At 42.7% G+C, this 72,089-nt stretch overlaps 1 protein-coding gene and 1 long non-coding RNA gene across 2 annotated transcripts; one reads left to right on the plus strand and one right to left on the minus strand.

The window, feature by feature from the left end:
* Window positions 1-20,328: 20,328 nt before the first annotated feature.
* Window positions 20,329-39,855, plus strand: SNX18 (sorting nexin 18). Its single transcript, XM_045021940.1, has 2 exons — window positions 20,329-21,964; window positions 37,755-39,855. Exons 1-2 carry the CDS (start codon window positions 20,401-20,403, stop codon window positions 38,006-38,008), a joined length of 1,818 nt encoding a protein of 605 aa, XP_044877875.1. The 5' UTR covers window positions 20,329-20,400; the 3' UTR covers window positions 38,009-39,855.
* LOC123373125 lies at window positions 37,987-52,522 on the minus strand. Its single transcript, XR_006580571.1, has 3 exons — window positions 52,388-52,522; window positions 39,268-39,323; window positions 37,987-38,151 (listed from the first exon to the last, which is right to left on the minus strand). It is a non-coding gene; the product is annotated as an uncharacterized LOC123373125 (long non-coding RNA).
* Between the last annotated feature and the right edge of the window lie 19,567 nt (window positions 52,523-72,089).

A 72,089-nucleotide genomic window follows, 5' to 3' on the forward strand; every position in this document is an offset into this window, starting at 1 on the left:
CTCTTACAATTGTAGGAAAAGATTTTTAAGATGTCAAGGCATAATATTTAAAGGCTGCTTTTTGAGAAATGTTGGATTCATTTAATTAATCAATTTTTTAAAGTTCAAGTTAACAGTGTCCCTGTAGCACCATTTTAACTAAAACTTTTGGGCTGAAAATATGTTACATAGTGTTTAAATCTTCAATACACCACAATTTAAAAGTAAATAACTTACCCACTTTCTTTGGCTTACTTTCCACCCAGATTTTCCCTTCAGTTTTCCCACTATTGCACTATTAATCTTATAGCTCTATCAGTTATAGCAATTTTGGGACCACTAAAATAAACAGGACTCCAGTGTTTTAACTATTGTATTGTCTTCACCTTATCTGAGCAGGGATAGATGATGTGGTAGTCAAAATTCTGGTGCCAATTTCCAGTGTTGCTACCATGGTGGAACTGCACTTGTGGTAGTACAGTGGTTGGAAGTATGAAGAATTAAGTATGTGCAGACACAGCTTTTGTATACTGAGGTTGGCTTTAAATTTACATAAGTCTAACCTATATGTAACAATGCTATCGCTATGGCTATGCTGACAAATTCAGGAAAGTCAATGATTCATGAGACTAGAGTGTGGTTTGATAAATAAAAAAGTACCTTACTTCATTTATTCTCTTGTTGAAAAAAACATGATCCTATGATTTACAATACTTGCAGCAAGTGGCAGCTTCATGTAGTTTTAATATTATCTCATATCTATTCTGTAAATAAATATATTAATATTATTAAAGTGCTGATAGTGTGACCAACACTCTACGAGTGACAAATATAACAAAATCCCTGCCTTGATGAATTTATGCGCTAAGGCTCTATCCTGAAATCAGATTCATGCAGGCCAAAATATCCACGCCTGTGAATACAAATGCATGTCTGGGGGCTCAGAAACAGACAAAGATACATACAGATAAATTAATGTAGAGGCTCACTCTATTACATTATATATTTCTGTTACAATCTGGAGCTCCTTCATTAAAAAGGTGTGTGATTTTTCTTATTCTCCAGTACAAGTTAAAATTGGAACTGAAATACCAAAACCAACATTAATATTTAGAATAATAATAATAATATTTTCCAGGAAGTTGGCTAGAAGCTGATAAGCTGCTGGCTGCTATAACAAAATGGAATATCTAGATGTTTCCGTGTCATATTTAACATACAAATCTACAAAGAGACCTGGGTCCGGGTTTTGACAAAGCTATTCATTTCTCATTAACCTTTACAAAATAAACTTATTAACTGCACAACATAACCAAACACCAAAGGCTAAATTTAGGCTGTCTCTTTCACAAATATACATACTGGAAAAGAAGTAGCAAATGGGCTGCAACTGTGGCATTAAAAACTTTGCAGCCCTCCATCTCCAGAGCCACAAATGGAGTTCCAAGGCATGGCCAGTAGTCAAAGGCACAGGGTAACTAGACCACAGCATTGGCAATAAGAGAGTTTACTGTCTCTGAGGAAAAGGAAGACTGCAGGTGCATGACTGCAAGAGTGGCATCAAGGGGCCAAGAGGAAATGGAAAGTCAGGCCTAGGGTGCCTGATATGCACTGGTTTAAATACAAGGAAAATCAGGTTGCTCTAATTTATGTCTCAGCTGCAATGGTCCCCCGAAGACAATTTGGTAGCCCCCAATAGCCAGAGTACAGACTGCTCTTTCTTCAGCAGGACCCTTTACTCCCGGGGCGTATCCCCTACATGAGCTTGTGCCAAGGGCTGAGAGGAGGGCAGTGTAGGGCCATTCTGTCACCACAATTCTGTGCCAGGTGGTAGAAGGGCAGAGAAGAAGTTTCTCACACCAACAGGATTGAACTTGTGAGAAGGGAGAGAGGGTCTGTGAAGTAGGCCACAGTAAATCAGTTGAGGATTTTACAGAAGCTAAAGGCTTTAAGTGTTTATAGTAAAAGATGAGTAAAATAGATTTTAAATAAACAAAGCAATGCAGTTTCTGAGACATAGGGTTTGTAAATAGGCCAGAGGTGCCGACTTTGAGAGTTCCTAGGGGATTCCCCCCTCTGCCCCAGGCCCCACCCCCACTCCACCCCTTCCCCCAAGCCTCTGCCCCTGCCCTGCCCTGCCCCATTCTGCCCCCTCCCTCACCTCTTCCTGCCCCGGCTCCTCCCTCTCCTCCCCCAGTACCTCCTGCATGCCACTGAACAGCTGAGCACCAGCGGGCAGGAGGCACTAGAGGGGAGAGGGAGGAACTGATTGCTGGGGCCCACCAGCAGGCGGAGGCACTGAGGGAGAGGGAGGGAGGGAGGAGTTGGCTGCCAGTGGGTGCTGAGCATCCACTATTTTTTTTCCCTGAGTGCTCCAGTCCCAGAGTCGGTGCCTATGACAGAGGCAGTGTCTTGCCACCATTCCTTGTCCAAAACCTCCCCATTCTTTCACAGAGTTTACCTTAATTTATTCAATAAAGGAACACAGGTCTAAGTTAGGAATTTACTCATATATATAAAAGAGCAATTCTTAGCTTGACTTCCTGGTCCTCTCTGTGCCTCTCCTTTCCTCGGTGGCCACTATTCCTTTTTAATCCCTGGGTTGGATCTAAAAATGCTGGCCTGTGCTGGCTCTAAGGGTAACTTGCTAGAATAGCTCTGCACCTGTTCAGACACCCAGTCAAAGGGATTGTCATCTTGGAAACAAATTAATTTGTACAACTCGTTTGTGGAGTAAAGGATGTTCTTTTTAAAGGGAAAAAATAATTCAGGACTTGGAGGTTTTTAATTAATGGAAGTAACAGACAGTTTATTTTTATCATGAAGCAGTAATTTTAAAAAGTCAACCTAACAACACCAACCTTCTCCCAAGTAGGGAATAAAAGCTGCTCTCAGCTTCCCAGAGGAGGCCAATGACTGAATGCAATTCAGAACATAAATTTTCTAGGAATAAAGTGCCTAGCCTGCAACAATAGCAATATGAGAAATAAAGACAAAAAGGAAAAGGAAAACTGTTATTATGCATTAACTCTCATCTTTGGCTGTATGGTGAGCTTTGACCTGGTGACTTTTCAATGCATTTTATTAGGATACAGATTGGGAGAATTCTATGGAGAATAATGGGTGGCCCTATCAAGACTGTATACACAAAGCTAATTTTCTTCTAGTGTATACAGTCAGTGTTCGATCACTGGGCAATGAGACATTTTCATTATGTTTAGCTTGGCAGAAAGAACTTAAATTATTTAACTCTTAGATGTATGTAGAATGCATCCAGTAACATCCCCATCATGTCAAAGGTGGTGGGTGGAGGTTCTGATTGAATTAGAAATGCCAAAGCCACTCTGCCACCAAAGTAATGGTTACAATGGACTGTGGCATGAGAACTCGTACAGCCCACTTGAAAGAGGTCCAAAGCTGTTTATGAAGACAGCACAGAGCATGAGGTCTGCAGTCCCACCAAAGGAGCTGTAGCATAGCTGTTACAAGAAAATTCATGTTTTAACAATGAGGTCTGTGACCTAAGTAAATGTGAAAACCAAACCTATTAAATAACTTGTGCTGTTTAAACTTGTCACAGCTTATCACCATTGTTTAGAGTTATTGTGCCAGAACTGCAACAAAAAAAAATCTGATCTAAATTGGGCAGATGGACATGAACTGCAGTAGAGGTCACTAGATATACAGAACAGGCAGTTCAGCATGAAGGAAGCAGAAGCGCATGTAATGCTACATGCCTGGCTCCATCAGCAGGGATTAAATTTAGGATGCATAGATCTTAAAACATGGGAGCTAAAAGACCCATCTCTATTAGCTAAAACTGTAACAGGGTCATCAACCCCCTCTATGGCCCAGCCAGCACTAGGAGGAGATTGAGTACCACACTAAGTGGAAATGAGTTAAATACATGCTTAAATCATCACAGGAAAAAATTAATTGTGCCAAGCGGCTGAATGCCTCTGTGTTGTCCAACACAATTAATATTGTTTTCATATGCTATACCACTAAACTGCCTCTAAAACAAATATTAATTTAACTAGTTTTTTTTAAAAGTCCTCCTTCCTGTCGCCATCACACCCAGTGTTAACAACTGTGATGCCCAAAATGGAAGACTATCACAGCTGATTGCTTCTAGACAAGACTGACTATAGCAAGTGTTTGGCATTTCTATAGATGTTATATAACTTGTCTATACTGCTATCAAATTACTTCATTTATATAAATTATCCACAGCACAGGTTTGTGTCCTTGATTCTTCAATATTAACTAAAAGTTCATCAAAGCTGATTTACTGTTAGGCCAATTCCTTCTCTGTGTATAATTCCTTAAGTGTTAGCAGCAGTCACAAAATGATGGGAATTAAAAAGAAAGCTTTATTGATATTTCTAACACTTAAACTATGGGTAAGTAGAAACCATAGGAGTAGGTATTGGATGCACTCATTACAGAAGAGAAATACACAGGTGTGTGCACATGTGTGTGTGAGAGACACAGACAGTATATTTAGACTTTTAAAACAAAAAGTCCCCTCTCCAAAGATCTAGGCTCCCTGTCATCACTTCAAAAATCATATATTTTATACAATACTTAATTCAGAAAAAACTCTGTTAAAAAAAATTGGGTTGCAAAGTCAAGCATTCAAACATTAGGAAATTGCAGAATTCAGGATGCCCTTTAGTTCATCTCCCTTGTGCATCTGATACAGTCTTAAATTACATGATCACATACTATTTTTCCCATAGAACCTCTGCTTCATTCAGTGAATGGATAGTTGTTCAATATTTTGCTTTATTCTTCCCATTCAATGTTATTGAATTTATAATCACAACACCATGGTGAGAATCTACTCCCCTCATCCCCTCTGCTTCTGCCTCCTTCCCCTCTGCTCCAATCCACCCCACTACTACCCTGGTTCCTGACCCTCTTTCTCTCTGCTCCTATACACCCTCCATCCCCTGGCTCCTGCCCCTCTCCCCATCCTCCCTATCAAGTCCCCCAGCCCTCTGTACTTATGTACCTATATAGCTCCCACCATCTCACTCCCCCTCTACCCCATCCTCCACCACCCACTGACTCCTTTCCCCCACCCCCACTGCTTCTTCCTATTCTCTGCTCCTGCACAGCCCCCTCCTGCTACCACCATTTCTCACCCCACTACATTCCCATTATCAGAGGGGTAGCTGTGTTAGTCTGCATCCACAAAAACAATGAGGAGTCTGGTAGCACCTTAAAGACTAACAGATTTATTTGGGCATAAGCATCTGAAGAAGTGTGTTTTTTACCTATGAAAGCTTATGCCCAAATAAATGTTAGTCTTTAAGGTGCCACCGAACTCCTCGCTGATTTTGTACATTCCCATTAGGTTACCTCCTCCTTCTCCTCCTTGCTGCCTGAGTCCACCTGGGAGTCCCTGAGAGAAAAGCAGGGACAGTCTCCTTGTTTTCAGTTCTTGTGCTTGGCACAACAGTGGTGCCTGGTAGTGGAGCAAAGCAATTGTAGGGAAAGTGCCCCTCAGGCCCTGCAGGCCAGGGTTGAAAAATGCTTAGTACAGATGGAATTTTTGGAGAATTGATCTGGCAAAATCTAACAAGTCTTTATTGAGCATGTACAAACTGAGATTTTTTTGTAGGCTGTGGAGAACGTCAGGTAACATGTTGAGTTAATGTTTTGTATATGGGGATGTGGAAAGTAAATCTATTGTTGGATATGAGACAGTGATGTAACAGCTGAGGACTCAGTAAAGGCTCATTTGGTTGCCACCATGGAATGTTTGTTCAGATTCCAGCAGCAGGGCGAGGACTGTTCGTAGAAAGAGTTGAGACTGGCTGGCTGGAGGTGGATTGTTCCGGGATCTCCATGAAGGCGCTAGGGACGGACTCTCAAGACACTAATCCATCAAGGACTGTAGGCGTCCTGGCTATTGGGAAAGTGATGTTGAGACCAAGCTCAGAGAACATAGGACCCAGTCACTTCTAAGAAGGAAGTCTGAATGGGATCTGTAACAAGACTTCCCTGTGGTTGAGAAGGTATAGAGGGCACCTCTAGCTGAACAGTAACTAGGCACCCGATGAAGTGGGTTTTAGCCCACGAAAGCTTATGCCCAAATAAATTTGTTAGTCTCTGAGGTGCCACAAGTACTCCTCATTCTTTTTGCTGATACAGGCTAACACGGCTACCACTCTGAAACCAGTAACTAAGTTAATTCATGGGTTTACTTGTAGTTAATAAAGTAAGAGTTTGTTAAACGAGTCCTGAATGTAGCTGTAGTGACTGGGTTTTCCTGCAGCAGCCTTCAAACAGCATCTACCATATTTATCAGCAAGCACTCTGCTCCTGGGGCTAGGAGTCCTTGGAATAAGGGACCAGACTGAATGGTAACACAAGGTAAAATTTCAAAGTGTGAAGCTTGGTGGTGGCAGCAGTTACCTGAGCCCAGAGAGTAGGAAACCTGGGGTAGTGACAGAGTCTTATAGTTTGGCCAAATTTACATAAATTTTCTAAGGGATGACAAAAGGCACATCCCTGACACCATAGAAAACCTACTGCAAAATGTTAGGCCTTTCCTCCAAAGTATGGAGGCACTAGAGCTTCTCAAGAAAGTTTAAGAATTTTTAACATGAACAAAGCAATATTTTTTGCTAGGATCACCTCTGGAGCCTTTTTTAAAAATTGGTGTCACATTAGCTATCCTCCAGTCACCTGGTACAGAAGCTGATTTAAATGATAGGTTACATGCCACAGTTAGTAGTTCTGCAATTTCATATTTCAGTTAGTTCAGAACTCTTGAGTGAATACCATCTGGTCCTGGTGACTTATTACTGTTTAAATTTATCAATTTGTTACAAAACTTCCTCTACTGATACCTCAGTCTGGGACAGTTCCTCAGATTTGTCACCTAAAAACAATGGCTCGGGCTCAGCTCCCTCATAGCCTCTGCAGTGAAGACAGATGCAAAGAATTCATTTAGCTTCTCTGCAATGGTCTTATCTTCCTTGAGTGCTCCTTTAGCACCTCAGTTGTCCAGTGGCCCCAGTGACTCTTTGGCAGGCTTCTGATGTACTTAAGACATTTTTTGCTGTTAGTTTTGAGTCTTTGGCTAGATGCTCTTCAAATTCTTTTTTGGCCTGCCTAATTATATGTTTACACTTGACTTGCTAGAGCAGGGGTCGACAACCTTTGGCACACGGCCCATCAGGTTAATCTGCTGGCAGGATGCGAGACATTTGTTTACGTTGACTGTCCGCAGGCACGGCCCTCCACAGCTCACAGTGGCTGTAGTTCGCCGTTCCCAGCCAATGGGAGCTGCGGGAAGTGGCGCGGGCTGCCAAAAAAGCAAAAGTAGAGCAAACTTCCCCACACTCTTCTGTTACCATGCCTCGGTCTTTAATGGAAGGATCTGTAGGCGTAGGAGGATAGTTCAGACTTAAAATCCATAACAGGCTTGATCCTGAGTTGCTCCAAGTGAATAGGACTCAGAGCTGAGGGCACATAGCACCTTGCAGGATTTCTACGTATTATATGGCCCTCATCACCAAAGCATCTAAGAAAAACTCATAAACATTAATGAATTTATCCGCACAATAGCCTTGTATGGTGGGGAAGTATATCTACCCCATATTTATGGATGAGGACCTGAGACACAGAGAGAATAATTGAGTTGCCTAAATTCACATCAAAGTCTATGGAAGAGCCTGGAATTGAACCTAGATTGTTGACTCATAGTTCAATGCCCTATCCAGGGAATCATACTTCTTTCTGCTTTAAGCTTTAGTATTTTCAGCTCAGAAAGTGACAAGAATTCCAAGTAGTATCCTATGTAGCGATGGTGATTTTTGAGATGTGAATATCCACCCACTAAGAACTAAACCAAGATAATTAACTTATTTTACAAAGGTCACAAGACAAAAACTTCAGTGTTATTTTGACATAGATTTTATCTTTAATTTTACATGTTTTGGTTTGCTAATAATTATGCAATAACTGTTTTATACTTTTTCAAACTTGAAGACTGTTGTTGATTTCTCCTAAATTAGTTGTCATTTTTAAAATGTCATCATTTCGGATGTCTGTAGTTTACTATAGAATCTGAAATACTTTCAAATAGAATTTTACAATCATTAGCATTTTTAAAAGGGTAATAACATTCTACTTTTAAAAAGCACATATGGAAAACTTTTTTTAAAAAAATGTACTCAAACTTTTTACATTCATAGCACGTACTACTTAATTCATAGCATTTACTTTTATTACTCTGGAAGCTTTAACATTTAAAATCATTTAGTGCCCTCTAGTGGGACATTTGCTGTGCACTGCTAACTTCTAGACAATGTGAACTTTGTGATTCTGCATAGAACACTACATTGGAATTAGAGTTGATGGGAAAAAGGGGGGAGAAACAATTCACAAAACTTTTCCTTGAAATCTATTTTCTGTTTTTGCAAAAAGTTCATTTAAATTTTCTAACCAGTTCTAATTATGATGAAAAAGTACCATTAGCATCTAACCAAAAAATCACCGTGAGTACAAATCGCATTAGGCTCAGTTTGTTCTCAGAGATACAATAGACTAACAACTGATTTATTTGCTAACAGCTCACATGCCCAGATAAAGCACAATTCAGGGCTTGTCTACATGGTGCTTTAGTCTGCACCTGAGGGGTGTAAATTCCAGCCTTTGCTAGCACGTTGTGAACTAACTGGCCCTTGTGGACCCTGCTGGTGTGCACTAAAAGTTCCCCAGTGCATGTTAACACAGTACTCTTTGAAATGGGACTACATTAACAAGGTGTAGGGAACTTTTATGGCATGTCAGCAGGGTCCATGTGAGCTGGTTAGTGTGCAGCACACTAGTGCAGACTAAAAATTACACCCCTCTGGTGTAGACTAAAAGATCATGTAGATAAGCTTTCAGGGTGCTTTCTTATCAGGATCTGATCCAATGGTCCTAACAGATATATGGCTTCCATTGAAGTCTATATGCAAAATGATGTGTGGATCAGGCTGATCCAGATCAACAAGTTAAATGTAGTCAGAAACCTCATCTAAACTCATGGGACAGCCATTTTCTGTTGCACTACTATGACAACAGAATGATAACCCAACAAAGAACTACCAAAATTATCTTGGAAACTGTGGCAGGGCCTTATCTTTAAAGCCCTGCCAAAATGCTGGCTACAGCCTGCTCTCTGGCCGGTAGGCCAGGGGTAGAGATGCAGGTACTCAGCAGGGAGCCCAGCTGCAAGCCCTAAGGAGGGCTGGCTCAGATGAACCTGCTGGGCTAAGTAGTGACAGCTGGGCTGAGGCAGGAGATGGCTGTAAAAGTCTTGGGCAAACCTCAGTGAGGAGGCTAGCCTGGGAGGTGACAGGAGGGCAGTATCTTTGTCTCCTTGCCCATAAGGAAGCCTCAAGGGCCAGGAGACCCGGGGGAGGGTCTGTGGGGCACTAACTGTTGGGGGATCTAGGCACTGCACGAGCACTGTAAATAAAGACACTGGAGTGATTCAACAAAAGAGGGAGTGAACACTCTTTATTAAACCAGCCTAAACTCAGGTTGCAGGCACAAAAGGGAGAGAGCCTGCGCTCACCCTGTGACAGAAACCTTTTTCAGGCCTGAAAGGAAAGTTTCCTCTGCACTGGGATGGATACTGACTTCAATTATTTTTTAGTAGTGAGATCTCTGTTCACTCACACTCTTCTATTTCAAGATTACCCTAGAGTAGCAGTCATTGGAATCCCCACCAGTTTTCCTTCTTTAGGTTCTCCAAGATGGCACCTTTTAGTTTTAAGGTCCTGCAGCTAAGCATAGCCTTCAGGAAGGCCCTTGGTCTTCAAGGCCCTGTTCTTGCAAGCATTTAAGTGCATGCTTAACTGTTAGCATGTGAATAGTCCAGTTGTGTTTATAGTTAAACACACTCAACTGTTTATAGGATCAGGGCCTATCTAAGAACAACTAGACTCACTTTGGATTCTGTCAATGCAGTTCCCAAATGAGATAGGAGAGATCCATTATAAAAAGAGAAAAACGTGTTCAAGAAAGCCAGCCTCGTAGGCTTGCTGCAGACATGCCAACTCTTGCAAATTTACCATGAGAGACGCGGTTTTCAAGTAAAATTAAGCCTCCCTCATGATCTTGCAACACAATTCTCAGATGTCAGGAATTTTTTTTCAGCTGTAGGTGGCTGGGGCTCCCACTGTCAACATCCTGTCCTCTCCTTGCAAGCTTGACAGCTGGAGCCCAGCTGCCCGGTGTTGACAGCGGGAGCCCCTCCTTTGTGGGCTCTGGCTGTCAGCCCAGGTGGCTGCTTCCCTGCCTCTGGAAAGTGGGAAAGGGGACCCCACTGAACCCCTCCCCCCAGACTGGGGCGGGTGAAGAACCCTAAGAGGAGGTAAGGCTGTGAGGACTGAACTATGGCTTGGGAGCTGCTGAAATAAGGAGTGGGAGCTCCTGGGGTAGGAGGGGGCTGCATTGCTGGTGGGTTCTGAGCAGATGGAGTTGTTGTCAGATGTTGGCAGCGTGTGTGTTCATTCAATGTGCTGTCCCACCTCTGGGGAGGGAGCAGAGATAGCAGATCTCAATTAAACTGCCCAATAAATCCACAGACTTGCTTTTCAGCAAAGGCACCTGGCCAGGTTTATTGTCGATGAAGCACGGTAATAGCACCTGGCAGACTCTACAAAGATACAAAGACATATATGCCTGTGACAATGGACACAGCTGTCAGTGGCAGGACTTTCCACTGCTTTGTAGGCTGGCCAAGGACACTCCCTCTAAGATACATCTTTATATACCAATACAAACAAGCTACATATTGCCCCTGGCGTATGAGGGTGTCACCCATTGCCTTGTACATGTTGGTTTGATCAAAACATCTCCATCCATCATGATATCATCCTAATGTTATCCTTAAGATGGGTCAATGTGTTCCTGTTATCTTTGGGGAATGTGTTTGGTATTGAGGTGTTCTGGTACCACCTTTCTGGAATATTGTGCCTAGCACTACTTAGCAATGTGTGTTTCTGCAATATCGGCCATGTTCTTGCCAGATTCTGTGAGCAGGACCTGCCTTTTTTTTGCTCAGAACCTGCCTTTGCTTCATATTGGCAAAGTTTTGAACATTATTTTAGTTCAGGCCTCAGCCTCATACCAGGTCTCTGATACACAGGCTTATGTTTCAAGCTTTCTTCCTACTACAGGGTGTGAAGGGTAAGGGCTGAGAGGGTGAACTGAGGGTGGTGGGGGTTGATAAGGTGGGGGGGCTGAACTGATATGGTGGTGATGATGGGAGCTGGGGGCTGAACTGAGTAGGGAGCTGAATTGATGACAGTCAGGTGGGGACAGAACTGATGGGGGATTGGAGGACAGGATTAATTGCTGAGCCGGAGACATGCAGATGTACCCCTGCATGCAGCTCCTGCACATGTGGGAGAGTGGGCAACACTAATTGTTACATGCACACACCCTGGGGATGGGCAGAGGGAGTTCAAAAATCAAGAGACTGACCTAAGAAACACAATTTCATCTTTTTTAAAATTCTCATGATTTTGGAGGGCCCAAGTCAAGATATTTAATCTCTTGAAGTTGGCATACTGTCTACAGAGTTGATTTTGTTAGAGGTAATTTAAAAAAAGAAAAAAGTGCTAATTTTAAAATCAAAAACAAAATGCTTGCACACTTACCCAAAGAATATCATTGGCTCATTGGAAACAAAGAGATGGAACAGGTTGTTTCAGATCAGGATTGTTTCAATATCTTAGTGCAGTTTTGTCCACCAAAGCAAAAATGTATGTTTAATGTAACACTTTTTACTGTCATAATTTTGCATTAGTGTGATTGTCTGGGAAGCCATCATAATTGCTCTTAGATTACAGAGTAAAAGCTAGAACATTTTTAGAGTATAAGGCTATGTCTACACTGGCAAGTTTCTGCACCACAACGTATACCACTTTTATTAAAACACTGGAATTAAACGGCTGTTGCATATCCACACTGTGCTCTTTGTGACGCTGGAGCGCATCCACATCAGCAGCTCTTGCAACAGCAAAGACAGCAGTGCATTGTGGTAGCTATCCCACTATGCAACTGGTGCAGAGTGCTTTGGGAAGGGTTTGCAATGCCTCATGGGACCGGCACACGGTCACACGATGCAGGTTTCCCAATCCTATTGTTCCATGGGCATCCTACTACATTGCCAGCTGCTTTTCAACTGGTGTGTGTGTGTATGAAGGGGGAGAGAGACTGTGTTTTGGGGGCAGGGCTGGCTCTCGGCACTTTTCAAGGGGCAGCACTCCAGCTTTTTTTTTTGCTTGGGGCGGCAAAAAACCTGGAGCCGGCCCTGTTTGGGGGATAGAGAATGTGTCAGCATGCTGTCTTGTAAGTTCAGCCAGTGGCAGGAAGCAACCAGTCTTGAGGTGGGGGACATCAACCCCCTCCTCCCTCCCTGGGCTCAGACACCTGCCTCTGTGTTCAACAGCACAAGCATTCCACATTCATGGTTTGCTTTGTGTCCCGGAGCAGATCAGCAGAGCACTCAACGGCTGTCAGAAATGGTGCTTTGAAAGGGGAGGGGCGCATGTCTCCAGGGCAGCAGAGTTCAAAACAACGAGCAGAGCATTATGGGACAGGTCCGGAAGCCAATTACAGCACAGAAAGCAATCAAGTGTCTACATCGGCAATGGAGCACTGGAGCCACTGTGCAAATAGCCTTACGACTGTCATTGAGGTGATTTTTTCAGCTTTGTAACTGAGGAGTTTCTGCACACAAAGTGGCTTAGCAGTATGTACATGTCTGCAGTTTGAGCGCAAAAAGCTGCTTTACTGTGCAGAAACTTGCCAGTGTAGACAAGCGTCCTGCTGGGGTGGGGATGGGGTTGACTTTTTGGGAAAGTCTCCCCCGCATCCACAAGCCTGAGAACGGGCATACTTCATGCATATCACAGGCTCTAAAGCACTCAGGAAGGAGGTGGGAACACCCACTGAGATGAATGGAGCCGTTTACACGTCTCAGACCTATTGTTTCAGGTTGTATTCATCCCCATGAGGTGTTCTCTTTCACCCAGGAAAGCTTAAACCAAATAAATCTGTTAGTCTTTAAGGCGCCACCAACTCCTCCTTGTTTTTGTGGATACAGACTAGGCTTTGGCTACACTTACACTTCAAAGCGCTGCCGCAGCAGCGCTTTGAAGCGCTAAGTGTAGTCAAAGCGCCAGCGCTGGGAGAGAACTCTCCCAGCGCTGTCCGTACTCCACCTCCCTGTGGGGAATAACGGACAGCGCTGGGAGCGCGGCTCCCAGCGCTGGGGCTTTGACTACACTGGCGCTTTGTAGTGCCGCAATTTGCAGCACTGCAGAGGGTGTGTTTTCACACCCTGCTGCAGCGCTGCAAATTTGTAAGTGTAGCCAAGCCCTAACAGTGCTACCCCTCTGATAATTGAGATGAATGGGCCACTTCACACTGTTCAGAGCTTCCAGAGCTGCAGATGGATGTGTAGAGGAACATTTCTCTCCATCTATCCTTCCCCTATAAGGATGACAGTTTTAAGTGCTCTAAAGTCTGAATGCTTGCATGGATTTTCTTTAAATTCGCTATGCCTTCTGTGAGTACAGAGTAGGGTGAGCCACATTTGAGGTCATTTGAGCCAGGAGTTCCAGAGATAAAGAAATAGCTGATTTTCAAAAAGTTTCTAGGTTGGGGCTTTTTTAGGGGGTGGAGGTAGAGCTAGAGATCAAACTATTGCTGTGATGCTGATCAAAACAATCTCAACTAGTCAATTTTTATGCATGGCAGTGCGGGGCACCCCTGATATCTTCAGGGACCCAAACTGTGAACAGTATTTAAAAACATGTTCACTCTTCAGTTGCACAGATGTGCACTCTGGAAGGACTGCAGTGCACATATACCAATAAATTAAAAACCAGTGTTTCTGTGCAGCCACTTTACGTGTGCCTGGGTAGTTGAAGGGAATATGCCGACACTATTCCCCGGTGAACACCCCACCACTGATGTGCAGTCAGTCGAGTTGAGCAAATTTCAAACTTCTGAGAACAAGGAAATGCACAGTTAAGGTTTCCCATGCAGCCTTAATTCTGCTCTTTCAGCAATGCCCCAATACACCCCATTAACACACATACCTTTATTCTGTCAACCCCACAGTCGATGAAATGTATAGGCTCTTCACTTCCTTTTATATCCCATTCACCCACAAGATTCCATCTAATACTGTTTAAGAACCCCCCAAAAAAGTTGTCCAGCACCTTCCCTTGTTCCCCTGGACCTGGCAGTAGCCAATGGGAATTATTTGAATATACTACGGGTACAGTCAGTATATCAGTGACAGAGGCAGTAGTTGGGCCTGCTTCCAACACCGACCCCTTGCTGGGAGGGTGGGAGATACAGCCAGCAGCATCCTTAAAGAGGATATCCTATTTCTCAGCAGGCTTTGGTACACCTTCTTCACCAAAACAACGAGGAGTCCAGTGGCACTTTAAAGACTAACAGATTTATTTGGGCATAAGCTTTCATGGGTAAAAAACCCACTTCTTCAGATGCATCTGAAGAAGTGGGTTTTTTACCCATGAAAGCTTATGCCCAAATAAATCTGCTAGGCCTTAAGGTGCCACCAGACTCCTCGTTGTTTTTGTGGATACAGACTAACACAGCTACCCCTCTGATACTTCTTCACCAGACAGTCCAAAATAAGATACAAGCGCATGGAAACCCTATTGAACAGCAGTACACTTGGCCTTCTCATGTTTAGCTCTTGTAGATTCCTAGACCAGTTTCAACTGAAAGTCTTGGACAGCTTCTCTAGGACCTAGGCAAAGTCAGGTGCTCCCCTGCAGCGTCACTGTTTTGTTGCTGTTTGATAGTGGAAGTGTATTAAGCATCAGAGGAGTACATCAGCTTGTTTACATCTACATAGCGACCCCTATACAAACTGCAGAACTTTTCTAGGTGATGGAGGGCCTGAGTGTGCTTTAGGAAACACTGACATACCAAAAGATTAACAGTGGGGTGACTCGAGGTTCCTTAGTAGGTCCTGTGTTGTTCAATATATTTATTAATGTTCTGGAAAGGGTGGGATGAGCAGTAAGGTGGCAAAATGTGCAGATGACACAGAGTTATTTAGATTAGTCATTAGTAGAGAGGACTGTGAGGAACTTCAGAGAGACCTAAAAAAGCTAAGTGAATGGGCAGCACAATGGCAAATGAAACTCAGTGTCAACAAATACAAATAAATACACATTAAGGGAAAATGTAAACTATGCATATGCCTTACAGGGTCCACATTTACTGTATAAACTCAAGAAAGGAACCTGGGCATCACTGTAGAACCTGTGCAGCCAAAAAAGCTAACAAGATTTTAGGATGCCTAAGGGATGGGATGATTAATAATATGAATAATGTTATAATGATTTTACATCAATGGGATGGCCTCATCTGGAATACTGTGTGCAGTATAGGTCACCGATCTCAAAAAGGACATTGCTGAAGTAGAATGGATACAGAGAACTGAGATAAGAATAATCAAGATCACAGAAAACTCATACTGGGAGAAAAAATGAGATTGTTTACTTTAAAAGGAGATAAAATAATGAATGGTCTAGAGAAGGTAGGTTGGGAACATTCAGTGGGGTGAGAAAATTGCTTGATCTAAATATTGCTTAGTGTAATAAGGTCTAAGATTTAGATTCTGTGCTTATCTTCTATTTTCTTTGGTAACTATCTCTGACCTCTTATGCCTACCACTTATAATCACTTAAAATCTATCTTTCCTTAGTTAATAAATCTATTTTATCTAAAACAGTGTGGATTGGTTGAAGTGCTTGGGAAATCTCAGCTCAGGTACAAACGCTGGTGCATGTCCTTTCCACATTGAGGGAGGTCCGGATTGGGTAATAAATGTACACTGGTAAGGCTTCTGACCAGGGCAGGACAGTACAGCGCTAGGGTGCAAGGCTGGGAAGCTGGGGGGAATTGGCTGGTGCCTTTCTCTGCGTGATTCATGAGTGGCTTTCAGAGCATTCATGCATGAATGGGTGTGGGACTCCACATGCTGCTGAGCTGAGTGATAGCAGTGCCTGGAGGGGTTTGCTGCTTATCACTAGCAAAGGATTGTGAGAGACAGCCCAAGCTGGAGAGTTAAGGAGGCAGGGTTCTTACACTTTCCTCTGGAACATCTGGTGCTGTCCACTGTCAGAGACAGGATACTGGATTATATAGACCATGGGTCTGATCCATTAGGCAGTTCCCATGTTTCTACATTTGGCAGAAGAGTAGTGTTGTCTGTGTAGAAGCCAGAGCTTCTTGTGCTGAAAGCATTTACTCAAAGGCTGCGGTAACTGGTCTTGGTGGGAACTGTGCTCAAAGAGTGCTAAGAGCTCTGACAACTGCTGACACACACAGCTAAGGAATGTCTCAAAGCCAGTACAGGAGGGCTTTGTGACAGCCTCATAGAGGAAGAATAGTGGTTGGGCCGGATCACCAAGCATGTACTGATATCCGGAATTATCATCCTTGTATCTACTTTGAACACATGGAAGCTGGAGGGGAAAATCCGGAGGGCTGGATACAGAGCTGTCTCAAGTCAGGGACTTCAGCAGAATAATATTGGGGAGCTACTGGCTCTCTCTTGGTGCCTCTTTCCCTAGTCTCTCATGTGCAGGCCAGTGCTCAGTACCACTGTCTTCAAATATTGAGATTCTAAGTGGAGCCCTTGGATGGTGGATGATGGTAAAGGTGCTTCAAGGATGAAGCTGTTCCACTGGGCTAGCTACTGGGGAGTTGGGTTTTTGCCACTGTGGGCAACTCTGACACACAGTCTAGGCGTTCATTAGTATTGGCTAACTCAAGCAAAAGTTTCCAGAGTTAACCACTCTGGGCTAAATCATGTTGGATTTACAGGAGACCCCCCTGGGATGACTCAGCAATGATACACCAAGAAAATGCTGGTATTGGACCCTTTAAACAATACTGACAGGAAAGTACTGTGATAGCACTGGGGAACCAATAGCAGAGACATCAAAATTCAAAGAAAAAAGGATGCTCAGGAAAAAACAAACAAACAAACAAACAAACAAAAACTTAGCACCAAAAGAGTATCAAGCACCAGAAACCAGTGATGGCGCACTGAGGTAGGCACTAGACTGCTGCAAAAATAAAGCACCACAATTTTATGCTGAAGCATTTGAGAAAAAGAGCTCTGAAATGTAACACTATCTTCAACTTGACTGGAGTCAGGCTTGTAAGCAAGAAAAGGATGCCTGAGAAGGTGTGAGGGTGTGTCTCTCTGTCTCTCTCTGTCTGCCATGCTGTCTCCCCTCCCTGTATTCCTGCTGCCTTGTAGAGTACAAGGCTACATTAACAACGTGTTAACCTTTGAGGGCGCAGCCAAATGCTAGTCCATCATTTAGCAGTAAGGCATTCCCTGGGAAATATCCATCCTCTAACTTCACCACCTCAACCAAGCTTCACAATCATCATTGCTGTGTACAGTATTAAATTGTTTGTTTAAAACTTATACTGTGTGTGTATATATACACACAATATAAGTTTTAAACAAACAATTTAATACTGTACACAGTAATAATAATTGTATTTGATATATAGTTTTTTGTCTGTGGAAAAAAAATTCCCTGGAACCTAACACCCCCCCTCCCCATTTACATTAATTCTTATGGGGAAATTGGATTTACTTAACATTGTTTCACTTAAAGTCACATTTTTCAGGAACATAACTACAATGTTAAGCAAGGTTAATGGTTAAATGGTTAAAGGTTAAGCAATGTTAAGCACTATATGTGAATGATATCTAGGCAGCTGTAGATACCTTAGGGCATGAATTATTAGGTTTTGTTTTGCACAAATGGCAAATAGATCAGCTGGTATTTGCTAGATATAGCCAATTATGCTGATTCCAGATACCCTAACTGATAATTTATCTCAGCTATTCATGACACCACCTCCCTTCCTCTCATCTCTCCTAGAAACCTATTTGTTGCGTATTGGACTACAAGAAGTTAATTTATCCCCCCAGAAAAGAAAACTAAAAACTGGACTTTTATGGAATAATCATGATATCCATATGTATAAATGAGTAACCTTATTGTGCTTATTATTGTGACCCATGTCCTCCCAGTCCCCTCCACCTACTGTTTACTACCTCTCATTGTGTCATGTGTAAATGAGACTGTAAATTCTATAGGGCAAAGACAATATTCTTTGTTCTGTAAAGAGCCTAGCAAATTTTTGGCACTGTGCAAATAGCAAGTAATAATTTCAAACTATTTCTAGTCAGATAGATCCAGCAGTTGATTTTAAGTAAAAAGAGCATATAAACTTTTTTTTTAAAAAAAACAAACAAACCCAAACAGATGTAATATAAAGTTGCCTTTTTTGTTCTGCCCATCTGAAGATATTTGTTAAAGCAAGTAAGACACACACTGGCAAATTAAAAAAAAAGGCAAAAAGCAATAAAGCAAACAAACATAAGTGAAAATATAAACGAAGTGCTACTGCTAGCTATGGAAAATAAGCCTAAAGAAACAGTAGCACGTAGACGCATGTAAAGAACTACAAGCAACAAATGGATACTATTAAAGTGGCTGAATTTTTAAACATTTCAGAATTTAAAAGTGATGTAAAATATTTAAACTACTGCAACTCTGTTTTACAGTAATGAGATGTTACAAAAGTTACAACTGTATCATGTCGAACTTCATTCATCATTTAAAAACAATTTTACTGAAGTTCTGTTCATTCAATTTAGGTTCTTATTACTCTGAGGAGAAAAGGAAATACTGGCCAAAGTCAGAAAAGACTCTTTTTACACAAAGATGAGAAGGAGGATTCATTAGGAAGAGTTATAAAAGAAATCACATTTTTAAATACCCTTTTTCCTTTATTTATAATACCCTAGATTGTTACAATTGGAAGAAGTTTAAAAATATAAAATACCTGTTCAGCCATTTATGCTGGTTGTGTATTTTCAGCAATTCGCTCAACATAAAATTAAAACTAGAGCAGGCAGTTTAACTTCTGGTTCTCATGTCCTAAAGCCCTGCTCCTGTGATGAGCTGTGAGCTGGCGGACCCATGTGTTCAGCAGAGTCCCATTGATGGCCTAAATTGTTTGTGACTCGATTATCTGAAAGATTGCCTCTCTCTCCACAAGACATAGTGGGAGAGTTGAGATCAGCAGGTGGGCTCCAGCTAGAATCTCACTGAAATGTGTTACTTTCTCATTGGCTCCACCAGAGCCTGGATTTGTTAATCTTCCAGATGTGCTGCAAAACAAATCCTTTATTCTTTCTTTTTTGCAAGATATTATGGAGGAAGGAGGCTGAAGATGGGGGTGATTGCTAGGATAACAGAATCTTGATTTTTTATGAACACCAGTCTTGCTATCAATCACATAAACCATTTTTCACAATGAAAGAAAAATAACATAAGGTGATGGCAATGAAGAACAACTGGACATCCCTTCACATTTTGATGCATTGAACGTCACATTGCACCACTTTGAAAGACAAGACAGCAATGAAATGCATGCACCCTACCGCAATACATGCCCCATTCCTATAGTAATTTTTAGCTGGTCAGTTTCACGAACTTTTTCTTTTTAGGAACTCCTCAATCCTGCATTATTTGTTCATAAAATAGGGGTTCTACTGTCTGGCGGGTATGGCTGTGACAGCAGGCGGTGGTTGCGGTATTACATTCGTTTGTGTAGCGTAGCTGAAGAAAGAGAGGCCCGGCGCGTAGGATGGAAGCTGTGTTTTGTTAGTTCGTGTATTGATGAAACAAACAAATCAATAGGCAAACGCAGGCGCCGCAAGCGTGTAAGACCCGAACGCTTGTCCCGCTGTCAGTGGCTGGAAATGCGCGTGTCGCTGCCGGGTTTGGCGAGCCGGGGCCGGCCCGGCATCCCCGCCCCATCCTAGCGCCGAGGACGCCTGTCCCCTCCGCCCGCAGCGGTCCCCGCGCCGCCGCCCGGCCGGACAGCAGGGGGCAGGCGGCGAAGGGAAGCGGCCCATCGATGGGGGCGGCCGCTCTGCGTTCGGCTCCTCGGCCCTGCCTCTCGGCTCCGGATTAGCCAGCGAAACTGGTTACGTGGGACAGTCCCCAGCCCGGCCCCCCTGCTCCCCCCGCTGGGGTGAAGCGGGGTCTCGGAGCCGCCGCGCACAGCGCCGGGAGCCGCAGCCGCGCTGCAAGGCGGGCGGTCCGGCACCGAGCCGGGGCAGACGCCGCTGTGAGCGCAGCGCAGCGGACCCAGCCGCCCGCCGGGGGGAGCAGCGAGAGCAGCAGCAGCAGCGGGCGGCCCCGGGCGGGAGCAGCAGGCGGCGCCGCCGCCGCCGCAGGCAGCACGGGGAAGCGGCCGGGCTGCCCGGGAGGGCAGGGCTGGGTCCGGCCCCTGCCCGGCGGGGCCATGGCGCTGCGGGCCCGGGCGCTCTATGACTTCAGGTCGGAGAACCCGGGGGAGATCTCGCTGCGGGAGCACGAGGTGCTGAGTCTCTGCAGCGAGCAGGACATCGAGGGCTGGCTCGAGGGGGTCAACAGCCACGGCGACCGCGGCCTCTTCCCGGCCTCTTACGTGCAGGTGATCCGGGCTCCGGCCGCCGAGCCGCCCGCCCCTGCCGCCGGGGCCCGCTACGCCAACCTGCCCCCCGGCGGCTTCGAGCCCCTGGTGCCCTCGGCTGCCTTCAACCCCCCGGTCCAGCAGCTCCCGCCTCCGGCGGCGGCCGAGCCCTTCCCGCTGCCGCCCGCCTTCCCGCCCGCGCCCTACAGCGGCTCCTACCAGCCCAGCCAGGGCAGCGACGACGACTGGGACGATGACTGGGACGACACCTCCACGGTGGCGGACGAGCCGGGCGTCCTGGGCAGCTCCTACCCGGACTACGATGCGGCGGGGGGCGGCGGCCCCGCCTCGGCCCGGTACCGCCTCTCCACGCGCTCGGACCTCTCGCTGGGCTCCCGCAACAGCCAGCAGCCCGGCCACCCCCACCACCACCCGGGCGGCGGGGCCAAGAGCTCAGCCACGGTGAGCCGCAACCTCAACCGCTTCTCCACCTTCGTGAAGTCAGGCGGGGAGGCCTTCGTGCTGGGCGAGGCCTCTGGCTTCGTGAAGGACGGGGACAAGCTGTGCGTGGTGCTGGGCCCCTGGGGGCCCGAGTGGCAGGAGAACCCCTACCCCTTCCAGTGCTCCATCGAGGACCCCACCAAGCAGACCAAGTTCAAGGGCATGAAGAGCTACATCGCCTACAAGCTGGTACCCAGCCACACCGGGCAGCAGGTGCACCGCCGCTACAAGCACTTTGACTGGCTCTACGGGCGCTTGGCAGAGAAGTTCCCTGTCATCTCCGTGCCCCACCTGCCTGAGAAGCAGGCCACGGGCCGTTTCGAGGAGGACTTTATCTCCAAGCGTCGCAAGGGCCTGGCTTGGTGGATGGACCACATGTGCAGCCACCCGGTGCTGGCTCAGTGCGATGCCTTCCGACACTTCCTCACCTGCCCCAGCACCGACGAGAAGGCCTGGAAGCAGGGCAAGCGCAAAGCCGAGAAGGACGAGATGGTGGGCGCCAACTTCTTCCTGACCATCAGCGTCCCCACCGGCCCTGCCGCTGCCCTGGATCTACAGGAGGTGGAGAGCCGGGTGGATGGCTTCAAGAGCTTCACCAAGAAGATGGATGAGAGCACCATGCAGCTCACCCACACCGCCAATGAGTTTGCCCGTAAGCAGGTCACTGGTTTCAAGAAGGAGTACCAGAAGGTGGGGCACTCCTTCAGGGGCCTCAGCCAGGCCTTCGAGCTGGACCAGCAGGCCTTTTCTGCCAACCTCAACCAAGCCCTTGCCTTCACTGGGGAAGCTTACGATGCCATTGGGGAATTCTTTGCAGAGCAGCCCCGACAGGACCTTGACCCTGTGATGGATTTGTTAGCACTATATCAGGGGCATCTGGCCAACTTCCCAGACATCATCCATGTCCAGAAAGGTAACATCCCTGTGTCTATCTTGAACATGACATTCAGTCTCTATCTCTCTGTGGTCAGATGTAGGAACCAGGAACTCCTAGCTCAGTCAGTGTCAATAGTTTTCAATTAAAGCCTGCTGCATTTACTCATGCAGAACTGCCACTGAGCTTAAATGCAATAATACAAAAGTTTCATTCCATACCACTTTAGTGGGAATTCTGACTGGCTAAAAGCCACAGGTCTGGGCCCCAAGACAGTCGTCTTCATCTATAAAATGGGAATTAATACGTGCCTATGGTACAGATATGTTGAAGATCATTGAGTTTGTTTATAAAACACCCTGCAAATTAAGTGCTGTAAAAGCATCTATTAGTATAATTAATATCTTAAAACAGTTTAACTGATTTTTAAAGATTTAATCTGAAGTTACCTGAGAACATAATACAGTTATAATTCCTTCATCTCAACCTGTCAAGGCACTTTACAAACAGTATTTACAAGAATCCATTTAGAAATATTCTCATTTACAAATGAGCAAACTGAGCCACACAGCAAGAATGACTTGCTTGAGGTGTCACAGCATAACCTTGTATTATGTGCACTTTACGGTGCAAGATTTTGAATTAGATATTGAAAGCAGCTGGTGTCTTGTCTGTTATGGCTGGATACTTAAGGCTGGTCTACACCTAAAACTCTAGGTCAATTTAGTTACATCACTCAGAGGTATGAAAAATTCATACATCTCCCCCATTCCCCCCCCCCCCCAGCTGTATAGACAGCACTGTCAATCACTCAGAGGTGTAAAAAATGAACACACCTCCCCTATTCTCCCCCCCCCCCCCCAGCTGTATATACAGCACTGTCAGTCTAGCTACTGCCGCTTGAGGGGGTGGATTTACTACATTGATGAAAAAACCCCTTTGATGGCTGTAGTAGATGTCTAAACTACGATGTTGCTGTAGCTATGGGGCTGTAGCACTTGTAGTGTAGACATAGCCTAAGGATCTACTTCAGTGAGTGTAATAGTTTGCTGCAGTGTTCTTAGTTAAAATTTCGTATTCTTCCTCTTCTTCTGTTCACTGTTGTCCTCCTAGCTACCACCTTCGCCCTGAGATGTAACTGTGTTTCAGAGTTTCTGAATGTTGTTTGTAAGACACTGGGATTCATTGGTGGGAAAGAAACTACCCTTCAATAGAAGGCGTGGCCAAACCACGTTCTGTTGCAGTTGAATTGTGGCTTGTGGAGCCCTCCCACCCTTCACCATTCTCGTCCTACCAGATGTGGGGAGCTTCTGTCCTGTGGTGGGGGTAGGGGCTTCATCAGGAGCAGGGAGATGGGGCAGGGGCACCTCATGAGGCAGAAGCCTCAACCCTGGCAGGCATGTGCTATGGCTCTCAAACTTCTGAAAATTATTGTATGCGGCTCGGAGGGTCAGTAAGTTTGGTCACCCCTGTCATATACTGTAAAAGAACTGTGTAACTAGTAACATTTTTCACATACATAAAACTTTTATGTTAAATCTTATTTAGATAACCTTAACTTTACAGTACAGATGCTATCCATACTAGACTCCTGACCCTGATAGTGATTAGATTACATTAGGAACTGACCTAATGCATTCTGTACAGTAAGATGCAGGGCATGAATTGCCACCCACAATGGTAGAAAAATTCATCTTTTGTTTTTTCCTAAATGACGTGCCTCCCAAGTTTTTGCTTTCTAGACCACCACCTCAGAACAAAGGCAAAACAGTTTGATTTGAAAGAGAGAGGTATTTATAAAGTCCATGTTGGAATCACAGATTTCTGGTAAAATCTGAGGAACCAGAGTTTACAGGTATCACTGTAATACACTTCCAGATTTGGTGCAAGGGCAGTTTTTGTTGTGTGTCTTTTATGAGTCTTTCACTCATCTAAATCAGATTTGTTTCACTAAAATTTTCGAGAGTGACAACATTATTTCAAGAAAGAGAGGGGGGAAATTTATGCTAATCTTTTTATTTTGGAAAATTCCCCTCATTGGCATTACCCTGTATCAAGTCACTGCTATTGACTGTAGCATGCCCCTACTACCTCCTTCTGCTGCCTTCACCCGTCCAACCTGATCTGATGACCTTCAATAAATTCCTGAGGAAATCAGCATTCAAGACAGAGACACTCACCATTGTAGCCATCAATAAAAGCAGCATTTACTATAGATCTTCCATAGATTTGAAGGGGGCATATCTGCACATCTCTATTATTCTATCTCACAGAACATTCCTTTGCTGCCATCCATAGGTGAAGCACTTTCAATAGAGGTAGTTGTCTTTTGAGTTAGTCAGAGCATTTACAAAAGTGCTGGTAGACTTAGTGGCATCACTGTGACAGGAAGGAAGCTATGTCTGTCCCTTCTTGTAGGACCTGGCTGTTTGGAACTCCTAAATGCTATGAGGATACAATCATAGACTGGCACCCCATTGTACAAAACGGAACAAAAAGACAGTCTCTGCCCTCAATCCTTTACAGTCTAAGCAGGGCTGCCGGGGGAGGGGAGGGGTGTAAATGGGGCAATTTGCCCGAGGCCCGCGAGCCCTGGCCCAGTGGCGGTCCGGGTCTTCGGCGGCTTTTCGGCGACGGGAGGCCCTTCAGTGCTGCCGAAGACGCGGAGCGACTGAAGGTGTCGTCCCCCCCCCCCACCGAATTGCCACCGAAGACCTGGACCGCCGCCAGGTGAGTACAAGCGCCGCAGTTCCCCCGCTTTTCCCCAAGCCCCCTGAATCCTCTGGGGAGCCCTGAGTCTAAGTCAGGGATCTCAAACTCCAATCACCACAAGGGCCACATGAGGACTAGTACATTGGCCCGAGAGCCACATCACTGACCCACCTCCAAACTGCCCCCGGCCCCGCCCCCAGTCCACCCCTTCCATGAGGCCCTGCCCTGTCCCTAGTTCAAGCCCTTTCCCAAATCCCTGCTCCTGCCCGCCTCTTCTCTGCCTCCTCCCCTGAGCGTGTGGCTCCCCGCTCCTCCGCTGTCCCTCATGGAAAGCACTAAGGGAAGAGCCTGGAGGTCGGCAGAGGAGCAGGGATGCGGCGCGCTGGGGGGGCGGGGAGCTTGGTGGCTGCAGGAAATAACGGGGGGGCACGGGGAGAGGTGGTGGGCCTCATGCAGCCTGCATGTTTGAGACCCCTGATCTAAGTAGTGATCAGCTCTCTTCAGAGGAAAAAAACAGTAACAGACACTTGCCATTTCAGATCCTGGAAGAACAAAGATTTGTCATAGGTAGGGCCCTACCAAATTCACGGTCTATTCTGGTCAATTTCACAGCTATAGGATTTGAAAATTAGTTTCATGTTTTCAGATGTTTACACCTGAAATTTCATGGTGTTGTAACCATGGGGGTCCTGACCCAAAAGGGAGTTTGGGAGCGGGGGTCGCAAAGCTGTTGTAGCGGGATGGCAGCACAAAAGTGAGGGTGGCATTCAGAACTTCCTGCAACTGCAGGAGGTTCCCTGAGAAGGAGAGGTGTCTGATCTCCCCTGTGCTGCTGGGAGTGCTCCAGCTGGGGACTCCTAGCTGCTAGTCCCACCCGGGATGGGGAGGGATAGGAGTAGCAGCTAGGAATCCCCAGTTGGGGTGCTTCCAGAAATATGGGGGAGGTCAGACATACCTCCATAAATCTCCTGCGGTTGCAGGAAGCTCCAGGGCTGCTGCCCAGCTTCCTGCAGCAGGGGGAGGTACCCGGAAGTGGGTCTGACCTCCCCAAGAGAGTGGCTGTGCAGGGGAAGACCTCCCCAGCCCAGAGACTAGCAGCTGGAGCCCAAGAGCCCCTGGCTGGGGTGCCTCCAGCCCTGCACTTCTGCCTCTTCTCCAATAGCTAGATTTCACAGGGCTTATTTCCTGATCCATGACACAATTTTCATGGCTATGAATTTGGTAGGGCCCTCATCATAGACAACTGATCATGAAAAAAGCCAGTCCAGGCCAGTATAATCAGTCATGTAGTGTGGTTTCATAGACACTGTCAAACACAAAGTCCTCATGTCACAAGAGACATGAGAAGCTAAGAACTATATACTGGAATTTGAGACCATCAGTCTGTTCATGTGCTGCTTTAGGATTATGAATTCATATATAGATACCGTATGCCAGATTATGCATAAACTGTACAATTTCTGCAAGACATAGTGGCTATATTTTCAAGAGTGAATAGTGGGTTTGGTTGCCTAATTTGAGACCACTTATAGTAGTCTGATTTTCAGAGGGTGGGTGCTGAACATTGCTGAAATTCAGGCCCATTTAAAATGTCTCAAGTTGTGTACTCAAACTGAGGCACCCAAAGTCCTTAGTCACTTCTGAAAATGTAGGTCATTGTCTGAAATGGTGTCAAAGATAAAATCTCAGACTGTATACAGGCCCTTGAAAAGGCAGCCAATCTTAGAACTGGACACTTAAGCAATGCCAACCTGTGGGGTGTGGTACACACTTCAAGAGAGATTCAATACAGGGAACATGAGTAAGAAAGGAAAATAGAAACAGCAGCAACTAGCTGGAGCTTTTGTTGTACCATTAGCACACTGCCATCTAAAATGTGGCTTAGTGGATATAGCACTGGACTAGAACTCAGGAGACCTGGATTCTATTTCTGGCTCTGCTACTGGCCTGCTGCGTACTTGACCCTTGGGCAAATCACTTCGCCTCTTTATGCCTCAGTTTCCCCATCTGTAAAATGGGGTGATGATACTGCTCTCCTTTGTAAAGTGCTTTTAGATCTGCTGAGAAGTGCTATATAAGAATAGGTTATTGTATGATAGATGCCTGTCCAGGCATATTGCATATAAAGTCAATAGTACTACTTGTGAGTAAAATGTAAGCATGTGCTTAAATGTTTGCAGGACAAGACCCTTTGCTGAAAATGACACCTAGGTCTAGCATAGCTTAGGATAGTATATACATTTATTTTAAAATGGCTGAAGTTAAATTTTGAATGAAACTGAAAAGCAAACCAATCTAGCTTGTTACACACTATTGTTGCACAGCAGTTTATTTTTTTTCTGTTTTGTAGCTGGAGGTAAAATGTTCAATAGGCTGATATTTCTCTAGAGTTCCTTTCATTATCTTGCTCTCACTTGCAGTCATTATAGCTAATTTGAGGTACTTGTTTAGCCTTATACTGCAGCTTAGACTAATTAAACATTCTTATTGGTGATAGTACTTGTCAAAAGTGGTATATTTACCTTTGTGGACTTGGAAATATTTCATCTCGAATTAGCTGTTTCCATTGATAATGTACATTGTCAAGTGTACTTTTAATAAAGATGAGGCATAGTGGCAGAATGGAGATCAGTCATCACAAGGTAATCAGTGATACTAAATATATCTGCAGAGGTCTCTTAAATCTGTGTTTAATATTTATATGACTGTAGCACCAAAGGACCACAGTTGTGATTCAGAGTCCATTGTATTAGGGGCTATCAAGACACTGCCCTTGCCCCAAAGAGCTTACTTCCTAAGAAGACAAATGACATTTGAAGAGTGGGAGTGTGGGAAGGACAGGATTACAATCACATATGTAAAATTTTTATTTACATTAGGCATTTTAAAAATAGACACTCATTTGACACCATCTGCTCTCTACATCATTAATTGGCTACATATAAACTGAATTAATGTAACCATTAAGTCTAGAAAAAAATTGGAAACCATAGAACTTTTAAACCCCTCCATCAATCACCTTTTATTATTTGCATGGTATCTGAATTGAATCTAGGTGTGAAGCTGATTTTACTAACCTTTTGCACTGAAATATGTGTAGCAGTTTCCTATGAACATCACACCTGCTGTGACTGGAAGTGCACCCAATGTAAGCAATCCCCTACCTGATCTGATCATTGAGTAGTGAATCACAGTACAAATTTAAATGGTTAGTACAACATTAGTCCTTTCAGCTTTTGAGTGTAACTATTTTCTTCTAATATCATTGTGAGCAGTTGATGAACAAGCAGGCATCAAAAAGAAAAAAGTCACACTTAACTATTATGTCACTGCAGACTCTATAATGTTAGTATGCTGAATTGGGCCCCAGTCTTGCAGACATTTACATATGTGAGTAACTTTTCCCACAAAAGCCTTTGCAGGATCCTGGGCTTAACATTGTAAGAGTTATTTTTCCAACAAGGGAACATGGGAGTTTAAAGAACAAAAACAAATAAGTATCCTCATGCAGGACCAAGATTTTGAGGTGGATAGTTATTTTCTTTTTTAAACCTGTGTCTGCCAGATAGTTTGCAGGAACTTGTAACCTTTGTACAACTGCCTTTTGAAGCGCAGGCCACTTTCCTTTTCTGAAAGATAGAACTCCTCTTATATTTTCCACCTTCATGGAGAAAAGCATCATCTTCAGTTTAAAAAGTCTGGGTGTATATATTTTGTTGGCTAGCTCTGAAGAGGTAAGTCACTATTTTCACCCTGTGGTGTTGAAGACAAGTTGCTTCCTTCTCTGTGGGTATGTGTATAGTGCAGCTAGTTGCCTGTGGCTAGCCTGTGCCAGCCAACTCAGGCTGTTTAATTGTGGCATAGATGTCTGTACAGTCGGAGGGTCTTAGATCCCAGGCTGCAGCCCAAGCTTGACTGTTTACACTGCAATTAAACAGCCTCTTAGGCTAAGCCCCACGAGCCCAAGTCAGCTGGGCCAGCCCTGGGTGTCTTTACTGCTCTGTATATAACCCTTTTGACTCCAAAACATGATTCTAGGTAGGGTAGTAATTGGTTCCTTCTTCATTACTCTGCTCTGTTTTTCATTATGACAGCTTTGCTGTCTATTCAACACTTAAGGCTGAGAGAGGTTTTCTGTTTTCAACTTAAGGCAAAAAACCCTATTAAGCTATTTTTTGTCATATAACCTGGTTAATGTACAGAATATGCAAGATGTTCATTTACTATGAGCAAATTTCTCTAATCTGTGCTGATGACATTAAGCAAATAGTCCGTCAGTAGTGAAATCCCTTGTACCACTTCATACCTTCATTTTGAAGCGCAAGAGGACAGTATTCCTCTTTTTAAATTCCATTTTAAGAAAGTAAATGGGAATTGTAAAAGGCCCTCTGACGATATTTAGCTTCAACTGCATTGTTTGTGGGATCTCAAAGTACTGTACAAATGTTAATGAATGTGAATCCTCACAATATCCATGTGAATGGCTAATATTCCTCTTTTAATGTGAGGAAGCTGACTAGAGTGGAGGCTAAAACTTTATTATTGTAAACCCATGTATAGTATCCCTGAGCAGTGTGAGGGGCAACATGAAATTGACATAATTCTTGATGGTTCACCTCACTGCACAGGTGTAATGAGTGTCTAGAATTAGAGAGACAAGGTGGGTGAGGTAACGTCATTGGATTGGTGAAAGACAAGGTTTCAAACTACACAGAGCCCTTCTTCAGATCACAAAAGCTCTGTGTAACTCAGAAGTTTGTCTGTTTCTCTAACGGAAGTTGGTCCAGTAAGAGATAGACAGAGTGGGTGAAGTACTCTAATATCCTGGGACTAACACAGGTACAATAGCACTGTGAACATTGTCTAGAATTGGATTAGTTTGGGGCTCTTTTGGTTGGCAAACCTGTGTAGCAGAGGAACTGGAGCTCTCTGTAGACTCAGGAAGACAACAATGCTTGGATGTATTGGTCTGTTTCAGTGGGCTCTCTTTGCAACTGTAAGGACTATAATTATTATATTTGTATAATGTCTTCACTTTTGCAGTAATTGCTTACTTCGGACCTTATGCTCACCAAGGAAGCTGTGCACTTGCCAGTGGAGAAGGGATTTTAAATCCTTTATGATAAACAGTGGACTGTGAATTTGGGGTGGATATGATGGCTGCTATTTTGACACCATCAGCTCAGGCTTAAACACAGATTGTGAATGGCTAGCCAACTACAAAAGCAGTTTCTCCTCCCAAGGTGTGAACAACACTTCAACTACTAGAAGAGGGCCTCATCCTCCCTGATTGAGCTAACCTCATTATCTCTAGATTGATTCTTGCCTGCATATTTATACCTGCCTCTGGAAATTTCCACTACATGCATCTGACAAAGTGGGTATTCACCCACAAAAGCTTATGCTCCAATATGTCTATTAGTCTATAAGGTGCCACAGGACTCTGTCCCTTTTTATCATGGCTGCTATTACTGAGGAAACTTAATATGCAGATTCAGGTAGCTCTTCTGTGAAGAACGAGTAGGCAGTTTAAGGTTAATTTGCTCTCAGCCTTTGCTGAGAGGTCGCTTCTGCTCTCAGAATCTTCTAGTGAATGGGATGAATACCTTACATAAAAACTCAGTTGTCCTCTGAGAGTGAAAGGTAAATCAAGCTTCCTGTATGCATTCATGGGCTACCAAGTGTTTGTCTTTTCAGAACTCTAGGCCAGACATTGCAGTAAAATAGTCTGAGGGTTTGGATCCTAGATAAGAAAAAAAAGTGAGCCTGTTTCAAATTGCCTTTTTCATTTTTGCAACTTTGTATACAATACCATAAAAGTGATATGGTAAGTGAATGGATATCTGTATTCTCCTTACGTGGTAGAAATGGCCTTATTTTAAATGGCTTGTTTTAATATAAGGCAGGCAAGGGAAAGGAGAGGTTAGAATTCAAGGTTACCACTTTGAAAGCACACTATTCAGCATTCAAAGAGGAATCCGGGAAGCCTACTAGTAGTCCTGCAGATTTAAAATAAGGGTCAGTTTGATGGCAGCAAAAAGTTATATATTATTTTACTCTAATAATCCACCAAGTTGTATTGCATAGTTTACTGATTGGATAAGGGATCATTACACAGACCTTTTTATTTTCACAAGATTTCACAGTTGTAACCACTGAAAGATATTCTTTGTTAAATTTAGAATTTCTTCAAAGACCATCATGTTTTCTGACTAATTTAGTTTGCTTTTGAGAGAGCAGTATTTCTGAAGAACCTTTGTACTTCTGGACAGACTCATCAGGGAGGATTTCCTGCTGAAGCTCATTGGCTGGTGGACTTCTCAAAAGGAGGCATTCAGGAATGTGGCATTCCTTGTTTTTGCCATACTTTTCACTGATACAAAGGCCAGAACATGCAAGCTCCCCTGATTTTTCCCAGCTCTGTCATTCTGTGGCTACTGCCTTTTTACTACTCACTCAAAATGTGTCCATTGGTTGTTTGAAGTTGATGTATTATCTTGTTCAGAAAAGAGCACTGAGTGAGTGATTGTTTGGTCCTCTTCCCAAGTTGCCTGGCTTGGATGCCACGCTGATAGTTTCTTTAGGAACAGCTAAGCTCTATAAGCCTGGTTATGGTCTTATATGAGAGGCAAAACATGCAACACTCAACTGTTGTTTCTTTTCCTCACTTTTTTCTTCAGTTCCAGTTAAAAAAAAAAAAGAGGTATTGCATAAAATAGCAGTATTGGTACCATAATGTGGAGGAGGATATTCCTGTAGCACTTTTCTTGTTGGAACTCTGCCCCTGCTTCTCATGTTACATACTTTTTGTACAGTTGTTTTGAAAGAAATCTCTAATTTGAAAAGTAAGGACTTCACTTGACTGATAAAGATCTGATATTTGCTGAAAACAGACAGGGTTATAATAAGCAAGCTGACTAGTTTTAGTTTGTCACTTATCTCTCGCTCATGTTGAAATAGATCTTGTTCAAATTGTCCATCTTGAACTATATTAGCAGAATCACAGCTCAGTTGCCAATATAAGACAGAAATATTATGGTCAGAGGACCTTAGTGTGTTACCTTGTCAGTTCTTACAACCAGAGTTTGGTGGGACAATTTAGGAATACCAGGTATTGGTGATTTGATAGTAGGTACACTTTCCTGTAAGTTGGTAGTGAACCAAAGACTCACCATGCTGTCAGAAAATATTCACTGCTGCTTCAAGTGCTATCTTTCAGAGGAAATGTATACCCACTGTGACAAAGTTCCTCCTCTACCTTGGTGAGTCCTGCACTTATTGGCAGATTTGCTCACCTCACAGATTCACCCTGTGGGTTGGGAAACAGCCCAGAGACCTTCCCCTCTGGTACAAGCCACAGTCCAGGCCAATTCCTCCTGTGTTTGATCAGGAGTTGGGAGGTTTGGGGGGAACCCAGGCCCACCTGCTACTCCAGGTTCCAGTCCAGGGCCCTGTGGACTGCCGCTGTCTAGAGTCCCTCCTGGTACAGTTGCACAACAGCTGCAACTCCCTAGGCTACTTCCCCATGGCTTCCTCCAAACACCTTCTTTATTCTCACCACCAGACCTTCCTCCTGATGTCTGATAACGCTTATACTTCTCAGTCCTCCAGCAGCATGCCTACTCACTCTCAGCATCTTGCTCCTAGTTCCTCTCACACACACTTCCTCTCCCTTGGCCTGACTGGAGTGAGCCCTTTTATAGCATCAGAGGGGCCTTAATTAGAGTCAGGTGCTTAACTGCCTCACCTGACTCTTAGCAGGTTAATTGGAGTCAGGTGTTCTCATTAGCCTGGAGCAGCCCCATCTCTGGTCACTCAGGGAACAAAAAACTGCTTATCCAGTGACCAGTATATCTCTCTTCAATTACTCTGCTGTTCCCAACTGGCCCCGGTCTATCACACCACTCACTTGTGGTTGTTCCCATGATCCTGAACAGTTTGTATTGTTGCTGTATGCTGTTAATGCATTATTGTTTTACCTTACAGGTGACTGTTTCAGTAGTGAATGATACATTCTCTGTATAGCTTGTGCACCCTTTGGCATTTCTAATGTGATAAGGACCCTCAATGTAAAAGGGGGGAAAATACTTATTTTTGTCCTGATGTGAACAATGTTCACTATGGTTTTCTTTGCTTTGTTTTGAGAATTATATTGTCTCTTCCCCTCTGCTCAAAGCCACAGACATTTGCACTGCAAGCCCTTTTACTGTCTCATTCTACTTTTTGTTTTGCTGTCTCAGAGCTTCTATATGGACCAGATGTTGCAACTTTTTGTTATATGTTTCACAACTGGAAGCATTTATTTCTGGAAGGAATTTTAAATTGTCCATCTTCTTGGCTGCTAGTAATATAATTATAAATCTTCCTTATTAAATCCTGTTACATCATTGCATTCTCTAGTCTCCTCTTTCATTACAATAAAACATCATAGAATATCAGGATTGGAAGGGACCTCAGGAGGTCATCTAGTCAATCCCCTGCTCAAAGCAGGGCCAATCCTCAGACAGATTTTTGCCCCAGATCCCTAAATGGCCCCCTCAAGGATTGAATGCACAACCCTGGGTTTACAGGCCAATGATCAAACCACTGAGCTATCCCTCCCCCTATCAGGGCATGAGGTTTTGTTACTGGAACCTGTGGTCCTTAAGCCTCTAAGGGGTATCCGTTGAACATCCAACTGTTTAGCATTGGACCTTGGATTGAGGATTACAAAAAATAGCACTTCCATCTTTCCATCATTTTTCCCCTCCTTTTTTCAGTTTGATGATGCAGTTTTTTCTAGTGCTTTTGATCCATGCCCTCCTCTTTGCTATTTGAGGGCTGATCCTAAATCACCTAGAACTTGAATTGAAAGCTGGATAACAAAAGCTCAGTTCACTAAACTAGAAGCTTTAGAGGCATAAGCAAGTTTTTCTAGATTTGTAGTAGCTGGAAGTAGAAAAGAAATATTTTGGTCATCTAGTCCATCTCTCCTGCTAATAATCCTATACTTTGGATCAATGGTACTATATGTAGAAATGAAATGGATTGAATATTCTATTACACACAAAAATATATTAAAAGAATGTTATGGTTGCAAAATAAGCACTCAAAAAGTTAGGAAATGCCAAAATTAATATCTGCACAGGCATCAGTGTGCACAATTTTAGATCAGCCCCATTGTAATGTCCCTCCTGCTAATATACTAATACTGCTATTATATTGTACTGCTGTGAATATATTTCATATTATTCTCTATGCCATACCTTAAGGATCCTAACATCTTGGTTTTTCCCCTCCCCCCATACACTAAGCAGAAGTCTTCATGTCCTGATGCACCTTAGCTCAATGACTTCTTCCAGACCTTTTTTTTTTTTAAAGTGTGTTGCAGCCCTGCCTGATTACTAAATGTGCCTGATGATGATCTTTGCTTTGCCTCAGCATTTTAGATTAAAGAAAATTATAAAAAGTAAAGGTTTGCCCTGGCCAAACTTTCTCTGCCTTTTCCCCCTCCCTAGTTGTTATCAAGCAGTATACCATGCTGTGATCAGCCCCAAATGTGACTATATATCAGTGTTATAGCCCCCAATCAGTTCTGCAGTTGCATCTGCATGAGTGGACCTTAACATCCCTTGAGCAGAGCCTCATTGTAATCAATTAGGCTGGGTCCATCTGTGTGGATCCAAATGGAGCTATAGTAAGTGTTTTGAGTCCCTTTGGGCTGAAATGTGCTACATAATTGCAAGATGTTATTACTGAGCATGCAAAAGCAAATCAGTTTTTGTTAGGACTAATTTCACTAGGCTCAGTTTTAACTCATTACTAAATTATGTTATAGAGTGAATGTCAGTTTGCTTTATGCTTAATGCTGTTTAAAAATAAATAGAACCTTTGTTTTTGGTAATCAAATAGAGATCAAAGTGACTTTTTTTCCCTTTTATTCTTTTTAGGTTAGTTGAAGGTTAATTGCTTTCTTCTTATATTATTCTAAATCCATGAATTTTTAAAAAGCAAGCAAGTTCGTGTGTAAGGATATGCACTCATTACATATATTGCTGACCCTCGGCTATAATCTATTCTAGATGTTAATGGAGAATTCTGTTATAGTACCTGCATGAATCCTGCTGCATTAGGTCAACAATATCAATTATGCTAAAATTTCTACTTAGGATCCTTTTTCTAATTATATTTTGTTTTTAATGATCAATATAACTTTAAAACTCTTTACACTTATAATATTGTCTGGTTTATGTGTGAGCTATAGATTATAGAGAAGTTGTATTACTGTGGAATTGTTTGAGGAGAGCATGTGCTATAAAGTGAGTATTAAAAAACTAGCAATACTAATGACTCTTGGTGTGTAAGGTTTTTAAAATCAAATTGAAAGATAATTATTTGAATATTCTGTATCTCACATAACAATATTTCCCACATTGCAACTATAGTATGATCAAATTAAACAATTCCATCTAGCTTCTTTCTGCACAAGCCCCAAATTACATTTTTTCTTTGCACTGAAAGAAGTGTCATTGCTTGCAAAGAACACTGAAATCAATGGAGATTTAGAAGTATATTCTACCTGACTCTTGGAAGGGGACAGTCTATAGGCATAGGCATGTGCTCCATAGCTCGCTGTTCCTCACATACAGGGGGTTTGGTTTAGTTTTTTAGATGGACCAGGGTAGAGTGGATATGAGACCAATGGATTGTTTTAGTAGCTGATTTGTGCAATACCCACCTCTTCATTGTAATGTATTATCTATGCGAGCTATGGCAGCTCTGAAGTTGTAGGAGTTGGTGCAGAGCAGCTCTAGTACAACTTCCGGCATAACTACGTTGTGGACTTTTCACACTCCTGAGCGACGTAATTATACTGATATAGGTCTGCAGTGTGGACCAGAACCAAGTATGTCTAGTGGAAGTTTTCCAGTTCCAGGAACAGTATTTTAATCTGTTTTTATTGATAGTTAGCCTGAACTGCTTCAGTGTACTTTGCCCTGTATTCACCTGGGTGAGGGAGAAAGATATTAATATCTACCTCTGTATTTCTTAGCTCTTAAAGGAATATATTGCAATAAACTTTTTAGGTTCTTTGTGTATTAAGTATTTAACCCCACTATACAGAACATAAGGGCTGAATGGTATATTTGAACACTCACTGAAATTTGAAAAGATAAGTCTGTTAATGACATCTTCTTTTGTATGTAGTCTGACTTCTGTGTGTTCAAGACTATTCTAATGGCTTTCATGTGGGCTTAGGATTCATCTGTCTAGTCCAGGGGTGGCCAACCTGAGCCTGAGAAGGAGCCAGAATTTACCAATGTACATTGCCAAAGAGCCACAGTAATACGTCAGCAACCCCCCATTAGCTCCCTCCCCCTACACCGCTCCCAGCGCCTCCCCCGCACCAGCAGCCCTGCCCAGCAGCCCCTTCCCCGCCCTCCCCGCACCTCCCGATCAGCTGTTTTGTGGCGTGCAGGAGGCTCTGGGGGGAGGGGGAAGAGCGAGGGCACGGCAGGCTCAGGGGAGGGGGTGGGAAGGGGTGGAGTGGGGGCAGGCCTGTGGCAGAGCCAGAGGTTGAGCAGTGAGCACCCCCTGTCACATTGGAAAGTTGGCACCTGTAGCCCCAGCCCTGGTTTCTGTGCCTATGCAAGAGCCGCATATTAACTTCTGAAGAGCCGCATGTGGCTCCGGAGCCACAGGTTGGCCACCCCTGGTCTAGTCAGTGTCTTGCAATATTTTGTTTTCCCCACTGTTAATGTAGTGTTCTCTATCTTTCTCTGAAAAGCATACTGACTGATTTAAGATACTGAAATATAAATATAGTATTTATAGCCGCCCTGGGTTTGATAGGGCATACAACCCAACTTTAGCAAAATAAAATCTTAGCTTATTTTTAGCTATTTTCTTCATTATCTGTCAATCCAATCAGAAAAAGTTGCTTGTGTAATGCTTCCCATAGTTAATTTTTGAGGTATTTAGAGCAACTCTGTATTGGTAAAACCCTATGACTACAGCTACTTATGGTATGTCTACACCTCAGGTGGCTCCCAGTCAGCGGCACAGTGTGGGTGTTAAGGCAGGCTTCCTGCCTGTCCTGGCTCCGCGGACTGCACTGTGCCCCGGCAGCATCCAGCAGCAGGTCCACCTCCTAGGCGGAGGCGTGCAAGAGGCTCCTAGGCGGTTCTTGCCCGCAGGCACCACCCAAACTGACCGATGGGAGTGTGGAGTTAGTGGTCGGGGAAGGGGCTGTGCACGGAGCCCAGTGCCCCCCATTCCCCTGCCTAGGAGCCGGATCTGCTGCTGGACACTTCTGGGGCGCAGCGCGGTGTCAGAACAGGTAGGGACTAGCCTGTCTTAGCTGGGCAGCATCACCGATGGGACTTTTAACCGCCTCATTGGCAGTGCTGATCAGAGCCACCGTGACCCAGTGCCTTACATTCCGTGACCCAGTACTGGGTCATGACCCACAGTTTGAAAACCACTGTTCTATAGCATAGTAGTTCAGTTTCAGTGATCTCTTTCATGAGTTTGTTTAAATTTATTAAACCTTTGTCACTGACATGAGTTCCTCTTTTTTTCAGTTAAACTTTTGTAAGAAAGCACTGATAACAGTTTTATTGTTTACATATTTTTGAGAGCTAGAGTATATGGCACAGATATTACTGTGTTTACAGCTGTGTATCTTTACAGCTAATGAGTTTTAAGTTATCCTAAATACAAGTTTCTAGAAGTGTGAAATGCCTGAGAGGTAGGTAATAACCGCATTGCAGATTTAAGTACACATCTGCAGCTGTGTAACAGAGAAAGCGAGAGAGAGAAAGGACTTTTAGTATGCCAGAGTATTTGAATATATACCACTACCTCGATATAACGCCACCAGATATAACACAAATTTGATTATAACGCGGTAAAGCAGTGCTCGGGGGGGGGGGGCGCTGCGCACTCCGGTGGATCAAAGAAAGTTCAATATAACATGGTTTCACCTATAACGTGGTAAGATTTTTTGGCTCCGAAGGATAGCGTTATATCAAGTGGAGATGTTTTGATAAAGTACAGTAGCTAAATCTATAGTTCAGTCTATTTAGTTTAAACTAAATCTATTTAGTTCAATATTCCTTTTTTGTTCTTTATACAGGAGCCCTTACCAAAGTAAAGGAGAGTAAGCGGCATGTGGAAGAAGGGAAGATGGAGGTCCAGAAGGCTGATGGTATTCAAGATCGCTGTAACATTATTTCTTTTGCCACCTTGGCAGAAATTCATCATTTCCACCAAATTCGAGTGAGGGACTTTAAGTCACAAATGCAACATTTCTTAAAACAGCAAATACTTTTTTTCCAAAAAGTGACGCAAAAGTTAGAAGAAGCTCTTCACAAGTATGACAGTGTTTAATCTCCTAACTTTGAATTGTGGACTGTTCCGAATATGAGAGTGATTTAAGTAGCAGAGTAAAAATCGCTGTTATGGAGGAACTGTTGCCAACTGTTGGTGGTACAAGAATGGTTTTGTGTTCATCTGGAGTCCCAGCTGAATCTCTAATTAAGTAAGAAGAAAATGGTTAATATGGCTATGTAATAGAAACAGTACCACACATTGTAACTAAGTTATGCTGTTTATGCCTACACTACCATTGTAACTTTTTTGAAATAATGATTATACTATTTGCCTTATTGCTTTTTGAAGTATGATATTTTAGTGCATACTTTGTAGACCTCAAAACCTTTTGGGTCTTTAAGAAAGCTGGCTAGATAAAAGCCTGCTTCAGATGCCTTTTTATTCTCCTAGATTTGGATTTCCTATATTCAACCAATTCTCTGTTTACAAACTCCTACTAGAGCAGCTATGCGACTTTGTGCCTTTAGACTTTTGATTTTTCCTTTTCTAGTAAGCCACATTTTTATGACTGAATGAAGGGTTGGTGCCTGTGACAGGAACGGATTATGAAATCTCATATTGACTGAAATAATCAGCTGCCACCATCTAATTGGCACAGCAAGTATTGTCCTGTGATAAATGTTGGCTCAAAAAGCAGGATTTAAAATCAATTCACACTTTCTTAGAATTGAAAATGAAGACTATTTATTACATTTGCCAGAACCTTAAACATACAAGCGAAGAGTACAGCACCACTGTATTCCCTTTCTTACCATGATTACATAGTGAGGGGTTTTATGTTAGAATACATTATTGTGAGTAGAGACTTGGAGACCTAATCTAATGGAAGCAGAGGAATGAAATGTGTCAAGGGACCGTGTATACAGGCAAAGTGACTAGCACTTGTTTGTGTACTTGATAGCTGGAGATGATTGCTCATTGTTTGGCTGTTGGTTCAGTGTAAATTCAAATACAGACCTACATGGTCAATTGAGACTCCACTGTGATTCACTGGTTTACTAAGTCACAAATTTTCAGAGATGTTCAGTGGTATAAATGGTTTGAAAGCAGTCTTGGCTGAACTGACTAGGAAACAGGAAGCATTTATTATATTTATAACACCCAGTTAGAAATTAAACTAAACTATTGTCTTACTTTTTTGTATAAGGATTTTTGCAAAGTTGATTGTGTGTATACACACACACAAACACTGTCTCAAAATAACAGTTGTCTGAGCTAAACCAAGGAAATCAGTCTAAACTTTATCCTTAACCTACCAGTTCACTTTCTGAAGGTCACTACGAGAACATTTTTCCTTTATCTTGTCTCCTTCCTGTAAACAAAAACCAAGGAAACTGAATTTAATTTACACACATGTAAAGAGCTAGCTTAAAACAAACAAAAGCCAGGAAACTAGGCAGTTAGGGTATCATTCGGATGGGGGTCTCTGGAGGGGGCGGTCAGGGAACAAGGAATGGGGGGGGCAAAGCAAGTTTGATATAACGCGATCTCACCTATAACGTGGTGAGATTTTTTGTCTCCCGAGGACCGCGTTATATCGGGGTAGAGGTGTACTTAAGAGAGTGGTGGGTTAGGTTCGGAGTTTCAGCCTATGCTTGGTTAAGCCAGATACTGTTTTAATAAATATTTATGTGGTAATTATATGAGGCTGTAATCAAATTCATTCAGCTTCAGCAGTTAAAAGACTTTTCAGAAAATTACCTTGGTCCAATTAAAGATTTTAGGAACTTAACAGTACTGAAATGTTCATATCCAAGAGAAAATGAAGCTGTTATATTATATACAGTACAACCTTATCAGAATGGTACAGTTTCCACAAATAAACTGTCATGCCCTTCCTCTCATTCTCAGTTTTGTTTTGTTTTTTGGGAGGGGGACATTTTTAAATTTGACACTATAAATAAGTCTGAACTGAACCCTGGATCTGAATCTCTTCAGACTTTGGAACGATTCAAATCCAGGTCCAAACTTTGCGATTTTGGCCCATTTTTGTGGTAAACCTTTTGTAACTTCTATGTTAGTTGGTCTTAGGTGAGAAAAAAGTCGCTTGAATATCTTGGTTAATTAAACTCAGTGAGATGCCTTTTTTTTGTTAAGTGTCCTTACATTAGAAAAAGGGAAATGAGAATACACTTAATTTTACTTCTTATCATGAGGAGTCCAAACTCTGTTTAATTTAAAATATCCTCTTGGTGAAGAAGTATCATACTGAATAACCATCAATGAATCTCTGAACACTGAAGGATGAGTTCCAAGGCCCAAATGTACTCAAGATGGATCTATATTCTTTGGTAGGGTCCCTGGATTCTGTGCACTCTGATGCAGCAAACTGAAAATCTTACAGCAGCTTTTTAAAATTAAAAATAATTGAATTAAATATGGAATAGAATAAACCAGGACAGGACCCTCTATTTAATGTTAAATTCCAGTTATTTTATAATGTCTCTGCATTTTCAGTTTTTAACGTGTCATAGGTATTTTTATCAACAACACATAACTTGTAGAATTTTATGGTGGGGGGTTGGCAGCTGGATAGGGGAAAAATAGGGCTTTTGGCTTCTATGAAGGTGTTGGGAGCAGTGTAGGTTTGTGGATAAGTGTGAGTGCTATGTATTGGTTCAAAAATTACCAGCAGTGAAATGTTGAACACTGTTGCCATTTTAATTGTCATCTTTAGGAGTTAACGACCTGTTAAAACAAGTAGGGACCTCAGGGATGCTTGCAAATTCAAGACAACCTCTTCAGTTTATATTCTCTGCACATTTTTAGATTTCTTTACAACCTTTAGGGTCATATAGGGCAATATGTTTGACAGACTTAGGAGTGTTGCACAATCCAGCCTGCAGAGACCCATAGGAAAGCACTCGATGACAATACTTCAGATAAGCATTTAAACCTAGAGCAGTGGTTCCCAGACTTTAACAATCTGTGAACCTCTTTCACTAAAATGTCAAGTCTCGCGAACTCCCTCATAAAAATGAATATTTCCAGGGATTTTCTCCTTTACCTGAGTATAAATTATAAAAGCAGTGATCTTGGAAATAATTGTTTTTATGACATGCTTATTACACACTATTTATTATTTATCATTACAGTATTTTTATTACATTATGAAAACAGCAACACTATTCCAAAATCTCACTTTCGTAGCTTGTATCACTTTGAATAAGCCTGTTACAAGACAAGGGGCTCCTATGTTTCATCAAGGAGTATCAGATGTGAAACAGCATAACGGTATTTAAGAAGCCAACTCAAAGAGTCCCTCCTATACAAGCATTCAGGTCTTCAGCAGTCCAGGCAAACAACGCATGTTACAACAAAGCTTGAACTTGTTCTTCATAATAATTTAAAACCAATACCAGCTGCCTATTTAATTTTAAAAACAGCAAAAAATATCCACCTCCCTTTCCATTTCTTATAAGGAGTCTTGAAGTTTAGATCTCCTCAGTGTGATAGATATGCTTGCTTTGATCTGCTTAGCTCTTGGAAGTCCGTGCTGCCCAGGGTCCTTAGGAACAGCTCTGTCTGCTATTAGGGATCCCTCCCCCTCCAAGAACCCCTTGTAACTTTTCGCAAACCCCAGTTTGGGAACCACTGACCTAGAGGAATGAAGCATGAAAGAGGAACGAGTAACCTTTGCAGCTTCTCATGCCACTAAATAAGAAATACTCAAGAGGGATTCAGTCCGTAGCTATTCCTGGATTTCTGGTAAAGCAGAAGCATTTCAGAAAACATTGTCAAAACTGAAAGTATTATGTATAAAATTGGATTATTTTTAGACTTAAATACGGTGAAAATATATAAATCCTTTTTTATAGGCGATGCTGACTGTCATAGGTCTCACCCCCACTTAGAGCTGTTGGGTTCCAAAATGGGGACCTGCATGGACTCCTCTAAACTAAAATCCTAGTTTAGATCTGGTAAAAGCTGCCACCATCCAATAATGTACGTGTATTGGGACACAGTCCTTCCCCAAAATCCTTGGGGATCCCAAGAGCCCCAAATCCATGGAGTTCTTACACCTAGGAGAAATAAACCATTCCCCCCTGCTTCCTCCCCCCTCCCTTTTCCTAGGAGAGATACCGGGATTCAACTACAGAGGGATGCCTTCCTTCTCCCTCCTCCCCTTTCCCTGAGAATTCACCCAAGGAAAGACCAACCAAGTCCTTAACAGAAAAGATTTATTAAAGAATAAAAAGAAAGTAAACTGTCTCTGTAATACCAAGATGGAACAATACACAGGGTCTAAACTTATCAATCTCTGGAGAGCATTCCCCCTCCCTTCTTTCTCAGTAAAAGCAATAACAGTACAGAATTAAAGAAATTCTATTGCAAATACAGAAATAAAAGTATAAGAATACTAGTTCCTTGCTAATACTCACTAGCTTGAATAGAAGAATTTATTGCAGAAACCTGGGAGGACTTGATTAAGATGTCTGGACTCCCTTAACTCCCCAGAGAGACTCTCTTAAAAAAAAGAACAGAAAAAAAAACTTCCCTCCACAGGGATTTGAAAATATCTTGTCCCTGATTGGTCCTCTGGTCAGGTGTTCACAGGTACTGCTTGTTAACCCTTTACAGGTAGAAAAAAACCTTAACCCTTAACTAACTGTTTATGACACTGACATAGTCTGACTTTCTATTCTAAGACCATGTTTGCAATAGCTTATAACTTTACCAAGCTTTAACTGTTCACTCTGAAAGTTTCCAAGTTCTCCCTCAGCCTGAATTCTTTTGGAAAACTTCAAGATAATTGGTTCAGCTGTTTATCACAATGAGGTTAGGGGAAAATATGTGGTTTTGCCCATGTTAAAAAAATTCTGTAAACAGTTTTGTTGACAAGCTCCAGTGCCTCAACTCTTTGAAGCAAGAACTTTAAATTTGGCAGGGATGTCACCCTGGAGTCGGATGTGCCTCTTGCTGTTCCAGCAAAAATCCTCCCACATTTGGTCAATTTATGAGCCTCTGTAAATCCCAGCTTGCACTTGCTCAGTACAGACTTGTTACGAGTTTGGCAGCTAAATTTCCCTGAAGATTCCAGCTGCACTGGGCATTTTCCAATCGAGGATGGCCTGGGCTGAGCAAGACTCCCTGGGGGGAAGGATAGCTCAGTGGGTTGAGTATTGACCTGTTAAACCCATGGTTGTGAGTTCAATCCTTGAGGGGGCCACTTAGGGATCTGGGGCAAAAATCAGTACTCGGTCCTGCTAGTAAAGGCAGGGGGCTGGACTCAATGACCTGTCAAGGTCCCTTCCAGCTCTAGGAGATAGGTATATCTCCAATTATTATTAATTGCTCCTCCCAGTGGCCAGGCTGTGCCTGGTGCCACACCACAGCACTGACTCTCCTGTGCCCTCAGTGTCCCCCATCCCCCGCCCCCCACACACACTGGTGCCCAGGAAGTGAGAAAGAGTAAGTAGTGTGGAATATTGAGGGGTGAGCACCTAAGTTCCCTGTGCAGCAGCCTTTTTAGCACCGCACAGGTGCTTGGCCCCACCCCCACCACATTAATTTTGTTATGTGCACCAGTATGAAGGTGGTGTGTCACACACCACCTCCATATTGGTGCACATAACAAAATTCATTCCACACATGTGTGGGAAAATGTGGAGGGAACACTGATGAGCGCCATACCTTGGGGGTGGCAGCAAGGTATGATCCTGGAATTAGGAGCTTGGGGGTGTGGAGGACTGCGATGGGGAGCTGATGGGGCAGAAGATGGGAAAGAGGACAGGAGAGAGGGACAAGGGGCAGGAAGGCTGTAACCATTAGAACACACTTCCCTCAGAGTCTGAATTAGCATTCAGGAGTCTCAACATTCTTCAGCTGCCCGCATAGTATGAAACTACTGGCAAAGTACGCACTTCATCTCCCTTTAGTAGTAAGGAGGACAGCCTACTACTGCTATCAGTTACTCTGTTAGCTCAAGAGAGCTGTGATGTGGACCTAAAGTTTCTAACTCTGCTGATGACACATAGATTTTAAGGCAAGAAAGAACTATTATGCTCATCTAGTTGGACCTGCGTAGCAGAGGCTTAGAATTTAACTAGGCAGGAGTCAGCATAGTTCCACATCATGGAATTTCTGCTTTTGCAGTTTGCTTTTCTTAAAAACCTAGGATATTACATACCAAAAAACCTTACATTAAAATAATGTTAAAATCAAATCAGGCACTCAAAGTTAGGAATGCCAGAATAAAGGTTTCAATTTTAATTCCTCCCTTCCCCCTTGTGTACACACTATGATACAGTCTTTAATTACATGATCACATACTATTTTCTCCAAAGAGCCCCTCCCTCATTCAATGCACAGGATGGATCGTGCTCTGAATTAATTAGGGTTGTGTAGTTAGACTTCTGCCAGTAGAACTTCTGCATAATTTTTTGCAGAAGTTGGAAGGTTTATAGTAAATGAGGCAGGAGATTAACAGAAAAGAAAAGATGGTCTCATTGTTCAGGCAGAGTAATATCACTGAGCAACTGGATTTTATCCCTATCTCTTCCAAAGAAAACCTACGTGATGCTAAAAATAAATCACTTAAACCAGACTTTTTACAGTTGACCACTAGCTATGTGTTCCTCATTTTTTATGTGCATAAGTTGAGATTCGGGGTCTGATTTGCAGAAGTGCTGAGCAGTCACAGTTGCAACTGACGTCAATGGGAGCTCTACTTTCAAAAGAAACTTCTGTATAATGCAAAGTTCTCTGAAAACTCAGGACTTAGGAGCCTCAAATTGTGCCACCAAAATTAGTGGACACTTGACCTTTAGTGCTTTTGCACCTCAGCTATCCATCTGTAAAACAGGGGTAATACCCTCTCATCTCTCAGGGGTGTTGGTTGTGAAGATAAAGTGGTATTTGTGAAGACCTCAGATACTAGTGATGAGCACCAGCTAGAAGCCTCGGAGGAAATCAATAATTTTGTCTTCAGACCGGGGTTTGAATGATGTGTAGTAAATAAATCACAGGGCCACACTTTGGTGACAAAAAAACCAAAATATTACATAGCCGCTCATTAATTGAACACCATACAGTCTGTGCACAGAATGAGGCAGGGGTCCTGTGAAAAGAATAGTATGTGATCACGTCATTAAAGACTACATCATGATGCATAATCATATTGGTGCTGAACTGAAAATTCACAGGGAACCTTAATTAGGACATTTCCTGACTTTTGAGTGTGTGGCATTGCAATCTTATTCTTTTAAATTTGTTTTTGTATTAATACAATATAGTAGGGTAAAATAGTATACGGATAGAAACCTGATATAAAATATCTGATACAAATAATGTAATTAATCAATTTATTAACTTAATAAAATCAAGTGAAGAGAATAAACACATCAGGTATATTTGTTATAAATATACTTGACTCCCATTGTAGTTAGTGACAAAACTCATGTGAATCATTTATTTTCAGTATATGCCATATTTAGGTATGAGGAAAAAGTTCTCATGTTAAAAGTCTTAGACTTTCCTACAACATTTAAGGACGTCAGTGAGACCTCTATGTATGGTGACCACATGTCCCATTTTAGCTGGGACAGTCCCTTTTTTAAGACCTGTCCCGGCCGTCTCGACTTTTTTGGCAAAAGTGGGCATTTGTCCCCATTCACTGTTGCTGACTTGAGCAGTTGGCAAGAACAAACAGGACAAATACCCACTTTTGTCAAAAAAGTGAGCTGCAGTGCAGAGGAATGTGCCGGGGGCAAACGGTGATGCCAGCCCCCATGGAGGATGCAGACATTGCTCTGACCAGTCCCATGCAGAGGGGAGGCAGGGCTCAGTGAGGCAACATGGGGCAGGGGGAAGGGCTCAGGCCAGCCCTGTGCAGTGTCTCGTTTTCCCTTTGAGAACTAGGGTCACCCTATCTTTATATGAGATTCCTGGAATGTTGGGGATGGCCACTGGCCTGCAGAAAATATGTTGGGGCACATGGGGGCTGCTTTACCGTGAGCTGGTTTTTGGGAGCACACACCACCCCAGGAGAGATTTTCAGCCAGGCCCTTTCTTCAGTTACATTCGGTCAAATGCTGTGATGGGTAGGTGGCGAAGTGTAAGAGTGATTCTTTTGCACTACTGCAAAATATCATTTTAAAACAATTTACAGCATTTTGCCACTTGTACCCATTTTCTGAACATTGCAAAATCTTGTTCCTATGTGAAGTAAATGGCAATTTTCCCTCCGTCTCCAATGGGAAGATGATCAAGCCACAATTGTCTAACTTACATCACCATATCGGTCAGGACAGACTTGCTCCATAGCATCCTCTTCCTCTCCTAATTAGTAACAGTATTAAATCTCTCCCCCACTTCCTTCAGTAATTGTATTGAGAATTAATCTACTTCTGCCATTCTTAGGAAATATAAAGTTACTGTTTGAAGTAAGATTCCAGAAAAACACATTTTTATCTTTTTTTTTTTAGTTTTAAATATTTTCCAAGAATATATCCTGATTTTTAAGGAACACAAAAGCACTGTGTGGTCAAAGATAGATAAAAGTAGGAACAACTACTTTTTTTTTTTACTTGCACAATTGACACTGAGAGTCTAAAGCTTGTTTCTCCTCCCCGCCCCCCACAATTGCTCTGCACACATGGGGGAAGGAGGAGGGGGAAGACTGGGTATGAATAATATGGACAACGTGAGTGTGGGGTGGTATAAGTGGTGACTGGCATGAGTCAAAATAGCTGCATTGCTCAGAGTGGGTGACGGTTCCTGTCATGGAGTTTACCCCAATCATTCTGTTCACAGGGAGACAGCGGCAGTTGTACCTGCATCTACCTCAAGAACCAGTAGGGGCTTCAGTTACCAGTTCCTACAATAGGGCCTGGGCTACAGGGCCATCTGCATGGGGGCCCTGTGGGTATGTCTGCTGCAGCTGGAAGCTTGAGAACCTGAGCCACTACATCCCTACTGCTATATTTAGCATGATAGACTCTCCCTAGTGGGGCTTGAGCTGTCTACTTGGGCTGGGAGGCCCGTGGACAAGATATCCATTCATAGAGAGCGCCAAGGAAACAATCTGGATACTGATGTGATGTCACATGACTACTCCAACAGTCTGTTCTCTGGGAAGACATTTCACAGATAGGAGTAAAAGATGCCAAGAAATTTACTGCTCTTCGATTGCAACTTTTCTTCCACACCAGTTTATTCACTGATGCTATAAATCCCTGTTTTGGTTTTTAAAGGTACGTTCTGATGGGCCACAGTAGCTATGTTTTGAACTTCAACTTTCGTATATACTCTTCTACAAAAAAAATAAGGTTAGACTTCTAAAAAGCGGTTACAGAGACTGAATACGTTGGGTTCATTTCTCACCTTGGCTTGGCCAGTAAGCTACATTATTACAGACTGAAGAAATCTATGAGACAATTACTAAATGAGAGGGACAAGATTCCTTACTGCAGTTTCAGTTCCTCCCAATTATTATCCATGGTTAGTAGAGATCGCTATATACAATTATTATAAAAAGTACTTAGTTTTTTGTGTGCATTACTTTTGTCAAGCATCCTGTTGGGTGCCTGTGGAAGTAGTAGTATTAAAGGAGAATGCATATATATTCCATTCCCTTCATTTTCAACCTATGTACTATTTCTATGCTGTGTCCATGTATCTGTAGATAGTTAAAACACAGAAACGGTGTGAGGGGTTGGATGAATAAAACTTACTGGAATATTTCCAAGAGACTGGAAAAGGGATACCCATCGTTAACCTTGTATGACAGAGTCTTTAATCTCACTATCTAATGTTAAATGATTTCTCCTTTTGGCTGCTTTTAGTTTTGTCAAATGCTCAGTCCATTTAGCTCTCCCACTTCAGCTAGCCTTACGATAAAGGCATAAGCAAATATGTTGTGCAAGTAGTTTAAACTGTTCCATAGGTTACATATACACAAATTGTTTGCCAAAAATGTGGCTAGCTAAATACCTCCATTTAGATAAACAATGTGTCATTGGACTTTTGAAGTGAATTTTGGGTGGTATGAGAGTGAGACTGAAGAAGTGGGTGAAATGGCAGAAATTAAACCCATGGAAGAAATGAGGCTTATTCATTGGCTTGCAGCAGTTCTTTTGTTTGCAGTCGATAGCCCAGTCTTAACTATCTTCAAAAGAATTCTTTATCTTTCCAGATGGACACAAGTAACTCAAATACTCAGCTCTTTTCTCATGTTGATATATTGAGGGAAATGTGTAATTTTCCATGGTTAGCTGATTAGCTCCCCTAAGCACACACATACACAGTGATAGAAGAACAGATGCCATTGATTAAGAGGAGATTACTCACACTCTGCTGAAACCACACCCTAAGGAGCACATTTGCACAGAATGGTGAGGAATACATATCCCCTGCTAATGAGGAAGAAGTTTAACTGCCCAATAAGGCTACCAGGCAGAGGGCCTGCTCTACCCCAGAAAAACTGCTTAACCTGCCAGCTGGAAAATGTTCCCAGGTAGGGCACATTAGAGCAGGAATATAGCAAAAAGGGGGCTCTGAAGGTAGGAGAAAGTGTTTTCTCTCTCTCTCTTCCCCCCTCACGCTAAGGGCTAAGGAAGCAACAGGCTAGCAGTTCTCTGATTAAGGGCCGATGAAGCAGACTATTGTACTCAGGAGGACCGGAGTCCTTACTTGGCACTTCGGTTAAATCTGTTATTTCACTGTAATTCTTCACTCCTGCAGTAAAGCAAGTTGGCCTTTGTTTACCAGTTGCCTCTCCCTTGGGAACAGGCGGAGGAAAGCCCTTGGTCTTCACTCTCATTAAATGTGCTCCTGAGTGAAGAAGCTCCCTCCAGATAGCAAAAATATGGCCTAGTGTGCATGTTGCTGCAGTCCCTGGCCACCTTCATGCAGGTGTGTATCTCATTAAAATTGGACTTGTGGTGTTAAATACTAGTTTCCCCACACGTTCTGATGGATTTTTTAGCCTGAACTTTGAGCATCTTTTGCAATTAGTGGTGGCATTTTCTATTGCCCCTATGGCAGTCCAAGTCCCATCTCCAACAGAAAACACACTGGCTGTGATGGCAAGTACACAGAGGAGTCTTATGCATCAGTGTATTTACTCGTTATTTTGAGAGTACAATTTGCTGCACCCCTCTCTCACAGGTCCACGTCTTTGCCCCTCATTAACATTTAAAAAAAACCCTATTAATTCACTAGAAGTACTTCATTATGAAGCAGTTAGTGTTGCTCACACACTATACCTGCCACAAATCTGCAAAAGCAAAGAAAAGTTAAGCTACCTACCAATACATACCACAGGCACATTCTTTACCATTACCACACACAGCAACTACCATGCACGGCAACAGGGATGAGCAAACTTTGTGGCCTAAGTGCCACAGTGGAGTTCCAAAACTGTATGGAGGGGTGGGTAGGGAAGGTTGTGCCTCCCCAAACAGTCTGGCCCCTGACTCCTATCTACCCCTTCCCACTTCCTGCCCCCTGACTGCCCCGCTCAGAACCCCTGACCCATCCAACCCCCCTGCTCCTTGTCCCCTGACCTCCCCCTCCCGGGACCCCTGCTCCTAACCGCCCCCTGGAACCTCACCCCCTATCCAACCCCCCCCCCCGCTTCCTGTCCCCTGACTGCCCTAATGCCTGTCCACACCCCTGCCCCCCGACAGGCCCCACCCCGGGACTCCCATGCCTATCCAACCCCCCCATTCCCTGTCCCCTGACTGCCCCCACCAACCTCCAGCCCATCCAACTGCTCCCTGTCCCCTGACTGCCCCTCAGGACCCCCTGCCCCTTATCCAACCTCCTGCTCCCTGCCCCCTTACCATGCCGCTTAGAGCAGCATGTCTGGCAGCCGCGCCACCTGGACAGAGCCAGCCACAGCACCGCGCTGCCCAGCAGGAGCTCACAGCCCCACCGCCCAGAGTGCTGGAGGCACGCTGAGCTGAGGCTGCGGCGGACAGGGGTGGGGGACACAGCAGGGGAGGGGCCACCGTCTAGCCTCCCCGGCTGGGAGCTGCAAGGCCGGGAAGGACGAACCCATGGGCCAGTTTGCCCAGCTCTGCACTACAACAATAGCTCTGTCCTCCCTCTAAGGAGGTCATCCTTCTGCATGCAACCCTTCACCAAATTACCATCTCTCAGCATAACCAACTACTACACTGTACATGGACAGTGGGGACAGAATAATCTGATGAATGTGTGTGCGCGCAGAAGGCAAAAGGGAGGCAGAGGTAAGGTTGTAGCACACGGTCTGTGGTGTGCAGCAGTTATGGTAATGGTACAGTGTATGCAGAAGTGGAGAATATATGGTCATAAACTTTCAGCACACCTGTCTAATCTATCATGATACCTAAGCACTAGATGAGACAACCAGGCCAGTATTGGGAGTGAGATATCACAGGAGTTCTAACTGGGGGTCATGACCCTAAGGGGTCACGAGGTTATTACATGGGTAGTCACGAACAGTCAGCCTCCACCCCCCCATGTCCCTCTTCACCCTCCATCATTTATAATAGTGTTAAACATTAAAAAAAAAGCTTGAAGGTGGTTGGGGGGGGGTCGCACTCAGAGGCTTGCTGTGTGAAAGGGGTCACCAACACAAAAGTTTGAGGACCACTGAGATATCAGATCACATCTTGAAAGGAGACAGCAATCTAAAGGAAAGCATTAGATCACGCAGTCAGATTCTGTCACCCTTACATTGCATAGCACCTTATGCTGCAGAAGTCTCATTCACATCAGTAATGTTAACCATAGCTTTGTAGACATGAAAATATAAACAAAATAGAGAATATGCACTGTATGAGTTATACTTCGGAATGCCTTAAGGATCCACTCCCATTGACTTCAGTGGGATTTATCATGGGATAAAGTATTGCTCAGTTTGCGTACTAGTGGCAGAATCTGGCCCGTGATCAGCAGAAAAATGGTTTTCCCACTGTGAATACTGCAAACAATCTGAAAATAAAGTTGTCCTCCTCCTGGCTCGTGTGTCACTAAGAACTCTCGCCCAACACAGGGCTAGTTATGATGCTATTGAGGAAAACACATCAAGCTAAAGATTTTTTCAACTGAAACTTAGTTAAAATTCTGCTAAAGGTGCCAGAGCCAGAAGAATCCAACCTATCCACATAGTTTTATGTTAAACGCGGGGGTTGGGGGGGAGTAGCAACACATTTTTGGTCATTAAGCAGATATGGTGTGGGAGAAATACAAGGAGAAGATCTGTTGGATAAGATGGTATTTTTACACTTTTCTGATTCTCTCTTTACTTCATTAGGCTACATTTTTATATTGGAATAAATATTCAAGGGATTTTTCAGGTTTGCCTTTGATTCCCTGTGCCACCCCTACCTCCCCCCCAATTGTAGTGTGAATATTAATAGGTGAAGTGTTGTTTCAATGCCTCGTAGCTGCAAATGCATGTCCTTCTGGACTCCCTCATTATACATTTTTAATTATTGTTCAGGCTTAGTCAAATCTCAGTGGATACTAGTAACTGATAGCAGTTTGCATATTAACTGAAACTAGCCTGCAACAATATGCAAGATGATAACAGAGTTGCTAAATCTCATCGTTTTGCCTGTCTCATAGTTCTAGTATTTGGATCAAATTAACTCCTCCACTACCCCTATAGACTGACATTTCCAGTGAATTAATAACAATCACACACACACACACAGGGTCGAAGTTACCATGTAGTGTGCGCACAGCATGTCTATATCCCAGGTGCTAGAATAAAGTGCTGTAGATCCAGGCCACTTGATCATTCCACTCACTCCCAGGTAAAGTTGAGCTTTCTGTCAAACGCCACAGTACCGTGAGAAAATAGAGAAGATTATTCAAATATTTCCCATGTTCTTTTATTATTTTAAATGCCAACCATAGGTTTAGCTCTAACTTCTGAGATCAGCACTGCCCATATTGTCATTCATGTGATTCAATAAACTTTATCTTTATGACCAAAACTGGCAAGGTTTCCTAGACCTGAGTAAAGCATAATGAGAGATTCTGATTTCATCAGTTTCCACAAAAAGCAAATTTGACAGGGACTAGGTGGCTAAGAGGTTTTCTAATAGAAGAAAGTCCCTATTACTCGTAGGTCATTGGTTTGACTCTATTGTGGGTCACAAATAACCAAAAAGTGTTTCTCTGTGATGGCTGTTTTGAGTTTAGTGGTCTCAATTCAGTTTCTACAGGACAGGTACTCATCATAGTTACAAAGGTCTGACTGGGGCTGGAGAGAAACTGATCCTCACAGGTTATTTAGGACAATGTAAAGGCACATTGGCATGGGGAAGCTTGCACTGTAGAGACCCACAAATGGTCCTATAAGCAACTACTATAGTGTATTAAATTCACACATGCTTGAAGATTTGGATTCATTTGGAAAGTGAGATTTTCCTGACTTACCTTTTGTGCGCTTGAGCTTTGTAGAGTATGAGGCTTCATCTAGTGCAATATTCTCAGATGACTTCCACTTTTTCAATTCTAAGCTGGCAAATACATACCATTATGTATTTTCTTCCTCAGCTCACCACCCAAAAGACAGTCCTTAGTGAAGTATTTTCCCAGGTCATCTGTTTTTAATGCTAAAAATATATATAATTAAAATATGCATTAGTGTCAAAGTGATACAGATTTAATCATTAGAACTATCATGCACACTGTTATAGCAGCAAGGCACATTATCAACAGCTCCAAATCAGAAACTTGGCAGGTTGGGTCTCTGCTCTGAGAAACATGTAGTTTAAAATATTGGGGGCATGTAACTCGTGCCTGCTTGTTCTTTGAAACCTTTGCCTACACTAAGAAATTAACCTACTGCAGAAAACAGTGGTGAGCAATGGGCCTGTTGTAGCGTGGCCTCCTCCAGCACATCCCCCCATGCCCAGAGGTCACTCTGTAGACCCCCACCATCAATCTCTCCCCACTTAGCTCCCTAACTAAATTCCACACAGATCAGTTTTGCCAGCCCTTCCAGAAGGGTTTCAAGGAACAAAGCAAAATGCTAATAAGAACATTAGGCAATTACCCTGCTGGCCTCAGTCTCCGCCTTAGGGTTTTTCATCCAAGGCTACTCCAGGCCTCCTGTCTCTTGCAACATCTGTAGTTCCTTCCTTTCTAGACAGATCATACCATTTTCTAGCACTTGCCCTACCCCCTTCTGCTTCCTGCTACTCTTTATAGAGACTCAGCTGATCTCTGCTCAGGTGTGCCTCTTTAGTAACTAGGGTTCGCTGGGCCCAGCCCTGTGGCCCTTAAAAATTGGCAAGCCACCCTGCTACAGGAAGGAAAAGATGTGAAATTAGCAAGCCCATCATTATGATTGAGGGTAGCACCACCAATGACCCATTATCTACACTGGCTGCAAAACCTGGCTCTGCCTCTGGCGACATACAGCCGTTATATCCCCTCTGTACTTCGACTGGATATTCCAGTTTATGCACCCAAGACTTGTGTACACCCACTTAGTCACAGCAACATACTGGGAGCTCAGGTTTAGTTGGTTAATCCACCATGACCCATAAATCCTTTTCATAGTCACTATTTTCCAGGATAAAGTCCACCATCCTGCCTGCATTCTTTGTTCCTAGATGTATGACCTTGGAACTGGCAGTATTAAATCACATGTTGTTTGAATGCACTCAGCTTATCTGACTTCCCTCCTTCATGCTGATCCCCTTTTGAGGTGACAGAGCGGGAAATATAGCTGCATTCTCCATACACAAGCTTCCCTGGAAAAACCTCCACTAGGGTCATCCACCCTGAGGAGCCCACAGCCCCCTGCCCAGCCCCACATTAGGGATCCCCAACAGTGCCATGTGCTGAAATTCAGAATGTGGGGTTCCATCTGCATTCCCCTCAGTTGGGCTCTCACCCCTCTCATCCCAAGTGAACTCCTCTGGGTGTCAGTCTGAAGGGCACTATAGGGTGCAAGGAGGAGCTGCAGTGGGCCACCTTGCAGGGTGCGGGGAGGTCTCTGACATGAGGCTGGGGAATTGGGGGCATGTAATACCTGGGTGGAACAGTGAGGGGATAATACCGTGGGATTGGAGTCTGGACAGAGAATTGGGGTGGGGGCCAGGTCCTGGAGTGAGGGAGACAAGGGCACAGACGTGGTGGGGTTCATGAAGCTGTGGTGGAGAAATAGCATTGGGGGGGACTAGGATAAGGAGGCAGATGGATGGGGGGCTAGGAAAACAGGGGCAGCCCATGAGGTAGATTGGGTGGGGGGATAGGACATGTGCAGATGAGGCAGGACACAAGAGAAGGAGGCTATTGGCATTGGGGGGCAGGACTTTGGGGCAGATAGGGTCGGGGGGCAAGACCCTGTGCAGTAGGAGGACTGGAGAAGAGGGAAGACCCTGGGGCCTCTGGGGTCAGATGGTATGGGAGTTACATGGAAAGGCAAGACCCCAGCTGGCAGATGAGCTAGGACATGGGGGACAGGAAGACTAAGGCAGGGTGGTTAGCACACACCCCAGCTTGCCACAGGCAGCCAACAGCATAGCTTGCATATGTGTAGAGTGGCCTCTGTATGTCAAATGCTTAAAAAGGTGCCACACATACACCTAAAGGCCATGAGTGCGAACATTCACCCTTTCTGCCCTGCTGTTAGCTCCACCACTGTAAGTGGCAATGGTGACACCATTCCTAGCAAACTGTGTCTAATTTTAGTGTCCACACTGTCAAAAGGATGTTGAGATAATGAAAAGGGTTATTTCTGGTAGAAGCCCTAGGAATGATTTGAGATCTGGGAAACCTCTCAGAGTAAGAGACTTAAAGCTCAATCTGTTTAGTTTATCAAAGAGAAAGTTAAACAAAATGACTTGATCATGGCCTGAGTAGCTCACTGGAAAGAGATTTCCAATAAAGGTTTATTTTTTTAATGTAGCATAAACAAGATACAACATCTGGAAGTGGACACTAGACAAATATGGGCTGGAAATAAGGAGCAAATCTTTTAACAGTGAGGAAAACTAAGGGAAGTGGAGGCTTTTTCATCACTTGAAGTTTTAAAATCAAGATACAGGAATTGCTAGGTGAAATGCTATGGCCTCTGTTAAGAAGGAGGCCAGACTAGATAATTATAATGGCCCTTTCTAGCCTTAAAATCCATTAATCCATTTACAGAATTTACTACTCATGTCCTTGGAGAACAGCACCATCTGCATGTCTAAGAACTTCAATGGTCACAGTCTTGTGTATGTACAATAGGGAGTCTCCTCTGCAAAAGATTTTTTTTTTTAAATGCAGAACATAAAGATCATCTCCTGAGCACACTGTGATTATCATATATGTTCCAAATGGTTTGGACCAAACAGTTACACAACAAAACTGTGTCACTGCTTGGCTGTCGCTGTTATGAAAGACAAATAACAGACATCAGAGAAAATGTCAATATTCTGTTCTTCATGAGCTTTTACTTCTGATGCTACTAATCATTAGCAGCAGAAATGGAAATTCACAAGGAAAGCAAATCCTTAGAGGGGTTATGTGTCTCATTGGCCAGCAGGACACAACCATTAAAAAAAATAAGACTAGGCTAAAAATGAAAACGTCACCTGTGTAAAAACAGTCTTCCTCCGCTTTCAGGGTGTGAGTCTTTCCTTTTGAGATGCTACAGCTTTAATTCCCAACAAACTTTCGGATTGTATTGTTCCACTCTTTTCTATGTGTTTCTTCTCCTTTTGCTTTCAGTGCTACTTGCTTCAGCCCGGTTTATGAAAAAGCTTTGACACTTACAGTAACAGACAGTCTATACATTCTAACACTGGATTAAACAAGAAAGCCAGGACAGGCTTGACTGATACCTTTGCACATTTATATAGCAACATATGTTAGGAGACTGATACCCACTAGACAGAGTGAAAACACCCAATTCATGTTGACAGCATGATCTGACAGCTATGGCTTGCTGAATATTTATTACCCAAGTTGCCAGCAGGCAACAGATGTACAGTACATTTGTGATACTGGCAACTCACTGCAACAAAACAAAACATAAAAGGTGCAATGCAAAGGAAGATAGATCTCATGATGCAGGTGGCAAAGATTTGTTCTAGCTAGAATTCTACCTATAGGCTGCTGCGTGCCTAGGTACTCATGTCCCTGAATGTGTGCAGAACCCCACATCAAAGCTATTTTATTATTCTTTTCTGTTAATCAGTTTGTGACTGACAGACCTTATAGTGTCAATCTTGTCTCCTATCACAGAGTCTGGAAGAGTGCCTGAAGAGTTAATCAGCCATTTGTACCTGCAGCTCATTATCTTCTATCTCAAAGTATATGCTAATGAGGATATCTGAATCTCAGGGGAGATGGGATGAATTTGTAAATTGCGCTCATGCCAGAAAAATGAATACTGCTTTCCAAGATGACAAAGAAAGCAGTAGATGAAATGAATCATCACATTGCATATTACTCTTGGGTAATAAACTATATTTGCTCCCCTGAATAGGGGGAAAATAGTTATATGGTAACTATAACATCCCTGTAACCTTTTCAAAGCATAAGTGAGTTGAATTAAAAGAATATCATAAGATTTATTATTTTTCAATTCACATTAATAAAACCTCAGTTTCTGACAGTGTTTCTTTCAAATAATATATCAATTTAAAAAATCCTTTAAAATATTTTTGTATGGGTTTTTTTCCTCCTATTGCTGATCATATGGGTCTTTTCATCAAGGAAGAGCAGAATTTTACCTGTCTGAAACATGTATATAATATAGCCCAAACTATAGAATAATATCAGAACAAGTTGAGCCAACTTGAAATGTCAGTGCTGTGTAAAACAATACAGGCTCTGAGCAATGCATTTGGTATGAAAGAACAATTTAAGTTATCTCCATGCACAGGTGGGTTCTGAATATATTGTCACGTCTCTGGAAAAAGATTGAGGCAACTTTGTAGATAGCTCACTGAAGACTCAATATACTATGGTTGTCAAAGAAGGGAACAACATGTTAGGCTTGATTAAGAAGAGGATGAAGAGTAGTATGGAAAATGTAGCAATCAGTGGTACACCCTTCTTCAGTACTAAATGTCATCTTGTCTCAAAAAAGACAAAACAAGACAAAACAAAAATTATCAGAGGCATATGGAGATTTGAAATGAGAAGGATCCTATCTTACTCCTATTGAAGTTAATGGCAAAACATCCATACTTCAAAGGGTCCAATCTTATTAGACAACCTAGATTATTAAAGCCACAGTTATCTGACATCAGAAGGGACCATAAGAGTCTCTAGGAATAGTACAATCCTGAAGACCCTATATCTGTCCCCCAGGGGTGAGATTTGGGCCCCCCATTTTCTCTGGATAAGAGAGCTAGAGCAATATAAAGGGGCTACTAACAAGCCCCAGAACTGGCATAGGGGGCAAGCCAGTGGTGTGGCTAAGGGAAGTGGGGAACATATCAGCGGTGGGGTCACATGGGTGAAGATTCTAGGCAGATGCTGTCTACAGGTCTATCTATCCTAGGGAGGCTTTACTAGCATAGCTATGTCAGCATAACCCTGTAGTGTAGACAGCCTACACCTACAGAAGTGTTTTTCTGTCAGTGCAGGAACACCATCTCCCTGACCAAAATTAGCTATGTCAATGGAAGCCCTCTTATATCAACATAGATGCATCTGAACTGGGGATTATGTCAGCATAACTACATCAGTCAGGGATGGTTTTTTGCTAATATAACTTTTCAGTGTAGACCAGGCTTAAGTTACCCCGGGGGGCTTCTCCAGTTCCCAGAGCAGCCCAGGTGTCACAACAAAGATGTAGGCAGTCTGATCTAGTTATCAGAGCAGGAGTCTGGTCAGGTCAGATTTCAGGAGGCCAGAGGATAAACTGAGTGTCAAGTGTCAGGAGGCAGGCAGGGTCAGGTTACCAGGAACAGAAGCAGCAGACTAACGTGAGAGCAGAACCATGGATCGATAACCAGAGTCAGGCCAGGTTGGGATACCAGGAAGTCAAGGCGGGGTTGGAAGGCACACAGTCCAGAACAAAGTGGATCCCTGTTGTATGGATGACTTCCTGTTCCTGTGCTGGGTTTAAATAGGGGTTGTGGACCAGTCAGGAACCCATGTTCTGCCAATCAGCTCCCAGGATGGGGTCCTCTATCTGCTATTCTGCTAAAAGTAGAGCAGGTCCCTGGGTGGCAGGTTGAAATCTGCTTGCTACAAAGAGCCCTGTGGATCAGGGTTTAAGACCCACAGTCCCTGATACCAGGATCAAGAGGATCCCAGCTTCAGGATTTGGTCCATTTCTGGTCTGAATTTTCCAACAGCAATATAATGAAACATACACAAGCTGGAAAAGGAGGTAAACAGGGAGGTGGGAAAGTTTGCTGACAATACAAATTTACTGAAGATAGTTAAATCCAAAGCTGACTGCAAAGAGTTACAAAAGGATCTCACTAAATTGGGTGACTGGATAGGAAAATGGCAAATAAAATTCAATGTTGGTAAGTGCAAAGTAATGTAGATTGGAAAACATAATGATAACTATACGTACAAAATAATGGGATCTAAATTAGCTGTTACCACTCAAGAAAGAGATCTTGGAGTCATTGTGGATAAGTTCCCTGAAAACAACTGCTCCCTGTGCAGCGGCAGTCAAAACAGCTAACAGAATGTTAAGGACCATTAGGAAAGTCACTATATAAATCCATAGTTCGCCCACCCTTGAGTACTACATGCAGTTGTGGTCATCCCATCTCAAAAAAGATATATTAGAAGTAGAAAAGGTCAACCAAAATGAGGAGGAGTATGGAACAACTTCCATATAATGAGACTTTAAAAAGACTGGGACTGTTCAGATTAGAAAAAAAGACAAATAAGGGGGGATATGATAAAGGTCTATAAAATCATGACTGGTGTGGAGAAAGTGAATAAGGAAGTGTTATTTACCCTTCACATGATACAAGAACCAGGGCTCACCCAATGAAATTAATAGACAGCAGGTTTAAAATAAGCATAAAGAAGTATTTCTTCACATAACACACAGTCAACCTGTGGAACTTGTTGCCAGGGGATGTTGTGAAGGCCAAAAGTATAACTGGCTTCAAAAAAGAATTAGGTAAATTCATGTAGAATAGGTCCATGGCTATTAACCAGATGGTCAGGAAGGCAAACTCATGCTCTGGGTGTCTCTGACTGCCAGAATCCGGGACTGGACAACAGGGGATGGATCTTTCAATAAATTGCCCTGTTCTGGTCATTCCCTTTGAAGCATCTGGCCCTATTGGAAGATAGGCTATTGGTCTGACCCACTATGACCTTTCCTATATCTTAGAAATACCACTCACTGAAAAATCATATCTGATATCAGATGCTATATTATAATTGTTACGGAATTATGGTTTCTTTAAAATGATCACAATGACATCGTTTTTCTGTTTTGGCACTTTAATCAGGACAGTGGAAGTTTAATTCACATTTTGAAAAATCCTCAGCTAAGGGAGACAAAAGCCTTGTCTTCATTGTCAAAAAAGGTGTATTTTTTTTTATTATTATTATTCTGGGCTAACTAATGTGTGTGAGCTATCCTCAGATAAAAACAGAGTGAAGACAAGGCATTTTAGTTTTACCATGTGGTACACTAGGTGAGGTCAACCCCACACAGGTGCAATTTTGTCTGTAGACACTCTTATACGGAGTATACAGAAAGTTATCACAATAAATTACAATACAGCTTTCTTTTGTATCGTGTCTTTGATACAGTTCTGACTCTCCCAATACAGAATGAAATAAGGAAGAGGCATATGTGAGGGAGAAAACAAGGTTTCAGCTAATATTTGAATGGGAATGGATACTCAATGAGGGGGAAGAGATACAGAGCAGTTGTGGCAGATGACTGAAAAGCAGACGACTTAGCAGATATGCGGTGAGATGGTATGGGACAACCAAGAGAAGCGCAGTGTTAGATGAGTAGAAGAAACAAGGAGGCAATAAAAGAGGAAAGATCCATGAGAGAGAGATCTCTGCCGTTTAGAGATTAAGACACAGCACTTTTGTTTTTGCCTCTTTTATAACTATTTCCTTTTCTTTGTGTGGATTGTGCAAATTGACTCACAGCCTCTGTTCTTGCATGGTTAAGAATATAGAAACCACAAGTATTTGTTTTCCTTAATTGTTGCCATTTACTTCTCAATACTCCATTGTTTTCTGAAATGCAAATATCTATAGGGCCCAAACTATGTTGCTAGTTATTAAACTACTTGTGCTTTTGGCAGCTACAGTATAACTCTGGCTCTGCAAACACACTACAGGATCCATAATCAGAGTGATTATATCTTGAAGCAAAACATTTGGCAACAAACATACATAATGTATGGAAAGCTCCTCAGGGTGGGATTTGCTATGCTAGTTAGACTCAGATCTAATATGATCTTAACTTGCCATAGAACACAGCTTTGCCTTTTAGTTCTGCCTGGCCAATTTCAGATGTCACCAGCCTCCATCAGCAAAATGTCATTGAATGTCTGCCCAAGTTTCTCTCCTTCCTGGTCCCATTGTCTCCTCTTACTCCTGACTTTGTGCTGCTCCTTACTCTTGGAATTCACTGTTGATTAACCGTATTCCAAGTACCGTCCTTCTTCTCCTTCATATCTCTATTGAAAACTTGCCTGTTCCACAAATTCCACCGCTGATAACATCCACAAACCACTTTCTGGCTCTTAGACTCTAATAAAGTACCAAGGGCCAAATTTTCTAAAACTTCAGGTCCACAATTACTGGCTCTAAATTAATGCACAATAACATACATGTTTTCTGTTCATTTTACACAGCTGTACATGCATGGTGAGTATTTGTGCACACGAATTGTCACTTCTGGATATTTACCTGTGCAATTTACCAGATTGTGCACTGATTGGTGTTAACTGCCCCTGAAAATTAGGCATCCCGCTACTGCATGTTGATTTTGCACCACTGAAGCTTTTGAATACCTGTCCCAAATGTGTGTGCAGCTTAAACTCTGTGCTGATTTGGTGTCTCTTTGATTCTGAGTTTTAGTCACAGTATTCTATTTGCATATATGGAATACAGAATACATCATTTTGAGAAAGCACCATAAATCTTTATTTAGATAATATTTTGTCTATGCATATGAAATTAGGAAAGTTTGCATAGTCATTATTCATTGCAACTTTAAAAATAGATAGTTATGCTATTTTTCCTTTAATGCAAAGGAGATTTGAACATCTGAAGTCAATCCATCACTGTCCATAAATAACTAAGAATAAATGCATAAATAAATAGTAAATAAATAAATAAATGGCTAAGCAATATAATGTTGTAAAATGTCTGATAAGTGCACCAGGATTAAGAAATACAATATTAAATGCCATGTTATGTATGTCACGTATTTAAATGAGCAGATTAATCTAGAGGCATTTTTCTTCACTATTCCTTTTATAACAAATCTCTTGGATTGGGTCCAACTTGGACACACACTTATTTCATCCCTTATCGAAACAGTCATCCAAATTCCACTGTCTTTCTGGTTGATCCATGTTGTGGTCCCTCTGTTTTGAGTGAGGAGGGAGGCCACTCCGCCTCATTGTAGTAGGCAACAGTAGTCAAACTGGGCCACTGCCGAGGGCAGAGCAACAAGTAGTCTATGACCCACAGCCTCCTGGAGGGGGCAAACAGCAATTAACAATCTACAGGATGCTCTAGCCCTCTGTTCGGAGCAGAACGCAAACAGTCTTTAGCCCAGAGCCTCCTGGGCTGGGGCAGACAACAATAAATAGTCTATGATGAGGCTCTTTGGCCTCGGGTGCGTAGGATGCCAACCTCAGGGGTGGAGCTGACAGCAGAGGGAGGGGGATCTGGGCCCACCCTACCCCACTGGGTCCTGGCCTAAGGCCCTCAAAGTGCAGGTGGTCCTGCCACTGGGTTGAGGGGAAAACCAATGAACCATGCTGCCTCGCTTTCCGGGAGCACAACCAGATCAATGTTTGGTTCCCCTGTGCTACTTTCTACCCTACTCAGGCAGCATTGCTTCACTGACACTGGGCTCAGTGGGGCTGATTCATAGTGGGGCAGTGTCCTCCTCAGAGCCTCTGGTCTCCTTGGTCAGCAGAGCACTGCTCCGCTCGGGGGCTGGTCTGGGATCCTGCAGAGCGCTCAGCTCCCTGGAAGAGATGTCTGGTCCCTCCAATGGTTCAGCACCAGTTGAGTTCCAGGGCTCTCCTTTTATATTTCCTGTCCTGCCCTGGTACTTTCAGCAGTAGTGGTCCCTTGCACATGAGTGCGGAGGGAGGCTACTCTGCCTCACTACAGTCCATTAGTGATTTCCTAATATAGATAGGAGGATAAGGCTGCTATTGAGTTGAAAACTATATTTTAACCGAGGAATGTTGAAACTGAGATCAATAACTCATCCTATTTGCTCTTTGACTACCTCTTTCAAAGTCCACTGAAATTAATTGTAATCTTTCCATTGGCTTCAATGGGCTCTGCATCAGACTCTGAATGCATTGTATTTGAAAGGAGTTCACATCTGGTGCATCTCCCTGGAGGCAATTACCAAAGCAAGTCTGTTAGGATTGGAACTGTTGGGCCACACTAGGTGGAACAAACAGACAAGTATTTTAATTACAGCCAAAGTGTGTCCCCTTGTTTTCAGTTGGAGATTGGTGAGGGCGTTTGCATCACTTTAGTGCCAACATTGGACATCAATTAAATTCAGTAAGATATATATTGAACAAATATATATGACTGGGCATTTAGGAAAGAAGTTTTTGACAGTAACAAATCTCATAGATTCAGATGTTTCTCTAAGGATGGCAATACTCCTGGGTCAGCAGTTACAGAGGATGTTTTTGGTTGTGCAGAGGCCAAAACATTTTGGATACTTTTTCTGCTACAGAGCAGGAAAAGTTTGACTCCCACTTCATGAGCCTGCTCTCACTTTCACTCAGAGTAAATCAGGAATAATTACGAGGCCGAAGGAGTCAAATTAGTGTAAAACTCATGTGAGATCAGACTCATTATTCTAAGGAGGCAGTTTAGCTCTGCTGAAGCAGTTGTGGGTGCAGCATAGCATTAGAGCTGATGGAAAAATACAAACAGTAATTTGCAATGAATGATTCCACCTGCTTTACATAGCACCTACCTTATTGCATATTCTGACAGTACAGCTAAGGATATAACTACTTAACCTTCTGTGACCTGATCCCAGTGGGGGCCAGCTGAGGTTACTCAGTTAGGGTGAACTGATTTACCAAGCCAGCACAAAACAGCTTCTTTATTATCTTACTAGTTGCCCAGAAGCCAACAACAGAGTCCCTTAAAGTAACTCAGCCTCATGCCTCCATCCAGCTACCCAAGTCAAATATGATGAAGATTTCTGAAAATCTTATTTCATAATATAAAAGAAAAGGTTCTACTAACCCCAAAGGATCAGACACATTATCTCCCAGGCTAATGAATATTCCAGGTCTTACCCAAATACACACACAGAGCCAATTCTTATTAACTAAACTAAAATTTATTAAAAAACAAAAGAGAGAGGGTATGGTTAAAAGATCAATATACATACAGACATGAGTTCAATTCTTGAGGTTCACATACGTAGCAGAGATGGTGAGTTTTGTAGTTGCAAAAAGTTCTTTTAGAATTTAGTCCATAAATTATAATCCAATGTCCTATATCATATTCAGAGTGTTTCCAGCTGAACTGGGACCTCAGTCTTGTGACTCAAACTTCCTCTGATGAAGCTTAAGCAGATCTGAGGTAGCAAGGATTGGGACCAAGGATCTTTTATACAATTTCAGGCCTTCTTTGACAAGCTGGAGTCCCTCAGGGAACAATAGGCCCTCATTTCCTAAGCATGGTTGTTAATTATTCACACAGATTAGCATAAGGCACTGGCCTGTGTTGCTATCATTCACAGATGATTTGCTATACATTTCAAAGAGAGGATATCCCATGTTTATAATTAATTTAAATGCTAGGACATTCTTTTGATCTCTGAATTATCAGAATACAGCATAGACAGGGTCTGTTGATTACATTGTTGACCACTACCCATATATATGTAAATACACAAAAGCACAAACATTATCTTCCCATATGTCTTTAAGGGTTGAATTTGAGTCATTCATCCTGCAGGATGTTTAACCCTTTCTGGCCATGCATCACACCTTCTATCTCTGAAGTACATTAAATTCTTGTAATAACTAACCTCTTTATATGCCACTGTTATTACATGAAGTGTAAGCTGGTGGTTAGAGCAGGGGACTGACTCTCTATATGACTTCAAGCAAGGCAGTTCGCCTGCCCATGACTTACTTTCCCCATTTGCACAATGAAACTATGCTATCACCCACCTCTGTAAAGCATATTGAGATAACTGCAAGAAAGACACAAGATAAATTCAGTTATATTTTACTATGTAAAATTTTTGGCTGACAGAAAAGGTTGTTTATATTTCTTTATTCTTCATTCAGTATTGAAAGTCTTTTAGAAACCTATGCAATTGTTGTAAGTAAAGGAACAAATGTATTAGAACTCTAGGATAACTAGATACAACATACTAGTGCTTAACGTAGGTGATGCTTTTAGTGCAAACCATGCTGACAACTGAAATGTGTCCTTTTCATGAGTAAGCAAAAAGAAACACATAAGGGTTTTTCTTGTATTGAAATTAATGCACTAAAGAACATTTTAGGGAAGCCTGAATCTTGAAGTGACTAGCAAATCTTATTTACAACATTCTGACTGGTTTCCTGGGTTGGCTACTGTCCAAACTGAACCTTCCCTGTGAAAAATATGGGCGCTTTTTTTAGCACACTGCTCAGTGGTTAGCAATGTAGCAAGCAATCAAATCAAGAAATACAGTTTCAGTGCTGTGCAGTGTTAATGCTGCATTACAGAATGATAATGCTAGACATCACACTGATTGTTAAAGTAAGCGCATGGAAATTTCTGTGGTTACTTTGGACCACTTCAATACCCTCATTCCTGGACCAAAATAAAGAGAAAACGCTAAAGACTTGCACTAACATGTACCTATCAATTTGACCCTGCATCTTGAGACTGTACTGGGAAATGCTGCATCTTTCAGATGGGAAAATAATGAGATTTAGGGGTAAATGTTCAACATTTCATTCAGGGACTTAGCAACAACACTGTGTGGCCAAATCCTAACATTATGATGAATACATTTATTCCTACACAGAACTGGTTTGCAAATTGTGTTCTTTCCTGTGCAAAGTTTTGACAAAAAATGTTTTTCTGTTTTCACTATTTTTTCCCCGCATTTTTTGAGTATTTTATTATTATTAAGTCAAAACAGTTTCAACAGAGCTTATGGACTGCATTAGATGGAACCATTTGCTGGTGTGTGTGTGGAAATATTTGTGACCATTTCATATGGAAATAAAAACATCGTGATAAATGCAACATCTTTGCCCTGTCATGTGGAGATCCAGGTTTGATTGTCATTCTCAGCTCTCACTTTGCAGACTGATGGCAACTAAGCTTTGGAGAAACATACTCTAAAGCAGGGGTCGGCAACCTTTCAGAAGTAGTGTGCCGAGTCTTCATTTATTCACTCTGATTTACGGTTTTGCATGCCAGTAATGCATTTTAACGTTTTAGAAGGACTCTTTCTATAAGTCTATAATATATAACTAAACTACTGTTAAAAGCAGCAAAGAATCCTTTGGCACCTTATAGACTAACAGACGTTTTAGAGCATGAGCTTTCGTGGGTGAATACCCACTTCGTCGGATGCAAGTAGTGGAAATTTCCAGGGGCAGGTATATATATGCAAGCAAGAAGCAAGCTAGAGATAACGAGGTTAGTTCAATCAGGGAGGATGAGGCCCTGTTCTAGCAGTTGAGGTGTGAAAACCAAGCATTTCCGACGAAGTGGGTGTTCACCCACAAAAGCTCATGCTCTAAAACGTCTGTTAGTCTATAAGGTGCCACAGGATTCTTTGCTGCTTTTACAGATCCAGACTAACACCCCTCTGATACTAAACTACTGTTGTATGTAAAGTAAATAAGGTTTTTAAAATGTTTAAGAAGCTTCATTTAAAATTAAATAAAATGCAGAGCCTCCAGGACCAGTGGCCAGGACCCAGGCAGTGTGAGTGCCACTGAAAATCAGCTCATGTGCCGCCTTCGGCACCTGTGCCATAGGTTGCCTACCCCTGCTCTAAAGGAAATGCCTCATGTCATTTAACAGCATTTCTTTGAACCTACAGGCTTATCAAGGATGAGTTATTGTGTTGAGGGGTGGGATATGGTGCTCTGAGTGTGGGACAGTGAAGGCTCTGACACGGGACACCAAAGCCTTTGATATGCACACAAGAAGCTGATCTGAAAAAGAGCGTGCAACCTACAATTTCTTAAGTTTGTACCATAAATATGCTTGTTTAGTTCTATGAAGATTATGCACTTTTTAATGGACTATCCCGGTCCCATTAACTGCAACTAAAAATATGTTTGAAAGATTCCAAAAACACCAAGCTGAAGTCAAATGGATTTCCAAGTGTGCTCGTAACAGGCACAGTTTAGAGGAACAGTCCACAAAGTGCCAGATGGGCCATTTTTCTCTGCTTACTGAATGTTTATACATTGCTGCCCTATAAACAATATGTGGGGCTAGAGCAACCTCTGGCATAGATTTAAAGTCAAGAAATAGTAGCAGTGTGATTTTGGAGGCTGTAGCAGTTATTGTATCTGATCTCTGGATGGAAACCTGCTTTAATATGAAACCCAGAATAGATGCTTAAACACCCTGAGGCAAGCTACAAAATGCAACTGATTTTTCATCTGTTGGATCTTTGTTCAAATCTCACTTTATTTCCACTATAATAAAAGGGGATCTTATGCTTCCATATACAAAGAACAAAGCATACATTTTTCAACCTCAAATGAGTTTTATTTTTGACAAACAAAAATAAAATCTCCATGAGAGAACAGTGTCTGTGTATGCCCCCTGGTTTATGTGCACTGAGCAACTCTGGGAACAAAACAGGTGATGAGTTCTGCAGATGTGGAATTTTCCCAGAAATTGAAAGATACAATACACACAAACATAAAACCATCACACCTACCACAGACAAGGATACAGAAAAGGAAGGAGCAGAGAGGGAAGGAAGATACAAATGTAGAAAAGGAGAGGAAATGTAAAGGAGGAAAGATTTACAGGAGAATCTTCCTTGATCTTTGAGTTCTCTCTTTCAGCCAGGTGTAGTTCCTAGACAGTGGCTTATATACAGTAATAATTTCCCCCCGTGTTTCGGTCCTATATTTGGCCTAACATAGCTCCCAGTGTTAAAAGGGAAAATGTCTTTTTTTCACTACTGGTTAGCTGAATTTTCTTGTTGCATAATTAGATTGAACTCCTTTATATATTATTCTAGACAGAGACCTACATCTCTCTCTGGAGCACCCTGTTTTATTGTTTGGTATTAGATTCATCTTGTAATGCCAGGTTCATCATCAGACATTTTTCCAGAACATGAAGGTCAGATATGGGAACAATAGCAGCAGAGGTGTCAGGTGCAGAACAGAAAACGATAAACCATTATTAAGGGCATATAACCAGATATGGAGGAACAAAGGCTGCATTGACCACCTCTCTGCCGGGCAGCTCAGCCTGCGATATCGCAAGATCTGCTGCCCAAAAGTGCATCTTTCGTTTATCCAGTCATGTGTAACCAGACCCCATAGGTCCTTTAGTTCTTCTTGTGCCCATACTGATTTCAGCCAGCTTCTTCATAGCACCATTTGTGGGTGGAGGACAATAGGATAACGACCAACTCCATGCCTTGGACTTCGTTCTGCGTCCTTTAGAAGTCAGGTTCCCTCAATACAGTGGTTGCCCTAAGTCAGTCTTCTATCCTGTCACTTCCAGTGAGCTTAAATAAAAGTGACATTTATTTGAAAATAAAGAAAAATGTCCATACAAAACAAACATTAAAGAGAAAATAAACCCAGCTAGACTAAAACACCCTAGATAGCAAGGCTCTTAGCTGGGCTTTTAGCACCAAGACAGCTACACTGATGGAGCTGCACTGCTGCAGACATTTAATGTAGATGCACTGCACCAGTGATAGGGGCAAGGCTTTCTCCCTTTGTTTACTATATGCAACTGCCAGGGACAATAGCAGTCTCTATGTTCAGATGAGCACTGGCACTGCTTTTTCCTTTTACCCCACAAGAATATGAGCCCACAGAGGCTGCTAAATGGGGTACACAGTGCACCATGGTGTGTGTGAGAAGCATGCATGTACCCCCTGGATGCTGGGAGTCTGGAGGTGGAACTCTGCCTTACTGAGACACAGTTCTTCCCGGATTCCCTCTGAGGGTATTATTCTGCGTGCCCCTTACTCATGGCCCTATGCTATTTATGGAATCTGTCCCTATAGTATTTTTAAGAGAAAACCTGAGAATTTACCTACAACACTATGACACTTTGGGGGTTCACCAAGACCAGTAAGGGGCTGCATCACCAACTGCTCTGTAAGCCTGGGTGACTGTGCTCTGCAGCTTTGTCTCAGAATCCTGACACCAGCAGCCTGCTCACAGCACAATGGCCTCCCCAACCCCCTGGCTTCCACCAGCCTGGTTACTCCTTGCAGAGTGACACTAACAGCCCTTTCAGTCCAAAGACTCCTCAGAACCATCTCCCCTGCAGTGCCCAATCAATCTCACTCACCCCTCACAGAAGTTATCAAGTTCACTGCCTCCAAAGAGACAGAGCACACACCAACATACTCGCTCAACAGAGGATTTTGCTCTTTGGTTTCATACACAGCAGTGAGATGGTTTTGTAACCAAACAAGAGCAAGTTTATTAACAAAGAAAAGCGATGTAAGTGATAATAAATAACAGTAGAAGAGACAGATATGGTTGCAAGGAAAACAAAACAAATCACACTTTCTAGTGACTCAAACTGAATTTCAACTAGTTACAATCTTCATCTCAGCAGGTTTTCTCACCTATGGTCAGTTTCCAGCTACTCTTGCCTCTTGGGCCAAGAGGATCCACTTTTCATGAACTCAAAGGGTGCTGCTCACCTATGCCGCCTAGGTAGGGTAGCCAGATAGCAAGTGTGAAAAATTGGGATGGGAGTCTGGAGGTGTGGGTAATAGGTGCCTATAAGACAAAGCCCCAAATATCAGGACAATCGCTATAAAATTGCCACATCTGGTCACCCTACCCCTAGGTGATGGATACCCATAAGTCTTTCAGCAATTCCTTATAGCCTCAGTGTTTATCTTTGTTTTCAAAGTCCTGGGGCTCAGGTCTCTGTGTCCACAGGGAGCTGATGCAATATTAACTTTTGCAGTCTCCTGTGATTTTACCATGCAAATGATCTTCCTGTGATCACCGATGCAAATGAATAGCCCATTGTTCTTGACCACACCTGGTATGATTTGCCATTGAGCCAAAGGGTTGTCCACTATTTTCCTTTGCCTGGTAACAACCTGTTTTGCCTCCTTGGTTTGTTTACAGACTCCAAAACCTAATATCAGAGAGTATCCATAATTTTCATACAGCCTCGTTACATACATTTCACAGTGATATTAATGACCAGCAGTTTTCAAATGATACATTACATGTTTTCAAATGATACATTACAAGACACCTTTTAAATAAAAATAATGACAAGAGTGTGTGAAGTATATTGAGCTGGTCAGGCCAGCTGAGTTTTACTGTTGCACATGAGGGACCCCCAAGCCATCTGGCATTGGGGTCCTCTTAGGGTCACAAACACAAAAAAAGCCAACTGTTGAGACTATTTCTCCAGGGTAGGTTTGTAATTAAAGTGAAGTGCACGTGCAAATTCTTTATCTAAGAATTTCTGTGACAGTGACATAAATATCTACATAGGAAATAGAACCTCTGCATAAGTTAGGTCAAGGTTTTCCAACTCAGAATCAATCAACCTTTAAGTAATAGAAGCCTTTCACTTTCAGTGTCGATAGAGCTACAGAGTACAAATTCTCATTATGTATTCTGTTATATACCCCAAGGAAATAAAAGCAATAGTTCATTCTTTATTTTCCTGAAATGTTAGGAGCTAATGTTATTATCTTTCAGTGCATCACAACTGCAATAAACTAATTCACAGTAACACAGGAAAGCTTTCATTGATTGAAACTCATCAGGGAAAGACAGTTCTGTAGCTATGAATTAATAGCTGTGGTGCATCTGTTTTAGTCATGCTTTATTTGTCTCTAAAAGTTATAAAAATTTGAACATATTTGCATCCATCTCATTTGCTTTTTGGATCATGGGGTATGGAATTTAATACCTGGAAAATGATATTGTGTGTAACTTGAAAGGCATTTATGGCCATATTTTTAAACATAGACAAGAACAATTACATGCCTGCAACTGCACACACTAATATACACAAGCAAATACCAAATGTCTGTAAACAACTTGGATGTAGCATTCAAATGGGGCCAGTTGGACACCCATCTGGCCATATGTATTCATAACAACCTGATTAGCGTCAATGAACCTATATTAATACTTATAAATTAGGCACCCTCACTCATATATGCATGATGGCAAACACTGAAATTTGAAAATCTGGGGCCAGATCCTCAATTGGTCCTATATTAATGTATACCAATTTTGCTTGGTCCATAAAGTCTGGGGAAAAAAAAGGAAATATACAGTAGTTATTATGGGAGGTTATGTAATTCACAGGAAATAATATTAACAATGGCATGGTCGTTCTCCAGTATGCAGGATATAAATTTCAGAAAGTAACATGGTCATAAATACTCCAGATAGTCAATGCATACACGTAATCATCAGGAGTTATCTAGTTTACAATATATTATTTATAGATAATCAGTGAGAAGGTTTAGTTCTACATAATTTGCATCCTCAAGGCTGTTGTAAATTTAGGCATGGAAGGGTGAGATTTTTATCAGTAAATGTCAGTAAAAATTGATTTCACCATACACAAAGAACCCGATGAAAAAATATTTCCATCAATAATAATCAAAATGTACAGATAGGCAAAGTAAGAAAAATGTTGCTTGAGAATCTATTAGAGTCAAAATCTAGTGTTTTTGACTTTTAAATTAGTCAAATGTTACAAATGGACTAGCGAATGAATGGTAAAAACAGGTTTGATTTAAGAATATTTATTTTGTATATTTTGACATGTGATGTTGACCATTTGTGATTTAATGGTTTATAACTCTTTAACTATAGCAGGGATCAGCAACCTTTGGCACGTGGCTCACCAGGGTAAGCACCCTAGTGAGCTGGGCCAGTTTGCTTACCTGCTGCATCCAGAGGTTTGGCCAATCGTGGCTCCCACTGGCTGCAGTTCGCCATCCCAGGCCAATCATAGAGGAATAACCATTATGAATATGTGTAATCCTAAAGGAAAAGCTTGAGACATGGTGTCTCGCCAGGCTGCTTTTTATAAGAATTCTACATCTTCTCCACAATCCATGGGGCTGGCAGCACATCAATGATCTTTCTCACTCAGACATTGGGTTTCCAATATTGCTTTTCTCTTTCCAGCATTTTAAAGAGGAATTTCCCTGCCAACAAGACAAATGTAGAAAATTCCTCAGCAGCTGATTTTAAAAAAGAGGGCTTCAGAACATTTGCAAAGATAGAAAAATAAATTCATTTGGGATCTGACTGTGGCACCAGAGAGCATTTCATCTCGTCTATGATTGCTTTCTATTTCCATCTCAAGCAGTGAACATGGGCAATATAACTAAAACTGTGTGAAGGATGGAAGTTCCCATTTGCGAAGATTTCAAGATTTAAAAATGTGGTGGCTACATTCCAAATTGGAGTGAACACTGGAAAATTTGAAATTCCCTGCGAAAGAAAAGTAAATAAATAAATAACATGGTGGGGTCATTTGTGTCAAGCTGTCTTGCAGTGACTCTGGACCAGGAGGATGAGGTAGATGAGGCTTTCTTCGGACAATTAACTGAAGTTTCCAGAACACAGGCCCTGGTTCTAATGGGGAACTTCAATCACCCTGACATCTGCTGGGAGAGCAATACAGCAAAGCACAGACAATCCAGGAAGTTTTTGGAGAGTGTTTGGGACAACTTCCTGGTACAAGTGCTGGAGGAACCAACCAGGGGCTGTTC

This window comes from Mauremys mutica, chromosome 6, assembly GCF_020497125.1.
Source record: "Mauremys mutica isolate MM-2020 ecotype Southern chromosome 6, ASM2049712v1, whole genome shotgun sequence".
Classification (NCBI taxonomy): Eukaryota; Metazoa; Chordata; order Testudines; family Geoemydidae; genus Mauremys; species Mauremys mutica.

Excerpts from the sequence above, each read along its gene's own strand:
- SNX18 (XM_045021940.1), top strand. The coding sequence starts at position 20,401 with ATGGCGCTGCGGGCCCGGGCGCTCTATGACTTCAGGTCGGAGAACCCG. Across the intron at positions 21,965-37,754 it reads CATCATCCATGTCCAGAAAG|GAGCCCTTACCAAAGTAAAG; the intron begins GTAACATCCCTG and ends TTCTTTATACAG.